Source organism: Panthera tigris, chromosome C2, assembly GCF_018350195.1.
Source record: "Panthera tigris isolate Pti1 chromosome C2, P.tigris_Pti1_mat1.1, whole genome shotgun sequence".
Taxonomy (NCBI): domain Eukaryota; kingdom Metazoa; phylum Chordata; class Mammalia; order Carnivora; family Felidae; genus Panthera; species Panthera tigris.
Genome location: NC_056668.1, coordinates 113,774,439 through 113,846,527, shown reverse-complemented (window position 1 = coordinate 113,846,527; position 72,089 = coordinate 113,774,439). Strand labels below are relative to the sequence as shown.

The following is a 72,089-nucleotide window of genomic DNA, read 5'->3' as shown; positions in this document are numbered from 1 at the left end:
CCTCAGTAAGCTAAGCAGCGCCATCTAGTGGAGAGTAGAGCTGTTACACTAAGCCCCGCCCAACTGGGCCCACCTTGCTCTTCAGGAACACAAATCCTTCCAGCTGCTTAGTCTCCGGACTATAAATGCCTTCATAGTTTGACTTCTAGGGGAAAACAAAGTAATTTCAATAATATTTCAGTCTGTTCACTGGTCCATCCTTTCAATTTCCTTTTTTATTCTTAAATACAGAAACAGAAAAAATTTATTATTATTTTCAATTTTTATTAAATATTTTTCTCTAATTTTTTTCCTACTATATTTTTTACTTTTGTGTAAATTTGTTCAACCTCTATTTTACTTCCATCACTTCATTTTATTCTATTTCAGTGTATGTATTTTTTCAATTTTCAAATGATTTCCTTTTTTTTCTTTCCCCTTTTTTCTCTAATCTATCAAGCCCCTTTCCACACCCAGACTAAAACACACCTAGGATCTAGCATCATTTATTTCACTTGTGTGTGTGTGTGTTGTTTCTAATATTTTAATTTTAATTTTTTTTTACCTTATCAATTCCTTTTCTCCCTTCAAAAAGACAAAATGAAGGAATTCACCCCAAAAGATAGAGCAGGAAGAAAGGAAAGCCAGCGACTTAACCAACACAGTTACAAGCAAGATGTCTGAACCAGAATTTAGAATTGCGAGAATATGAATACTAGCTGGAGTCAAAAATTGATTAAAATCCTTTTCTGCATATATAAAAGAGGTAAAATCTAGTCAGGATGAAACAAAAAACACTATAACCAAGCTGCAACCTAGAAAGGATGCCACGGTGACAAAGATGTATGAGGCAGAGCAGAGAATCAGCTATGTGTAGAACAATGGAGAATGATGAAGCAGAAAAAAAGAGGGAGAATAAGGCAAATTGCCATGATTTAAGAATTAGAGAAATCAATGACTGACTAAAAAGGAACAACATCAGAATCATAAGGGTCCCAAAAGATGAAAAGAGAGAAAAAGGGGTAGAAGGGTTATGTGAGCAAATCATAGCAGAAAACTTTCCTAACCTGGGGAAAGACATAGACATCAAAATCCAGGAAGCACAGAGGACTCCCATAAGATTCAACAAAAATGGACCATCAGCAAGGCATATCATAGTCAAATTTACAAAAGACTCAGGCAAGGAAAGAATCATGAAAGCAGCAAAGGGAAAAAAGTCCTTAATCTACAAGGGAAGACAGATCAGGTTTGCAGACGACCTATCCACAGAAACTTGGCAGGTCAAAAAGGAGTGGCAGGATATATTCAATGGGCTGAATTGGAAAAATATGCAGCCAAGAATTCTTTCTCCAGCAAGGATGTCATTCCAAATAGAAGGAGAGATTAAAAGTTTCCCAGCAAACAAAAATTAAAGGAGTTCATGACCACTAAACCAGCCCTGCAAGAAATATTAAGGGGGACTCTCTGAGGGGAGAAAAAACTAAATAAATAAATTAAATACATACATAAATAAATACCAAAAGCAACAAAGACTAGAAAGGACCAGAGAACACCACCAGAAACTCCAACTCTACAAGCAACATAATGGCAATAAACTCATATCTTCAGTACTCACTCTAAATGTCAATGATCTAAATGCTACAGTCAAAAGACATAGGGTCACAGAATGGATAAGAAAACAAGATCCATCTATACGCTGTTTACAAGAGACCCACTTGAGACTTAAAGACACCTTCAGATTGAAAGTAAGGGGATGGAGAACCATCTATCATACTAATGGTCGACAAAAGAAAGCTTGAGTAGCCATAATTTTATCAGAGAATCTAGACTTTAAAATAAAGACTGTAACAAGAGATGAAGAAGGGCATTATATCATAGTTAAGGGGTCTATCCACCAAGAAGACCTAACAATTGTAAACATTTATGCTCCAAATGTGGCACATCCAAATATATACATCAATTAATCACAAACATGAAGAAACTCATTGATAATAATACCATAATAGTAGGGGACTTCAACACCCCACTTATAGCAATGGGCAGATCATCTAAACAGGAAATCAACAAGGAAACAATGGCTTTGAATGACACACTAGACCAGATGGACTGAACAGAAATATTCAGAACATTTCATCCTAAAGCAGTGGAATATACATTTTTCTCCAGTGCACATGGAACATTCTCCAGAATAGATCACATACTGGGATGTGATCAGCCCTCAGAAAGTATGAAAAGATCAAGATCATACCATGCATATTTTCAGACCACAACACTATGAAACTCAAAATCAACCACAAGAAAAAAATTGAAAAAATAACAAATACTTGGAGACTAAAGAACATCCTACTAAAGAATGAATGGGCTAACCAAGAAGTTAAAGAAGAAATTGAAAAGTGCATGGAAACCAATGAAAATGATAACACCACAGCCCAAAACCTATAGGACACAAAAAAGGCAGCCATAAGAGGGAAGTATATAGCAATCCAAGCCTTCCTAAAGAAGGAAGAAAGGTCTCACATACACAACATAACCTTACACCGTAAAAAGCTGAGAAAAGAACAGCAAATAAAACCCAAAAACAGCAGAAGTCAGGAAATAATACAGATTAGAACAGAAATCAATGCCATTGAAACCAAAAAAACAGTAGAACAGATCAATGAAACCAGAAGCTGGTACTTTGAAGGAATTAACAAAATTGATAAACCCCTACCCAGTTTGATCAAAAAGAAAAAGGAAAGGACCCAAATAAATAAAATCAAAAATGAAAGAGGAGAAATCACAACCAACACAGCAGAAATAAAAACAATAAGAAGAGAATATTATGAGCAATTATACACCAATAAAATGGGCAATCTGGAAGAAATGGAAAAATTCATAGAAACATATACACTACCAACACTGAAACAGGAAGAAATAGAAAATTTGAATAGACCCATAACCAGGAAAGAAATTGAATTAGTAATCAAAAATCTCCCCAAAAAACAGAGTCCAGGGCCAGATGGCTTTCCAGGGGAATTCTACCAAACATTTAAGGAAGAATTAACACCTATTCTCTTAAAGCTGTTCCAAAAAATAGAAATGGAAGGAAAATTTCCAAACTCTTTCTATGAAGCCAGCATTACTTTGATTCCAAAACCAGACAAAGACCCCACTAAAACAGAGAACTATAGACCAATTTCCCTTATGAACATGGATGCAAAAGTCCTCAACAAGATATTGGCCAACCGGCTCCAACAATACATTAAAAAAATTAATTACCACGACTAAGTGGGATTTATACCTGTGATTCAGGGCTGGTTCAATATCCGCAAAAACAATCAATGTGATTCATCACATCAATAAAAGACAAGACAAGAACCAGATGATCCTCTCAATAGATGCAGAGAAAGCATTTAACGAAATACAACATCCTTTCTTGATAAAAATCCTCAAGATAGTAGGGATAGAAGGATCATACCTCGAGATCATAAAAGCCATATATGAAAGACCCAATGCTAATATCATCCTGAATGGAGAAAAACTGAGCGCTTTCCCCCTAAGGTCAGGAGCAACACAGGGATGTCCGCTCTCACCACTGTTATTCAACACAGTATTGGAAGTCTTAACATCTGCAGTCAGACAACACAAAGAAATAAAAGGCATCCAAATCGGCCAGGAGGAGGTCAGCCTTCACTCTTCTCAGATGACATGATACTCTATAGGGAAAACCCAAAAGATTCGACCAAAAAACTGCTAGAATCGATTCATGAATTCAGCAAAGTTGCAGGATATAAAATCAACGCACAGAAATCGCTTGCATTCCTATACACCAGTAATGAAGCAACAGAAAGAGAAATCAAGGAATCAATCCCATTTACAGTTGCACAAAAGACCATAAAATACCTAGGAATAAATCTAACCAAAGAGGTGGAAAATCTATACACTGAATAACTATAGAAAGCTTATGAAAGAAATTGAAGAAGACACCAAAAAATGGAAAAAGATTCCATGCTTCTGAATAGGAAGAACAAATATTGTTAAAACGTCAATACTACCCAAAGCAATCTACATATTCAATGCAATCCCTATCAAAATAACACCAGCATTCTTCACAGAGCTAGAACAAACAATCCTAAAATTTGTATAGAACCAGAAAAGACCCAAATAGCCAAAGCAATCTTGAAAAAGAAAACCAAAGCAGGAGGCATCATAGTCCCAGACTTCAAGGTATACTACAAAGCTATAATCATCAAGACAGTATGGTACTGGCACAAAAACAGACACTCAGATCAATGTAACAGAATAGAGAATCCAGACATGGGCCCACAAACATATGGCCAACTAGCCTTTGACAAAGCAGGAAAGAGTATCCAATGGAATAAAGACAGTCTCTTCAGCAAGTGGGACTGGGAAAACTGGACAGCGACATGCAGAAGAATGAACCTGGACCACTTTCTTACACCATATACAAAAATAAACTCAAAATGGGTGAAGGACCTAAATGTAAGATAGGATCCCATCAAAATCCTTGAGGAGAAAGAAGGCAAAAATCTTTTTGATCTTGGCCACAGCAACTTCTTACTCAACATGTCTCCAGAGGCAAGAGAAACAAAAGCAAAAATGAACTATTAGGACCTCATCAAAATAAAAAGCTTCTGCACAGTGAAGGAAACAATCAGCAAAACTAAAAGGCAACCGACAGAATGGGAGAAGATATTTGCAAACCACATATCAGATAAAGAGGTAGTATCCAAAATCTATAAAGAATTTATAAAACTCAACACCCAAAAATCAAATAATCCAGTGAGGAAATGGGCAAAAGACATAAATAGACACTTCTCCAAAGAAGACATCCAGATGGCCAACTGACACATGTAAAAATGGTCCACATCATTCATCATCAGGTAAATACAAATCAACACCACAATGAGATACCACCTCACACCTATCAGAATGGCTAACATTAACAACCCAGGCAACCACAGATGTTTGCAAGGATGCGGAGAAAGAGGATTTCTTTTGCCCTGCTGGTGGGAATGCAAATTGGTCCAGCCACTCTGGAAAATAGTATGGATGTTCCTCAAAAAATTAAAAATAGAAAGACCCTACGACCCAGCAATTGCATGACTAGGAGTTTATCCACAGGATACAGGTGTGCTGTTTTGAAGGGGCACATGCACCCCAATGTTTATAGCAGTGCTATCAGCAATAGCCAAAGTATGGAAAGAGCTGAAATGTCCATCGATGGATGAATGGATAACAAAGAAGTGGTATATATATACAATGGAGTATTACTCTGTAATCAAAAAGAATTAAACCTTGTCATTCACAACTACGTGGATGGAACTAGAGGGTATTATGCTAAGTGAAATTAGTCAGAGAAATACAAATTCACATGACTTCACTCATATGAGGTCTTTAAGACACAGAACAGATGGACACAAGGGAAAAGAAGCAAAAATAATATAAAAACAGGGAGGGGGAAAAACATAAGAGACTCTTAAATATGGAGAACAAACAGGGTACTGGAGGGCTTGTGGGGTGGGGGATGGGATAAATGTGTAAGGGGCATTAAGGAATCTACTCCTGAAATCATTGTTGCACTATGTGCTAACTTGGATGTAAATTTAAAAAATAAAACATAAATTTAAAAAAAAACCCTATCATCCAAAAAAAAAAAAAAAAAAGAATACTACTGTGGGGGTGCCTGGGTGGCTCAGTTGTTAAACATCTGACTTCCACTCAGGTTATGATATCCTGGTTTGTGAGCATGAGCCCCCTATTGGGTGAGCTCAGGCCTGGGTTCTGGAGAACATGAGTCCCGCTTCAGGTGAGCCCCCTCTCTCTCTGCCCTTGCTCACTTTTACCCTCTCTCTTAATAAAAAAAAAATACTACTGTAGTATTTGTAAGGAGAAAAGAGTGGAAATAATCTAATTTTCCAATAGGAAAATGGTTAAGTAAATGATGACATATCTGTACAACAGAATACTATGTAGTTGTTAAACATGAGATAAATATATGTGTGCCTATATGCAATGATGGCGAGTTATAAAAAAAAGAAAGAAAGAAAAGAAAACTGGGGCACCGGGTGGCTCAGACGGTTAAGCTTAGGACTTAGGTTTTCATCATGATCTCATAGTAGGTGAGTTCGAGTCCAGCGTCATGCTCTGTACTGATAGCTCAGAGCCTAGAAACTGCTTCAGATACTGTGTCTCCCTCTGTCTTCCCCTCCCCCACTCTCTCTCTTTTTTTTCTCTCTCTCTCTCAAAAATAAACATTAAAAGAAATTTAAAAAGAAAAAGAAAACATTGTACAGAATATTGCTAATTATGCAACAAAAGAAATGGCACACACACACATACACACAGACACACACAGACAGACAGACACACACACACACACACACACACACACACACACAGCACAGCCATAGAATATCTCTGGAAGACTATGACCAGAAGCTGTTTTATCTGTCAGGGTCCATTCAGGAGACAGTAATGACCTAATAATTTGAATAGTCAGCCGGTGTGGCACTGGCTCCTCTGGAAGAGGTAGGTTCTGACCCTGGTCTTCTGGCGCTGTCTCTCCACTTCCTCACCAGCACCTTCAGGCAGGAGGAGAGGGCAGTGAGAGATTGGAATCTCCTCCAGGTTCAAGACCATGACCGCCCATTCTGTAGAAAGTTCGTTTTCACTTGGGCAGCAGCAGTCTTCCTGGTGCCGGGACTCCATCCAAGGGAAGCACCTCATCACAGATGAGCTAGAATACATTTGTGAAAGAAAGGCCTGGCTGCTGTAACATCAACTTGCCTGGCACAAAGCGGTACCGCTGGGACGGCTGCTTGCCCAACGGCTCCTGCGGTGCTTTCGGGTACTGCGTGTTCCTGCACGCAACCGTGCGGCAACTTCCTCCACCGAGCAGCTATGGCGTTCCAGAACCTCTTCATGGCCCTGGAAGATCACTTTGAATCGTGTTCGGCTGAATGCAGGGCTTCATCCCAGGTTCCCAAGTAGTTGATGCTGGCTGCTGATTTGATATCTTCATCATGACAAGGGTAAAAGAAAAAAAATTAAATCACAGGTATATCCAGTCCTTCCCCACTCGCTACCCACAAGAGGAAGGACCCAGGGTCATTTCACAGCAGGTTGAATTCTTGAAATGAGATCATCTTGTATTATCTGGGTGGGCCTTAAACTCAATGACAAAACTCCCGTGGACACGCAGAGGAGATACACACAGGAGAAAGCCATGTGGAGACAGAGGCAGCTGTTGGAGTGATGCAGCTACAAACCGGGGGATGCTGAAAGCCCACGAGAGCTTGAAGAAGCAAAGAACAGAGTCTCCCCTAGAGCTCTGGAGAGGAACAGCCCTACCAACACCTTGACTTTGGACTTCTGGCCTCCAGAGATGCAAGAGAATAAATTCCTGTTGTTTTAAGCCACCACGTTTGTGGCGATTTGTTTGGGAAGCCCTGGAAAACTAATAGACATTTCTTTTGTATTAATGGAAAAAGAGGCCAAGTTAAAAAAAAAAAAAAAGAAAGAAAGAAAAGATATTGGAGAAGCCAGTAGGATTTAAATAACCAGTTGCATTTATTGAGCACTTACCACATGCCAAGTACCTGTTCCAGTTAAATGGTGACAGAAATTTGAAACCATCAAGGTAAGCCCCAGAGCTTGCGTTTTTAAGCAGCTACTCTGTACTTCTAGGAAAGAGTGGAAGCTGTGTTTGGAAAGGGACTTGGGAAGGGAATGAGGAAAGTTAAGAAAATTGGGGGTAATCTGAGAGAGATTTGGGGCCAGCTGCCATGGAGGTGAGATATAAGTTCGTAAGTTTGCTTTACATTATAAACAGAGTTTTTTGGTATTCCTTGAGAAACTTGGCAAAGATCTATAGGGCTCTCCAGTTGGGGTGCCTGGGTGACTCAGTCAGTTAAGCATCTGACTCTTGGTTTTGGCTCAGGTCATGATCTCACGGTTTCATGGATTCAAGCCCTGCAACAGGCTCTGCTCTGGCAGCACAGAGCCTGCTTGGGATTTTCCCTCCCTCCCCCTCTCTCTGCCCCTTCCCCACTCATGCTATCTCTTTCTCTCTCAATATAAACAAACTTAAAAAAATAATAAAGGGCTCTCCAGTTAATTTTTTGTTTTTTTTACTTTGACATGAGACTGTACCAAGACTTGCACACATGGTGCCTGTGTTTTCTGTGGGTTACATTTTCACTCAGTTGCCATTCATTCATGAGCTCCATTTGGCTTATGTGCCATTAACTGTGCTCAGTGCTGGGCATACCTGCAGATGAGTGAGAACCAGACCCTGCTTGGGGGACTCAGCTCGTCCTGGTCCAGCAGACAAAGATTCTTGAAACTGGACATAATTCTGTGGGCAGTGGAAGTTTGTATGCAGTGGGGAAGAAGCTGAGAGAGAGAAAGAACTGATTCGGTGTTCCCCAAGTTGCTGAGCCTTCCGGATCTGTGAATCCCCACCCCCAATCTTTAGCGGGCTGTTGGCTAAGGGAATAAACTGACCGTTGCTAGTCTACTGAGGATTAAAGAGCTATCTCATTCAGGTAGCACAATCAGATTAAAAATGTTTTCTCTAGGGCTTTTTCTTTTCATTTTTTTTTTACAGGGTGCAAGTGTCAAGGGAATGAGAAAAGGGGTATAGCATGATTAAGATTGACTTGCCTTTAATCTTACCTCCACGGTGGCCCCTACTGAACCCAGTCATAGGGTTAGTCCTGGCTTCCAGAAAATATTTGCCTTGACAATATGGACCAAACCTGATTCTGGTCAGCTTTGAGGCTCCAGCGTAGTCCTATCTGATGTGGTAGGGCAGCTCTATAGTTCGTGGAACTCTAGAGAGGAACACACATTTCTATGGTCAGAAATGACCTGTGAAAACCCTTGAGAGACATTAAATTGGAGACTATTGTGTTTTTTCCATTAGTCCAGAGCAGCCAGGTTTTCTATGGTGTTGGAGAAGGTTACTGTTTGTTCAGCTGAACACCAGATGAAGAAGCTGGCCAGCTTTTAGAAGATATATGAAAACAGTAGATATTTAAGCACTGGACTCATGCTTGGGGCACAGAGGCACTCAGAGGCAGAGGCTTACAGAATGGCCTCCAGGTTCACGCTGGGAGAAGAATGGCAGGTAAAAGCTTGCCTGGCACTTTCATTCATTTATCCGGTATTTTCTCTTATTATTATGTTATTGTTTTTACTATTCTGCTGGATGCCTATTGTTGAATTTGCATGACATAATTGCATATATTATAGAACGTCCCTATAGTGGAATTTTTTTCTTGAAACGATTTGCTTTTCAATACGAGAGTTACACCCTCCTGGCTACTTAAACAAGGCGTTAGGGAAATCAGAGTATTTTTATCTCTGATCCTTTCTGAGAATAAAATTTGGCCATCTGAGCTGTCCGTGTGGTTCTGCCAAGGACTGTGTCTTCCAGCCAAGTTGGGTCTTGTCCACAGTGATCTGGAAGCCAGTCTTCTGAATAAATCACAAAATTGTTCTTGGAGAAAAAGTGGTTATTTACAGGTAGTTTACTAAATGATAATAAGGGAACTCTTAGAGCTGAGAAAGAGTTCCCAAGAAAGGAAGGAACTTGGAAGATGAAGCCTCAAGGCTGGACCCAGAGACCTCCTTGGAGAAAAGAAAAGAAGCCCCTTCCCTGCCATGGTGCAGTATTTTGCTGGGTTGTCTTGAGTCAGAGCTGGTTGACAATCCAGGGCTGACAAGCTGGAAATACCTCCAGTGAGGAACCAGTTGTCTGGTAGGAAAGAAATCACTTGCTGGGGGTTACTGATGGAATTCTCTGGGAAACTGCCACGGAGAGTGCTGTTGAACTTGATGAGAAGCTGGCTGGGCCACTAGTTGGCCGAGGTGGAAACCTGCCAGGAAATAAACTGCTTACAGGAGCGTTGCTGAGCTGGCCCTGGGGAAGCCAGCTGGGGCCCCCACCATCACTGGGTCTCCCACACACCTTCCCAGCCACACGTGCAAGAACAGAAAACCCACCAGAACCAGGAAGAGAAGCCCATCTTTCCTCCAGAGTCCCACCAGTGTCCTCTACTGGCAAAGCTTAACATTCTGTCAGGGGGCAAGGAAAGATGCTTCATTTATCAGAAGCAGAGAGATGATGAGGAGATGGGAGCTGGAAGGCAATAAATTGCAGCCAATAAATGCCACAGCTGGTAACAATCATATCTGGGGAGAAAAACTGATTGATGAGGCTCAGATGTGAGAGAGTAACTCACTTTTCACTGTAAATCTTTGCACTGTTTGCTTTGGAGGAGGGACATTGCGAAATTTCTTTAATGTATTATCTTGAGTTTCATACTATAAAATAATAATGTTGATGATAGTTATATGTCAGCCATTGTTCTAAATGCTTTAACTATGTTAACTTACCTAATCTTTCCTCAGTTACTTATTATTAGGCCCAATTTTTACACCTGAAAAAAATGAGGCACAAAGAGATTAAGTAACTTGCCCAAGATTAGCTAGCAAGTGATTGAGCTAGTAACTGGTAATCTGGCTGCAGAACCTGTGTTCTTAATCTCTACACTGTATTAATTTCTCACATCTATCAATGTTTACTGTGGCATGAAACATAGTGAACGAGCGAGGTGATAATCATTTATACTGCTCATCAGATATTTCCCAATGTCTCACTCCCTATAGGGGTGAGTTAGGTCATGTGATTAATGAGTTGTGTGTGCCATTTCTAGTCAAGCAATTCATTATTTGTGGGAGACCTTCCACAGTTCTCTTTCTCCTCTTGCACAGACTGGGTGATGGGTAGATGACATGAACAAGAAATAAACCTTTGATTTTCTAAGCCCTTGATATTTTACTGCTGATTCTTTAAATTTTTTTAAATGTTTATATTTATTTTTGAGACAGAGAGAGACAGAGCATGAGTGGGGGGAGGGGCAGAGAGACAGGGAGACACAGAATCCAAAGCAGGCTCCAGGCTCTGAGCTGTCAGCACAGAGCCTGATGCAAGGCTTGAACTCGTCATATGCGAGATCATGACCTGAGCTGAAGTAGGATGCTCAATGGACTGAGCCACCCAGGCACCCCTGCTGATTCTTAATGGAGCAAAAATCTAGCTTACTTTTATTGCTATAAATGATGTATTTCTGATTAGAGTTAATAGCAAAACGTGTTTTATAAAATACCAATGAGATATATTGCTTGTTCTAAAATTTTTATTGCAATTTTGAACTTAGAAAAATTGAAAAAATTAGAATTATCCAAAGATAATTCTATCACTATTCTTCAGCTAGATTTATCAATTGCTCATATTTTGCTCTCTTTGCTCTATGTTTCTCACATGTTTTTTATTTCCGAATCATTTAAAAGAAAGTTGTAGACATCATGAACTTCACTGGAAAAACTTCAGTAGGCATCTTCTAAGACCAAGAATATTCTACATGACCACTCTGAAAATCTTGGCCCCTAACTGCATTCACATATTTACCTTTTTGCTGTATTCTACAATATTGTATATACAAAATAGCTTGAGAATCTCAATTCTAATGTTAATACCATCTTAAATCTATGAAGTAGAGTTTAGATGTTTTGTAATCTCCTTTTTTCTTTACAATTAAGGACACCAAGGATGGGCAGTCATGGTACTGTGTAAAGTACAGAACAGGGTAATTCAAGTAACTTTGAACACAGTCCTCTGTACATCTTTACTAAGACACATGAGAACAAAAGGGAGTGCAAAGAAATCTTGATAGTAATTTGATAGAGATTCATTTGCTTCTTTTTATATTTGATTTTAGGTTTTGATTTAAAAAATCTTTTTGCTACATTTTATTGAATTGTTTTATGGACCACTTTTACTTGGTTCAAAAATCAGAACAATATAAAAAGGAAAGAAATGCCACTCCCATCCCTTTTCTTCGCTCTGTTCCTACCATCCCCAGAAGTAGATATTTTCGTTAGTCTTGGTTTTATCCTTCTTGTGTTCCCTTTTTTTTTTTGCAAAAAATAAGCAAAAACATATATATGTGTACATATATAAATTAAATATATATTTATATGTATGTATATATATAAATATATATATATATTTATTTTATGTTTCCTTGTTTTTTACACCTCATTTTTTTCACTTAATAATATCATACTGGAAACCACTCCATATCAGGTTATAGAAATATTTCATATTTTTTAAATTATGATTGCATAGTACTCCTGTAGCTGTACCATTTATTGGTGGTCATGTGGATTGTTTCCACTATCTTACTATTACAAGTCATATTGTAATGAGGAATATTGTACACACATTCTTTCATATTTATGAAAGTTCCCTTTCAAGGTAATTTCCTATAAGTGGTTTTCCTGGGTAAATACATAATTATTATTAAGAATTGTCCAATTCCCTTCACCCAGGTCTGTATCATTTTGCAGTCCCATGGGCATTGTATGGAAGTGTTTATTTCCCCATAGCCTCACCAACAGAGTATATTACCAAGTTTTTGAATTGTTGTCAGTCTGGTAGGTGAGAAATTATATCTCTGTATAATTTTAATTTGCATTTATTCTGAGTAAATGTCAACATCTTTTTACATATTTAAGAGTCAACTATGGGGTGGCTGGGTTGTTTAGCCGGTTAAGTGTGGCACTTTGACTCAGGTCATAATCTCACGGTTCATGCGTTCGAGCCCCGCAGAGGGCTCTGTGCTGATAGCTTGAAGCCTGGAACCTGCTTTGGATTCTGTGTCTCCCTCTCTCTCTGCCCCTCCCCCTCTCATACTCTGTCTCTCTCTCTCAAAAATAATCATTAAAAAAAAAGGGTCAACTGTATATCCCTTTCTCATATTGTCTGTTTATGATTTTGTCCATTTTTCTATCAGGTCTTACATTCCATTCTTTTTTACTTTTAAGCACTCTTTATATATTAAAAAGATTAGTCCCAATGTAAGTGGCAAGTATTTTCCACCAATTTGTCATTTGCCTTTTGGCTTTCTTTGTGATGTTGTATGCCTTGCCAAAAAAAAAAAAAAAAACAACCCATATATATATATATATATATATACATACATATATGTGTGTGTGTGTGTGTATAAAACATATATATACATATATATGTGTATAAAACATATATACATATATATATGTGTGTATATATATATATATATATATGTAGTTGAATTTATCAAGATTTTCTGTTGTTGCTTTGGGATCTTGTTTTATAGCTTTAAGAAGTTCTTTCCAAACCCGCTTATGTTTTCTTTCATGCTTTTTTTTTTTTTTTTTTTGCATTTAGATTACTGATTCATTTGGAATTTATTCTGGTCCATGGTATGAGATGAAGATTTAGTTTTTACAGCATCCTTTTTTGGTAAAAACCCTTAAGAAAGTAGAGATAGAAGGATCATACCTCAAGATCATAAAAGCCATATATGAATGACCCAATGCTAATATCATCCTCAATGGGGAAAAACTGAGAGCTTTCCCCCAAAGGTCAGGAACAAGACAGGGATGTCCACTGTCACTACTGTTATTCAACATAGTATTAGAAGTCTTAGCCTCTGCAGTCAGACAACACAAAGAAATAAAAGGCATCCAAATTGGCCAGGAGGAGGTCAAACTTTCACTCTTCGCAGATGACATGATATTCTACATGGAAAACCGAAAAGATTCCACCAAAAAACTGCTAGAACTGATTCATGAATTCAGCAAAGTTGCAGGATATAAAATCAACGCACAGAAATCGGTTGCATTCCTATACACCAACAATGAATTGACAGAAAGAGAAATCAAGGAATCGATCCCATTTACAGTTGCACAAAAAAAAACCCATAAAATACTTCAGAATAAATCTAACCAAAGAGATGGAAAATCTATACACTGAATAACTATAGAAAGCTTATGAAAGAAATTGAAGAAGACACAAAAAAATGGAAAAAGATGCCATGATCCTGAGTAGGAAGAACAAATATTGTTAAAATGTCAATACTACCCAAAGCAATCTACATATTCAATGCAATCCCTATCAAAATAACACCAGCATTCTTCACAGAGCTAGAACAAACAATCCTTAAATTTGTATGGAATGAGAAAAGACCCTGAATAGCCAAAGCAATCTTGAAAAAGAAAACCAAAGCAGGAGGCATCACAATCCCAGACTTCAAGCTATACTACAAAGTTGTAATCATCAAGACAGTATGGTACTGGCACAAGAACAGACACTCAGATCAATGGAACAGAATAGAGAACCCAGAAATGGACCTACAAATGTGTGGCCAATTAATCTTTGACAAAGCAGGAAAGAGTATCCAATGGAATAAAGACAGTGTCTTCAGCAAGTGGGACTGGGAAAGCTGGACAGCGACATGCAGAAGAATGAACCTGGACCACTTTCTTGTAAGAAAATAATAACTCAAAAAGAAACTCAAAATGGATGAAAGACCTATATGTAAGACAAGAAGCCATCAAAATCCTCAAGGAGAAAGCAAGCAAAAACCTCTTAGATCTTAGCCACAGCAACTTCTTACTCAACACGTCTCCAGAGGCAAGAGAAACAAAAGCAAAAATGAACTATTAGGACCTCATCAAAATAAAAAGCTTCTGCACAGTGAAGGAAACAATCAGCAAAACTAAAAGGCAACCGACAGAATGGGAGAAGATATTTGCAAACCACATATCAGATAAAGGGTTGGTATCCAAAATCTATAAACAACTTATCAAACTCAACACCCAAAAAACAAATAATCCAGCGAAGAAATGGGCAAAAGACACGAATAGACACTTCTCCAAAGGAGACATCCAGGTGGCCAACTGACACATGAAAAAATGCTCCACATCACTCATCATCAGGGAAATACAAATCAACACCACAATGAGATACCACCTCACACCTGTCAGAATGGCTAACATTAACAACCCAGGCAACAACAGATGTTGGCGAGGATGCAGAGAAAAAGGATCTCTTCTGCCCTGCTGGTGGGAATGCAAACTGGTGCAGCCACTCTGGAAAACAGTATGGAAGTTCCTCAAAAAACTAAAAATAGAACTACCCTATGACCCAGCAATTGCATGACCGGGCATTTATCCACGGGATACAGGTGTACTGTTTTGAAGGGGCACATGCACCCCCATGTTTATAGCAGCACTATCAGCAATAGCCAAAGTAAGGAAAGAGCCCAAATGTCCATCGATGGATGAATGGATAACAAAGAATTGATATATATATACAATGGAGTATTACTCGGCAATCAAAAAGAATGAAATCTTGCCATTTGCAACTACATGGATGGAACTGGAGGGTATTATGCTAAGTAAAATTAGTCAGAGAAAGACAAATATCATATGACTTTACTCATATGAGGACTTTAAGAGACAAAACAGATGAATATAAGGGAAGGGAAACAAAAATAATATAAAAACAGGGAGGGGGACAAAAGAGACTCATAAATATGGAGCACAAACTGAGGGTTGTTGGAGGGGTTGTGGGAGGGGGGATGGCTAAATGGGTAAGGGGCATTAAGGAATCTACTCCTAAAATCATTGTTTCACTATATGCTAACTAATTTGGATATAAGTTTTAAAAAATAAAAAATAAAATTTAAAAAAAATACAAAAGATTTAATTTTATCTTTTTTTGAAATGGCTATCCAGTTGTCCCTACACCATTAAAAAAATTTTTTTTAATATTTATTTTTGAGATAGAGGGAGAGACAGAGCACGAGTGGGGAGGGGCAGAGAGAGAGGGAGACACAGAATCCGAAGCAGGCTCCAGGCTCTAAGCTGTCAGCACAGATCCCTCTGTGGGGCTTGAACCCACAAAGCATGAGTTTATGACCTGAGCCAAAGTCAGACATTTAACTGACTGAGCCACCCAGGTGCCCCCCCCACACCAGTTTTTTAAGTAAATATTTTTTTCTAGTGACTATCTCTATTCTTTAATAAATTTCTATATATGTTTAGATCTATTTTGGAATGTCTAGTCTGTTCCATTGGTCTGTGTATTTATCTATTCATGTTATATCTTTTAAAATCACATGCAAGTATTACCCACCCATTCTTCTTGAAAAATAATTTTTAAAAAGAGTGCAGTGTTTATGGGACTTGGTGACTAACTGAATGTGGAAGCTGAAATAGAAGAAACCCTATTGGCTAACTACAATCCAGGGCTTCCTAGGGCTGCCATAACAAACTACCACAAACCAGGTGTTATAAAACAACAGAAACTTACTGTCTCACAGTTTGGGAAACTAGAGGTCTGAATTCAGGTGCCAGCAGGTTTGGTTCCTTGGAGGTTCTGAGGGAGACTGTTCCATGCCTATATGCCAGCAGTGGTGGTGGTGACAATTCTTGGCGGTCCTTGGCTTGTGCTGCATCGCTCCAATCTTGGCTCTGTAATAACGTGGCCTTCATCTCTCTATGCGTCTTCACATGGGCCTCTTATAAGAACACCTATCCTTGGATTTAGGGCCCACTCTAATCCATGTAATCCATGTAATCATTTGCCTAATTACATCAGCAAAGACCCTATTTCCAAATAAGGTCATATTATGAGTAGATATGAATTTGGGGAACACTATTCAACCTTGTATAAGAAGGGAGAAAATCAAGTGGTAGAGGCAACGTGGAAATCAAGGGGGATACAATTTCAAGGTTCAATAGGTCCAGTGCTTCGGGAAGATCAAGCAAAACACTCCCAGACAGTCATCTGCTGCTTGCTATCCTCTTGTCCCCCACTATCCGACCACCCAAGTTGCCTTTCGTTTGCCCAAACCTGCTGAGTATCCTGCCCTCAGGTCCTGTCCTTGCTGTTCCCACTGCCTGGAACTCTATCCCCACCTGCCTTGGCTGGTGGGCACCACCTCATCCTTTAGGTCTCATCTTGAAGCCCCAAAGGGCAGGCTTCACGTCCATCTTAGACCAATGTGTATCTCACGCCTCTCACTGTACTTGGAATGTAGTGGATTCTTAATAAATATATGTTGAGTGGATAAATGTACTTGACAGTACATTTGAATACATGTAAATGACAGTGTATGAAGCATATTATTCAACAAATTGCTTTTTTGCTGTTACCATCATTTATTATTTTTTTCTTTTTTTTTAAATGTTTATTTTTGAGAGAGAGAGCGAGAGCACGAGTGAGCATGAACAGGGAAGGAGCAGAGAGAGAGGGAGACACAGAATACGAAGCAGGCTCCAGGCTCTGAGCTGTCAGCACAGAGCCGGACGCAGGGCTGAAATCAGGAACCACAAGATCATGGCCTGAGCCAAAGTTGGACGCTTAACCAACTGAGCCACCCAGGCACCCCGCTATTTTTTTCTTTTTAACACTAAATCAAATCACTTACCTTCTGATATAGATTTATCTGGCAATATTCAAAGCTCTGCTCTAACCATCCTCGGAAAGTAGATTCTCAAATTGGGTATTTCATTGTTAATTTTTCACCACGAAGATGTAGAATAAAGTTTATTTATTCTCCTATAGTTTGTCTATACCAATATGCCTTAGAGTAAATTACAGATGCTGTAACACTGTGTTAAAAAGTGTATTTTACTTAACACTTACATGATATTTATTATGTCCCAGCTACTGTTTTAATCATTTTACCTTTATTAACTCATTTAATCTACATAACAACCTAATGATGTAGTTACTTCTATTACCGCCATCTAATAGAAGACGAAACTGAGGCACAGAGAGGTTAAGTTACTTGCCTGAAGTCACACACTTGGTAAAAATTGAAACTGGGATTCAAAGGGGGCAATGTGACTCTGGATGGAATCTGTAGCCTCTCAACATACTTTTAACTTTTCCATAGAAAAGTTGTCTTTTTCATATAACCTTGTCCTGCAGCATGAGATTAAGAGATCAGACTGCAGATTTCTCCAGTGGTCCCTACCTACCAGCTCCACATCGGCATCTAGCTGCTCACAGCACAGCACACACAGCTCTGGAAGAACATACAACAATGCGTATTTGCTAGGCAGTCCAAATCAGATTTAGGAAGGTGGTAACGTGACCAGTTTGGGCTCAAGGTGGAGTCACTCACATTCAGTCTGATGTCAGCAAACCAAAACTTTTAACTAAGTTTCTCTGTTCAGCCCTCCCAAGAAAGAAAGGCCCAGGTCAACCAATCAGTGCTTGTCTGCTCAGCGCAGCTGACCTGACCCAGCTCCAACACGTCCCTTAGCTGTAAGGAAGGTAACCTTGCAATAACCAATCTGCTTTTGCCCAGTGTAACTTTCTGTTCCTGCTCACTTTCGTCTATCAGCCCTCTTGAATTGTACAACTACTCGGGGCTCCTTTTTATTTGGTAGCTTGGGTGCTGCCGGGTTCATGAATCTCTGAATAAAGTTAGTAAGATCTTTAAAATTTACTTAGTTGAATTGTGTTTTTTAAGAAAAATAAATGTTCTCTAACGTCTCCATAACCTGAAAGGAAAGAATTCTACAAAAAAAAAAAAAAAAAAAAAATCCCAAAAACCAAACCAAAACAAAAAAAACCCTCACTAATTTATGTTGCTAATTTACATTACTAATTAGAACCCTTAATTTGAATTCTGGTTACTTTTTATCCTCAATAAAATTGCATGGCCCCAAGTGCTTTATATTTGCATATGTTAACTTTTAAAAAAAAGACAGTTATTTTACCAGCAAAAAATGGGTTTATTTGGGAATAGCAGAGAATTTCAACTCAGGACAGGCAAGCTATGCCAAAACCATACTCCAAGTTCAGAGAACAAAGGAGAGGAATGTTCTTCTATAGAGGAAAGTTGGGGGAGTTGGGAGAGGCTGTTATAAACAAAAAAGTCCATCTGAATAAACTGGGAGTTCAAAGGGTAGTGGCTTCTCATTGGCTGAATTGCAACAGTCTCTCATTGGCTTGGCTGTTGCTACGTAAGGTGAAAATCTTTCTTCCTGCTGGGGTTGTAAAGTATAGGTTTCTTCCTGTTGGGAATACAAGGGCTGCAGCCAGAGGTTTAGTTTGAGAGCTCTACCTTCAGCTCTCTGACTCCATTTGAATTAGATTTCCTTTATGGAGCCTCACACATTACAAAAACTCATTACAGTAATTACTTTTCCATAAAAAAAAGAAGTCATTTTACCCTGTAGGCCCACACCTTAGATGGTGTTTTGCAAAAGGTTTATCACGATAAATTATTGATTAGAATAGAAAATAGAATTCACTGCTGTTTTGTTTTTGTGAAACCTAGGACATAGAATTGCTATAGAAAATGGTCTCAATCATCACAGCTTTTTATAAGGTATTTAAAAACTTAGCTCTGGACAGCAGAAACTATACAAAATAGCAGTTTTTAGTTTCAAAAAGTGCAATGTCAAATCTCTACTGGGTATTTTATTTCATTCATACAGTATTTTATGGCTTGCAAAGTGCTTTACCAGCATAACTCATGGACCTAAGAGCAGGTCTATGGGCATACGGAAAGAGTATTCTCGTCTCCATAAACAGACACAGATAACAAAACTGAGATGGAGCAGGAAGAATGATTTGTCGATAGTCTCTTGCCTGGGCTATAGCAAAGCTGTCCCTGGAATCCACCTTTCTAACTGCATCTATTCCAGGCATCCCATAGCTGCTGGCTGAGGAACACATCCTGGTACAGTTAGGACTAACAAATGCCTCATGGGGTTAGAAGTACAGGTGCCTCTGTCAATTTTTAGCACCAGTTGGTGGAGGTGACTCCCTCTCCCACTGGTTGTTTCCAATAAAACTTCTAGCTCAGAATGCAGGTATATAAGGGGAAAGTCATCAGTAACTGCCTTGGTTGCCTGTGACCCAAGGACAGATCTGCTCACTTTCCATATTCAGCTAGACCTGGGCTGCATGATTAAAAACGCTGAAGCCCAAAGCATACTCCAGACTGATTGCATCAGACTCTGGGGTTGAAGTCCAGGCATCAGCTTTAAGATTCTTCAGGTGACTCTGATATGCAGCCAAGGTCAATATCGAGAGCGTTAGAGAAATATGGTAAATCTCATCTGGTCTAAACCAGCAAGTCTTTATTAAATGGGTCAATCCTGATTCAAATATAACAAAAATTCACTGATGATCTGATTGGTCTACAAATTTTTGATTTATTATTATTATTAAAATAAAGCTCAATTTATACAGCAATGCTGCTCAACATTACACTTTACCAATATTCTCTAATTTAAACTTCTCCTGAGGTAGGTATTCTCTCCAATTCACAGGTAAGGAACTAGGGGTACTTGGGGCTTTAGTGACATACCCGAAATTATATAGCTGCTAAGTGGTGGAATTGGGATTCAAACCCAAGTAGTCTTGATTCCAACTCTCAACTACAACTTCTGAGCAGCCCTGCCTACATGTAAATTATTGATTCCATGGGCTGGTTCTATGCTTGGTTGTTGGCATTCATCTATCTGTGCCTTTATGCCCCTCAAAATCAGTGCTGGCAACTGAGACTGGCTCAGATCTTCCTCCTCTCTGGAAGGAAGGAAGGTGGTGCCTTCCTTCCTTGAGGGAGGTGCCATGTTCTGTTCTACACCCTTGTATCTTCCATGACCAGAACAATGCCTGACACACAGTGGGACTCACACCTTACCTATTTGTTTGAATGAATGACACTCTAAACCATGTGGACTATACCCATTTGACTAGTTAACACAGTCTTATTCCTAATACATTTACAATAAATGCTTTGAGAAACCAATACTGTGCTATTCAGCTGGAAGTTAAATGAAACATTTGATCAACTAGAAGTCCACAGTGAGTAGCATGAATAACTTTTCCAGGAGATTCTTAAAACATTAAAAAGTTCCATATACAACTATAGACATTTGAGCTGAAAGGTACCTTAGAGAAAAATGTAATGACCCCGGTGTAATCTCATTTGAAATTCAAAAATTGAGTCCTCCATTCTCCCTCTTCCTTTTCAAAAAACAGGTTAGACACCATGCAGTGAAAGAGGAAACCAAACAATGCTTGTGTTCAGTAGTCTGCAGTGTGATGCTCAGAGGCTCCAGCAAAACCTGCAAAAGTCAAAACATTGTAGTTACAGATTTCCAGAAATGTAAAATCTATTTTTAACATTTATCATAGAATGTATTTAACTAGTATGAACTGCTCCCAAAACTCAAAGTACCAATACCAAACAAAATCACTGTAGTCCCTACCTAGTCTAGTAATAAAAAGGTCAGTCTTCCTCCTGACCTACGTACACCCACTCACTGTTCCTTTGGGTGCAGGCTGACCCTGGACCTTTCAAGTCCAGTGCTGTCTTTACTTCTCTCAGCCACATGGTGTCGCTGTTGAAGACCAGTTGGTTCACCTTAAAATGATTCCTGTGCTGTGAGGAGCCCATAGCATGCTCTGTTCTGAAGGGGCCATAAGCGCTCTTCAGGGACAGTGCCCTGCAGCACCCGGCTCTGTCAGAGGCCCTCATATGGCCATCCTTTCAACCCAGCTCTTTTAGTCTCTGTACACGCAGAGCTGGCCCCTGAATCTCTGAGTCGGAATGGATTCCACTGTCTACAGAATTCTCAGTCCTTTCACTCCAGTGATCCCCAAGAGGTGGAGTGGCGGCATTATTTCCACCATCTATCCCCTACCCCCCAACTCTCCAAACATTAAGGGCCTCTCTATTTCATCTTTCCCTGGATATTCAGGGCTCCTCACCCTTTACTTACCTGTCTTCTACAGTGTAAATTGATATGTATCCTCCTAAGGGAAAACTCCCCTGGGGAAGTCCACGTAACCATTTTCTACCCTGGCACTAGGAAAAGTAACTTCCACTTCTCTCACTAAAGAAATAGATACAAGAAAGATTAACTCCTGTTACAAAATTATGATAAAATAATACCAAATACATTTTCATTCTATCATCTTTATTTTTCAATGAAGTTATAGATCTGTAATATAATATCTGCATTATGGGAAATACATCCAATGCCCTTAGAGGTATTTTATCCTTCCAATTCCAATTCCAGCCCTGTGCGCGTTTTTACTATAATCTGCTTATATATGGTCTGGTCTAATGTCACGGGCATTGAGAAGGGAGTGAACTTACTCAAGTCAGGCGGCAAACCTGGGATGAAAGCCCTGACCCCTAGTCTAGTGCTCTTTCTGCAACACTACCCTGCATCTCCATTTCTGAAGATACTACCAGGCTAGGAGGGCCAAGGGATTAAGTAGCAGCCGGATGGGAGATAGAAATAAGTCAAAGCGAATGGTTAAGGTGGACTCCTCAATATCTGCTTCCACCACTGAACACACGTCTTTCTCCAAGGACTGCTGAGTTCAAACTGCTGCTGGTCTTTGGAGTCACCTCACTCTGCTCTACACTTTCCCTGTCCCTCTCTCCATCTTGGGTGCAAAGTAACCCAATAAGGGGTTCCCACCAAATCTATGTATAGTGAAGCCGGCATCCATCTTATCAGGTCATATCATCCCCAGGCATGGCTGGCCCAGCCAGGAGATACATAGATCACACAGTCTTATGGGACTGAGCTCTTAAATCTGTGGAATCTGACACTAACTCCAGGTAATTAGAATCATATTTAAATTAGAGAAAAATGTCAGACAACTGTTGATGTTCAAAGTATTGGAAAATTGATTGCTGGTGTGGGAAAACCACTATATTTTACTGGGTTTCATTTGTTTGAGACTCTACTTTTATGAAAATAATAGCACTGCTACTCTGTGCTGGAACTAGGGGTGTGAATGTGTCCATCCCAGCCATCATATTTGCATTGTCTCTGCCTTCCTAAAGCACATGCTGGACACATAGTGAGTGATCCCACACTCCTTGAAATGGGTAACATTTCTATCCCAGAAGCCCTTCATGTGCCCCTTCCTACACAACCCATATCTCCCTCCCTTTTCTCCAAAAGTAACCACTCTCCTGACTTTACAGTAATCATTTCCTTACTTTTCTTCATAATTGTATTACCCAAGTGCATCCCCAAACACCATAATTTAGTTTTTGCTTTGTGTGTGTGTGTGGAGGGCAGATGGAGGGACAGTTGGGATATATCTTACATCAAAGGAAAGGATTTTACAATGAGCAGTGGTTCCCAAACTTGAGTAAGCATCAGAATCACCTGCTTATTAAAACACAGAAGCCTCACTGGGCTCCACTCCCATGTGGGCTGATTCAGCAGATCTGAAGTGAGGACTGAGAATTTGCATTTCAAATCAGTTCCCAAGTGACGCTGATGATGCTGGGCCAGAACCACACTTCCAGAACCATAGATTTAGGGTACATGGGACAGGATCCAGGCCTGCTCTAAATTCATTTGTGAATAACCAGGCTTCTTATTTCCAATAATACTTGGAAATCAGGATTTGATGGCTCCAGAATTTTACAATCATCTGTTTATTTTTTTTCACTACACTGGCAAATGATGATTTGCTTAGCCAGTTTCCTTATATCCTAACAAAAGATTCTAGGTCTGAGATCCTGTGAGCTCTTGTATTTAGGCCATCATGTGGTGCCAAACCATCCCTCTATGAAGGTCAGAAGCCCTAAGGTGGCTGAGTTCTCTTGGATGATTAGCCTCTAAATTTGGATGCATTTTTTTATAAAAAGAGATCAGTAAAATCCTAAGATTCTCCATTTTGAACACAAGCCAGAAGGGAAGGTCTCCATCCCCAGCCACACCAAGTTGTCAAACACAGAAACTTCTCTTTGACATCTTTTCACTTTCATTACATTTGCCACTCCGGCTAGATAGCTGTGCAAACTGAAAGTATGAGTCGGATGGTGATATAAACCTAAATGAAGACCCAATCTCTTCCAACAGAATTTATATGAGGTAAAAAGGAGAGTACTACACAGGGAGAAAAACTAATATTTATTTCTGACTTTCTTTTCATCCTTCAGTGTATTAGGTACTATGATAGTCAGTCTCCAAGATGGCACCCAGTGTTCCTCACCCTCCTATCTTGTACCAGTGTTGGTCTGTGTAACCAACAGAATGTGGCAGAAGAGACAGTATGTAACTTCCAAGACTAGGTATAAACACCTGCAGCTTCAATCTTTTCATCTTGGGCCTTTCTTTCTCTGTCCCTGTCTCTCTCTTTCACACACACACACACACACACACACATACCCCACTGACTCTAGGATCAGCCAGATGCCTTGTCATAAGCAGCTCAATGGAGAAGGCTACATTCCAGGGACTAAAGCCTCCAGCTGACAGCTTCATGAATGATCTTGGAAGTGGATCCTCCATGCCCAAACCTCAGATGACAGTAGACCCAGTTCCCTTTGCAGCCTCATAAGCAACCCTGACCTAGAACCTCGTGTTAGTCAGAGAAAGGCTCTTTTCTGGATTTTTAATCATCACCATCCTCTACATTTCCTCTTACTAAAGTGCAAATATACTGCTTGTGTGGCTCTATAAAATCAGCCCAAGCTGGCCCAACTCCTTAGAAGAGCTGACATCAAATGTCTCTGCTCACATACATTATCTCAACCAGACGTTATCATTCCCATTGGACATAGGAGGGAAAATAAGCTAAGAGACATTAAGAAACTTGCTTAAGATAATAAAACTAGAAAGTGATAGATGCAGGAGTGCTACCAAGCTGTTCTCACCGCTACCCCTCCCACATCACCGAGCCTTCTCTAAAGAACAGTAGTGAGGCCTTGTCTCCTGGCCTTAAACGATATTCACAGCAAAGCAAAAAAGGCAGCCAACCCCCGTGAGAATTTTCAGTAGCCTCTAAAAATGCCTTTTATATGAATAGCCTGCTGTCTTTCATCTTGGGAACACAGAGTGTTTCATCAGCATTATCTCATTAGTCCTCATAGCCCCAGACTTTTCAAATAAATGAGTTAATGTTTGCAGAAAGTCCTTGAGAGCTAAAGACTAAGCACAGTATGAAGGTACAGCTTTGTCCTAGAGCCTGAGCAGCCGTCACAGAGTCTGTTCAGCCTCTGTTGGAGAGCTTTCCTGTGAAAACACCAAACTTTTCAAGTCATGGAGAAGGAGCCAGGACTAGGGGGAAGAAGATCCAGCAAAGCCTGATTTGGAGATGGGGTGAATCTATAAAGCAGAGATGACAAAGGGGATTCCATTGGCAAACTCTGATCAATTATTGATGCCCACCTGATGGGCTGAGAAGGATCCTAAGGCCATGTCTGGGCTCACTGGTTAAGAGTTTGGGAAAGGTCAGTGAGGTCTGCCATGGGTGACAGGACAAGTGAGTTTGCAGCATATATTCCAGAAATTTGCCCTTCTTGCTACAGATCAGTGAGCGACTTTCTAAAATCATTTATTAGTTCTCGGAGTTTTTTGTTGATTCTTTTGGATTTCCTACAGAGACAATCATGTCGGCTGTAAACAAAACCAGCTTATTTCTTCTTTCCCAATCTGTATGCCTTTTATATCATTTTTGTCTTGTTTTGTTATATTAGCTAAGACTTCCAGTATGATGTTGAAAAGGAGTGATGAGAGGGGACATACTTGCTTTGCTCTTGATCTTGGCAGAAAACACTCTAGTTATTCACTTAAGTAAGATGTTAGCTGTGGATTTTTGTAGATATTCTTTATCAAGTCGAGGAAATTCCCTCTATTCCTAGTTTGACAAGAGTTGTTTTGTTTTGTTTTGTTATCATGAATGGGTGTTGGATTTTGTCCATATATTGGTATGAGATGTAATTTTTCTTCTTTTTTAGTCTGTTCATGTGGCAGATTACATTAATTGATTTTTAAATGTTGAACCAGACTTGCATTCATGAGCTAAATCCCACTTAGCTGTGATAGATAATTCTTTTTATACATTGTTAAGATTTGATTTGCTACTAGATTGTTGAGAATTCTTACCTCTATGTTCATGAGAGATGTTGGTGCCTAGTTGCTGGGTGATTTTAACATACAGAGTTGAGCTCCTGTTCTAAAGTTCAAAGGAAGAAGTTATATGCAAAGTCTTCACATGTTGGGTGGCTCCTGAATCCCAGAGTTCATGACTTGGGTGAGGAAGATGATGATGAGGCAAGAATTAATGAGAGTGATAATAGAATGGAACTACTATTCTAATCCTTTTATTCATGGACAAAATAATAACATGACACAAAACTTTATAAATTACAATGATCTCATATAGGATCTAGTTTGACCATCCTAATGCTGATAGGCAGTTAGAGATTACATTATTATCTCCACTTTGCAAATTAGGAAATTGAGGCTCAGAGAGAAAAAAAATGACTTCTCCAAGATCACCAGTCATAACCCAAATCCCAGGTTCCTGAGTGAAAACCAGCACCCATTCTGCATGGTTCTTTGGCTAATCAAATTTCTGTGGACCTTTAGTTATTCAAATGTGCTTGTTATTTGGTAAAAGTCAAAGTCGGAGTCCAGTTGTCATTTAATTCCCTGAGGCATTAAAGGGGGAGTGAGGGGCATCTCGATGACTCAGTCGGTTAAGTGGCTGACTCAATTTCAGCTCAGGTCAAATCTCATGGTTCATGAGTTCAAGCCCCACACTGGGCTCCAAGTTGACAACATGGAGCCTGATTGGGATTCTTTCTCTCTCCCTCTCTCTATCCCACCCCGCTCAAACTCATGTTCTCTCTCTCAAAATAAACAAACGAACTTAAAAAAAATTGTTTTTAATAAAAGGGGGGATGACTTCCAAAGAAAAAAAGAAATCTTCAGAAAGGAAAATAGAACCACCCCCTTGTGGTCTATGGAAACCATTTCATTTAGTTTGCTTTACCCTCAGAAACAGAGGTGATGGGAGAGTAAAAGGTGTGGAGCCAAGAAAAGTGTGGTGCTCAGGGAAGGTCAAGGGAGCCTCTGCAGCCCTCCTCATACTTTCTCTGTATCTGGGTGTGGTTCTCCCACCTAGCACATCTACAAGCTTCCAAACCCTGATGTTCTCATCTGCATAGGGAGTCCTGAAGATGTGAATATGAATACTTCTCTCATTATACAAGATGAGACTCACCATTGCCTCTAGTGTGACGCTTCCCTGGGCCAAAGAAACGCCTAATTGCTCACAGATTACCTGACTCACAGGACACCCTAACCCTCTAGCCAGAGGTGCTAAAGACTGAATCATCCAACTTGCCTTTGCAGAAACTGGTTACTAATATGTCATTTCATTTCTGTCTCTTTCTATCCTCAAGCTTTGCCTGCCTCACATCCATGGCATGTCCTTGCTCCCCATACCTCTACACCCATGCACAAGAGGATGCATAGGTAAATGCAGAGGGAAGTTTCTTCTCAGTCTTTGCAAGGGTTTGTAGGTTACATATACCAGTGCCCACATTCACATACAAGCACACCCCACGATAAACACATTGGGACTTGGAAATGGAGTTGGTGGAAGATCTGGCTTTGACCCTAAACTATGGAGGGACGAAATGACTTATAATTAAGTTACTTATATCTCTGAAATTCTATTGTCTGTCCCACTCAGAGACATCTCCCGCTTGGAGGCCAAGACAGCTACAGTAGAAACTTTCATTTCCAAAATTGTGACATTGGAAATCGGCACTCCTTACAAACCTAGGGAGCTGGGGTCCTTGAAGGACACATAATATTCTCCTAGGGAAGTGGAGCAAGATCCAGAAGGGTGGTAACCCTGCATAGCTATTCAAGAACAGCAGATGTAGATAAAGCACATCAGAGTTTCTGTACATTGAACAGGCAGGAGCTAATTATATTGATAATTTTTTTTTCTTTCATCCTAAGTTCCTGGTCATCATTAAAAATTTCCTCTGACCTCTATCATCTATTGTCCCTTTACAAGTTTATCATGTTTCCAAATCCGTGATTCTCTTCTTATCTGCTATTTACTTTCTTTCCAAAGCTGCAGCCCTAAGGTCTGTGAGTTAAATAATTTGGGAAGTTTTGAGTTAAACAGGTTTTACAAGAAGACTTCTCAGAGTTTATGGAATGTTAATGGGTGTGGTGAATCTTCAGGAAGATTTGTCTTGTGTGTACTATTTCCCAGACTTTTTCCAAAGAGGTCTCATAGGACATCTGTTTAGTTTAGAAGATGCTGATGAAGTCCCAGAGACAGCTAGTATTTCCTCTGTTGTGGGCTGAATTGTGTCCCCTCAAGAAAGATATGTTGAAGTCCTAATACCTAGTACCTCAGAATGTGACCGTATTTGGAAATACAGTTTTTACAGAGGTAATCAAATTAATCAAGAGGTTATTAGGGTGGACCCTAATGCAATTCAACTAGTGTCCTTCTAAGAATGGGAAATGTGGACACAGATATAGATATGCACAGAGACAAGTCTACATGAAGAGACATAGGGAAAGGATGTCCTTTTACAAGTGGAGGGAATGCCTGAGACTTCCAGAAGCTAGGGGAGAGTCCTGAAACAAATCCTTCCCTAGCAACTTCAGTGGGAGCATGGCTTTGCTGACACTTTGATGTTGGACCTCTGGCCTCTAGAACCGGGGGAAAATAAATTTCTGTTGCTCTGAGCTACTCAGTTTGTGGTACTTTGTTATGGCATCCCTAGGAAACTAATATATTCCCTAGTATCCATTCTTCTAGCTGGTTGGCCAGTAAACCAATTTCATTCTTTTCTCTCTCTACTTATTAAAATGTTTTTTAATTTCTATAATAAGCTTAAAAATAACAAAAATACCCATTCTTCTCCTGTTGTAATGGAAGTGTCAATTTTTAGTGAGACAAATGGCCATCTAGACTAGACGTCAGCAAACTCTTTCAGTAAAGATTTAGATAGTAAATATTTCAGGTCTTGTGGAACATAAGTTAACTTTCACAATTATCCATTCTGCCACTGCAGCAGGAAGGAAACCATAGACACTATGTAAACAAATGAGTATGGCTGTCTTTCCACAAAACATTATTTACGAAAACAGGCAGCAGACCAGATTTGCTGACCCACTGATCATTGAGTACCTGCTACCTGCTGGACATTATTCTAGGAGCCATGAATACCAGGGTGAGCCACATGGTCAAGGGCTCTGCATACTAGAGCTTGTAAAATATTGTTTACAGCTGGGTCGTCAGCACCTTGTACAGGACAGGGCATGTAGTGGTCAGTTCAGATATACTGAACTCGTGACTGATTGAAAATCCCTTGGATGAAGAGATGAGCCAAACCTTCGGGGTGCTGGGCCAGGGGGAAACTCTGGGTTCCCTGGAATGCTAACTAGAGCACAACAAAAGAACCTCTATTGGCAGTTCAAGTCCTTACCAAGGCAAAAGCAAACAAACCAACACCGGTACTATATGCACCAAAAAAACACGTACAAGAATGATCATAAGAACATATTTCCAAAGATACAAAAGCTGGAAACACCCCAAATATCCATTAATAGAATCAGAGTAAATGAACTGTATTATTTTCAAATAATGGAACACTATACAGCAAAGGACAAGAACTCCTGCTATATAAGACAACACAGATGAATACCAAAATTATTACAAATTGAAACCACCTACCTTCCAACCCCCACTTGGACACTGAGGACTAAAACCATAAACTACTCCACAGCTTACTGTCTATATTACCATGATTTTATTACTCCATAGTCTTCATTAACATAGCTTTACTATTCCAGGATACTCTTGCCCAGGCAAATAACTTTATTTTTCATTATAGAACTTCCCAAAAGACCCCATCATCTCTTCAATAGAAAACATCAAGAGTTCATATCTCAGGAGTCTTTGAACCTTTCACCTCAAAATCCTTGCCATGCTTTTCCCACAGTCCTAAATGATAGAATTCCTACAAATCCTATTCAAGTCTTCGCACTGAAAGACTCACCTGAACCAGAATCAAAATCTCAAATTCAGCCTTTTCCTTATCCCTCCAATGAAAGTTCTTTCAAGGTGGTATTCTCCCTGATGGCCGTAAGCAATACATTCAGAGTTGTCTCATGAACAGATTGTTCTGCTGATATTTCAGGAGTCAACATTCAACAACATAACGTTCAGTGAGAAAAACCAGACACAAGGAAAGCATGCTTTATTATTCAATTTCTATAAAGTTCAAGCACAGACAGAACTAATCTATGGTGATAGAAATCGGAACTGTAGTTACTCTGAGTGTGTGTGGTGATGGTAGGTACATACTGTCTCAGAGAGGACACGAGAGAGTTGTCTGAGTGCTGGGAGTCCTACATCTTGATCTAGATGGTGGTTACATGTGTATAAACATATGTAAAAATTCACTGAGGTAGGGGCACCTGGGTGGCTCAGTCTGCTAAGCATCTGGCTTCAGCTCAAGTCATGATGTTGGGGTTCATGAGTTCGAGCCCCAAGTTGGGCTCTGTGCTGACAGCTCAGAGCCTGGAGCCTACTTTGGATTCTGTGTCTCCCTCTCTCTCTGTCACTCCCCCCCTTCATGCTCTCTCTGTCTGTCTCAAAAATAAATTGAAATTTAAAAAAATTCACTGAGCTACACATTTTTGTGTGCATTTTACTACATGTAAAAAATTTACATTTCAATAAAAGTTTAAAAAGTTAAAAACTTAACCTAGGTGTCAGAGATTATTGACAGAACTGAGTGTAGTTTTAGAACATCTACTTTAGCCAAGGGATTAAACAATAGGGAGTTAAGTATTCTGTGAGATCCCAACCTGGCCCACTTTTTTAAAAAGTATCTAAATTGACAAAGATGAACAAACACAAAAATTATTTTGTGTTAAAAGGGGAGGAAGGACCATTTTTACTAGCCTGGGGTGGGTGACAATTTCTCTACATAATGTGCTGTGAATCATCTCCACAAACCAGGCTGGACCATGTCCTATAACCCCATTGTTGACCATCCCTCTCATCTCAGAAGAGGAAAATGAGGAAAATTCAAGCTATGCTACAAAAAGCCCTGATAAAAGGCCAATTCTCAAAGTAAAAGCATTTCATTGCTTTCATTTTTAAGAATGGAAAAACAGATATGTAACTGATATTTATAAAAATCTTATTTGGTAGCTAGACTAAGTAGACACCACGTACTTACATTTCCCAAACACAGAGTGGGAATTATAGCCTCCCCACAATATTTTTAGCCTGTGGTTACTGCCTGTCTCACCTGGCCCAGCCCTTCAGCTAATTTCCTGCACAATTATTCTCCAGAGTTCACTGAAGAATGACTCCTCTGTCCACCGAAAGGAACAATGGTTTTCTCATATACTTGGGGATTTTCCTTCAAAGACTGTGGATGACTCCCTGAATGATTTCAGGAATGAGTATTTGTTTTCTCATTTTTGCTTTCTTTCCAAATGTAGTATGTGTTTATTGTAAAAACTTTAGTAGGTATAGATAGGCAAAATGAATCAAGACAAAAATCACCCAGAATCTAACCAAAATTACTTTTTAGTGCATATATATAATAAATATAGATATAAATATAAATAAAATTTTATTGTGCTGACATTTTACCAAACCAGTTCCTTGTTGGACATTTAGGCTCTTGTTATTTTTCTTGGTATAAATACTACTCCCAAAATTATCCCTGGAACTGAACATCTTTTTGTTTATTTGTTTAGGTTTTATTTCATAATCATAAATTTAACTTTGCAATCAAGCTACACTTAGAGGGGAATAAGGAAAATATGGAACCCATAGAACTGCAGTGAAAGCACAAAGATTATAGGATATTTCTAGTCGATGGGGGTGAAGGGATACCCTCCTGAGCTACAGAAGGAATGGGCTGGTAGTTAAGATAAAACACAAGCCAAATTATTAGATTTGTCCACAATCAGCACTGGTGATCTTCTTGCTGTGCTGCCATTGCTGGACCCAAAGCAGTCTATACTTCCAAATATTCATGCTCTCTCTCACTTTGCCAAAAACCACATGCCGACCACCCAATCACTCAGGTGTGGCAGTGCAGATGAAAAACTGAGAACTGTTTGTGTTGGGTCCAGCATTTGTCATGGACAAGATACCAAGACCTGTGTGATCCAGAATGAAATTCTCATCATCACATTTCTCCCCACAGATGGACTTGCCATTATGGATTATGAAGTCAAGTCACCTGGCACATAAATCCTGGAATAATCCTGTGACAGCAGGAAAATTTATAACCAAATCCTTTCTCCCCAGTGCTCAGAGCATGAAAGTTTTCTACTATCTTGGGAACTTTGTCTGCAAACAGCTCGATGGAGATTTGACCCAAGAGCTTGCCATCCATAGCAATGTTGAAGAACTCGGTGGAGTTGACTGTGGCTGGGAGGCTCAGGGGGCTCCGAGTGGTGGCATCTGCAAGGCTGAAATCAAATATCCTTAATGATTCTCCTAAAATAAATTACTAGAAGTTATAGATATATAGATAGATGATAGATAGATAGGGAGGTAGATGGTAGATAGACAGATGATAGGTAAATAGAATAGACAGATAGACACATACACACATACACTGGGTTAAAAAGGATATGCAGACCTTACAGATTGTTGCTTTTCTGAAAAGTTGCACCAAATCCCATACCTGTTCCCATGGTAGGTAAGCATCAGAGGAAACATAGTCAAAAGGGTCTCACATGTGTACAAGAAACAAACTGTAGTGAAGGTAATGCTCCATCAATTTCCTCAGACCTTACTTCAAGAGATTCCCTATATCTAGCAAGTTATTTATAAATTTGGCAACTATGGTAAATTTATACTCGGAGGGAACTATCTAACCTTTGGGCCATGTGTGCTATTCAGGTGACTCAGATTCTACAGTAATTGTATTGCTTTTATGTTGCCAGGTGATATAATAAGCTGTTTTGGTACAATCTCTGAGGGAATTTCCAGTCAAATTGAAGGGTTTGGAATATTATAGACCCACCATGTGAGCTATAAATATAAATAAACTAGGGTAGAAGGTGATTTATTTTGCTATTTCCTCTGGAAAATGGCAATGTCTACTATTAAAGAATTTACAAACTAGGGAAAACTTTGAGTCACTCAAACTTCAGCTCTGGGGTGGGATGACTGAGGGTCACAGGGACCTGTCAAAGTCCCCCTTGGGTGAGTGGAGAGGCTGAGTCAGTGTTGGAGGAGACAAGACCCCAGCACCTGGGCAGGGGTAGCAGAGGAGGAAGAGGGGGCCAAGGACAGAAACCAGCAAAGCATGGGTTTTCATGTTAGATTGACCTGAAGTCATATCATAATATGCCTTGGGCATATTACTTAACTTCTCTGAGCTTTGACTTTGTACAGTGGAGACAAGCAACACTTCCTAGGAATGCTGAGAGATTTCAGTGAAATAATATGTGTAGAAACTAAGTATAGTAACTGACCCATCGAAGGAACTCAATAAATGGTTGCTATTGTTACTATCATGATTAATCATTATTATTGTTGTTGCCTTGAGGATAGACTTTAAGAAAAAGAGGTGCTTATACCTGATCATTATGCCTCTTGTTTGGATTTTCTCTTTCAGGGGCTCTTAATCTGGTGCCCAAGAATTCCCAAGAGACCCAGGGATGGATACCTGGGAGAAGGGGTGTTAAACTCCAGAGAGGAAAAAAAAATGCCAATGTTTTTACTAACCTGTAAGGAAAATATAGTATTTCCTTTGTTATGACTACATGAAACAATTCACAGTAGTATCAGCAATGCTGATCATGCTTTGATTAACAATACAAAACATATATGATTATAAACAATATATAAATTATATATTACTTCTGTATCAAAAGTACAGTTGTTCTTAGACCCACCCCCTAGACCACTGCCTGCCTTCCTGTCTACAGAGGCTGGTGTGATGGAGCTGGCTGTCAGGTAAACTGTATTATAATTTTCAAAAATATTTTGATAAAAATATCACAATATTTTATCAAAAACATTTTGATGAAATATCACAATTCGATTAAAGATCATGCTATATTTTATGCACTTTTAAATGGCATTCTTCAAAGAAGTCTGTAGTCTTCATAGGACTGCCAGAGGGAGACAGAAGCACAGAAAAGATTAGAACCGTTCCGTGGGGAAGCCACTGTAGGGCACCCAGCACACAGGAGGGACTCTGCTGTCCAACAGCCCGAGAAGCTCCTTTATTAACTCATCTATTACCCAGGCCAATAAACACGAAAAGCAGAAAACTTCAGAAGATAATTCCCAATAGATCAGGGAATCCTGTCTCTTGAAAGGGCCTAACTCTGTATAACAGATATAAAATATCAAGGGAGAAAATGTCTGTTACCCTCCCCAGGAGCCTGATGCCTCAGGCATCCAGTAGAAAGGACCTAAGTGGTGTAATGACCCCAAGGTAATGGCACAGCAACAGCAATGCACGGAGAACAGAGAAACGTAGAAGAAGGAGAGGATGAGGGAGAGAAAGTGGGATAAAAAACCCAGAAGACACAAAGCCCTAAGCAATAAGGGCTGCACACCCCTCAGGCTGTAAAAAAAAAAAAAAAAAAAAAAAAATAGGGAGAGAAGTTTTAAGCTTATTTATTTATTTTGAGAGAGAAAGGGCGAGAGCACACATGCACAGCATGCACATGAGTAAAGGAGGGGCGGGGGGGTGGAGAGAGAGAATCTCAAGCAAATGCACCATCAGCACAGAGCCCGATGCAGGGCTCGAACTCAACAACCATGAGATCATAACCTGAGCCAAAATCAAGAGTCGGACGTTTAACTGACCGAGCCACCCAGGCACCCCAAAAGGGGGAACCTTAAACAAAGGACAGTGAAACTAAACAAGAAAAAAAACTTGTAGTGGATACTTTATTTTGTTCTATTTAAACCATCAAAGTTGGGGGGTGTTTCCCCATGGTCCTTCTGCCCTTCCTCCCTCTGCCCCATTTTCCCATGATGCTGATGAAACTGCTTTAGTCCGTTTCCCATCTTTTCCTCATCCAACTATCCAGGCCTTTTTCTTTGTCAGTACATGATCCTTGGTGCTTGTCTCTGAAGGACAAAAAGTGTTCTACCTGTTAGAGAAACAGGACCTGCCCGTACTCTCGGCAGCATTGCATATTTTGATGCCTTCCTTTAGCTCAGGGCACTCTCAACCAGCCCTCCCTCTCTGGGCAAGTGTCTGTCTCTTATGAAACATGAAACACTTCAAAAAGGCCTCTTGCCAGAGATTTGCAGGCATATGAATGGGAAACACCATATAAACAGTGAAAAAAGACACATCTTTTCAAGTTTTTGGATTTTCTCCTTCACGATCTTAAAAAAAGCAATTAGAAATCTTTCCTTTAATAAACCCAGGCATAGATAATAGTAACTGGAGTGTGATACTTATCCTTATAATGTTTCTAAAAAACATCACTCAGGCCAGAGTTTGTCTCAGCTATGCTGAGGACCGACCGTCATTCAGTCTGTAAATTACCTCATGGATTTTCTCATTCCTAAAAAAACAGTTTGCTACGCTCAAACACTGACATCACATGAAGATGCCAGCTTTTATACACATTTATAAAAGTAGAATATACGGAGTATGATACACTAGTACAAAGTTTTACAAATTAATACAAGTAAAATATATAAATTACAATGAAATAAAGGAAGATCGTGGTTCTGTTGTGGGGTGGTTCTTTTAGCAGTCGTATCGCTGTAAAGAAAATGAAATATGCATTACGTTACAATCAGGCTAAACAAACAACGATGCCATGTTAGTCCTAAAAGTTCCTGTTTTAAGCAAACATAAAGTGGGCTGATCTCCACTACCCAGAGCTTTTGGCCAACAACACTGAGAGCTTGGACAATGTTCCTGAAATGTTTCCTAAACAAACCAGATCCATTGTCCTCTCTTAGGAAAAGCTGCAGGAAAGGGCCATGGAAACCACAGCTTACTGGTGTTTGCTTGGCTTCGAATGCGTTTGGGGTAGGCTTTTAATCTTAGGGATTTAAGAGATAATGCCATGGGAGTTTCACACAGGAGTGGGCCCAATATGGGTAACCTTCCCAATTAAGTGCTACCAAGTTACAGACTTGACTCATCTACACTAAAAACCTTGCCCTCTGAAAGCGTCTTTTGTCTTAGAAACAAAAATAGCAGATCTGCACTGTGGTGTCTGTGAAAAAGCCATCTCTTTGGTGACTCAGACGGGAAACCCCGTGGGACTACTTGCTCCCCACCCCCGCTCAGAGAAGAGGGTCACTCTGGCAAATCACTAGAGCAATTTTGGTCATTGACATATTATGCCTGTCCCCAAAATGCACAAGTGCTGATGTCCAAAGGGGCCTCACCTAATTTAAACTCTGCCTTGTATGAAATCCAAGGCTAAAGATAGGTCACATTAGAGTAAGTCTGAGAGGACTCTCCTCTGCCTCTCCCCAACCATATTGCCTGGAAACAACTTCATATTGAAGGTTTCCCACTGCGCTGTTTTCTTGGAAATTTGGCAGGCTCCCAAGGAAATTATTAATCTTGCTGTACTTGCCTGATAAGGAAAACTAGATTTTTCTTTTAACGTCCCCTCAAAAATTAGAAAGTTTCCTTTTATTCATAGCAAGGTTTTTCATGGTAGCCACATGCTTTCAGTTTTAATTAGATTTTGTCTTATTTTAAAAGACAGTTAAGAGACCTTGAACCAAAGGAGTAAATGATTAGGAAAATATAAATTAAATAAGTTTCTGTTTACCTAATCCTGTTTTACAGAATAAGACATAAAACTAACCTCCCAAAATTGAACCAAAGCTGGACTTCCATCAATTCATTACTATGTGTTTTTTTTTTTTTTTAGGAGGATATAGAAACAAGAACTTTCCCCGCTACTAACAAATGCATACTTCTCTCTGAAATCATATCCCCAGGAAACAAGTGCTTCCTGGTTTTCTTTCACCATGAAAGGCTTTTTTCATGAGCTGCTATTCAAAGGTTATTAGTGATTCTCTGTGCTTAGCTGTTTGGGTATTTTTGTGACTCCTTATTAGAAGGCATTGTAGAAAATCCAACAGAACAGCAAGTGTTGCGGACAGGTTGAGAGCAGGAGCTCGCATAAAATGACCTAGGGTTTGAAGCCTGTTACTTCCTGCCTAGGTGATCTTAGACATACTGCTTAATGTCTGACTCATAGTCTCTTCTGAAATGTGAGTTTAGCTCCGTGCCTGGTGCAATGAACATTGACCACTATTTGCATATACTAGTTGGGAACATGAGAGCAAGCAAAATTGTGTCTCTTTGGCCAGAGCAGGGGTAGTGAAAGGGGCAGTGAGTTTGCTCTTGAAAGGAAACTTTGGGTACGGGCAGCATTTTCCTATATACACAGAGCCAACTATAAAAAAAAAAAAAAAAGATAACCCAGCAACTATGATATTCAGGAAGCTTATTACTGAAAGCAAAATTGAATGCTGTAAATGCTTTGCCACAAAGATGATGTAGGAACAAACGTTGGTAGTTGGAGCAGAATCTGATTTTGCCTTTTTTTTCTTTATGATGAAAATAACAGTGTGTTACAGTAATTGAATACCCCAGGGCCGGGCTGTGACATTTTCACAGCTCTTACCTGTTGGCGAGAGCAGCAATAGCCACATATGCCTCCCATCACACCATTTATTACTTGAATGAGACATAAGATGAATTCAATTCCACCCAGGGCCAAGAGGATGGAAAACAGAGAGACGTTCCATTCTACAATATGCTTGGGTTCCGTGCACTGGGACCATGTGGAGGTATCCAGAAGGTACCTGTGGATGAAAAGAAGAAACTTCTGATATATGACCACATCTAAGGGGATGTCTCATAAGCTACTTTCTGTGTGGTGCTTTTTTGTTCAGAAAAAAAGAAACTAATTCAATGACCTGTGTCAAATTTTTATAGTCTGTCATTTCACAAAGTGACAAATTCAGATCTTGCTGCAATGATAAACATAAAATTCAACAAAGATTATTGAGCACTCATTGTGAGTTAGACCTCAAGCCAGGGCCGGGGATATAATGGTGAACATGGCATGGGTTCTGCCTTGGAAGAGCATAGCATCTAAGGGAGGAGACAATATGCAATCTCAATGTAACCAGTACACTGATCAGGAAGACCAAGTGTGAGGAAGGGCATCTCCCCTAGGCCAGGAGAGTACCTGCTTATGTAACTATTCCACAAGTCTGAGCTCCATGAAGTCTGGAACCAGACCTTTCATCATTGTATAAATAGACCCTAGATCAGTATCTAGTACATAGTAGGTACTGAACACATTTTAAAAGTAATTGAATGATAAATAATCTGAGGTCACTTTGTGAAATGTTAGCAAACCACACTGAAGTCACATTTGACTACACACACACACACACACACACACACACACACACAGAAGTCATATACACGTATATATACAACTTAGGAGACTTTCTAAGTACCTGGATATTCTTACAGTCTGAAAAATTCTATCTCCGATTGCTCTTTTAGAATTTCAGCCTTTGCTACATCATAAAGCATTTGGATTCTTAATGAAATAGGATTCAATCGTGGGAAAACCTACAACTGACTTAATCCCACAAAGAGGTCTGGTATAAATCTTTTCTTATCACTTCTTCCTACCACAGCAGAACAAAGGGGCTTAGAATTAGAGACCTAACTTTGAATGGTTCATTGAGCCAATCAGAAACTCAATGTGTTGATTAAAAAAAAAGAATTCTGTCCTTATGACCCCATCTTTCTGCATATCAGGAGGTGGGGGGAAGTTGTAATTTTAGGACACAATGTAAAAAATTCCTTTGTCCCCATCTGGCTATTGAGCAATTAATCACTGGCTTGTGACCTTTACTTATTCCTCATATTGAAATCCCTGGACAGGTTGAAGTGAGGAATGATATAAAAGCAGAAGGCTTCTTACAGAAGCTGGGGTGGCTGGTGGGAGGGGCATACAATCAAACAGCTGTAAAATGCTGAGTGATATTCTCACTTCTCCTTGCATTCCAGCTTCACCAATCATGATGTTTTTTGGAGGTGGGTTTGTGCAGTAGCTTGAATGTCTGTGCATATATAGCCAATTTCCACTCACACATTCAGTATGTTCTGAACAAAGTTGAATCACGATCCATAACTATATTGGCCACCCAAATTTCAAACCCCCGTAAAGCTAACATTTGTTCAGAGGCTACTATTGGGTTGTATTCATTGTCAGTTAGCAGATAATATTAACAGCCAACAGAGGTCAGCCTCAGAGTGTGTCAGCTTGTGTGATAAATACTTTACATTTATTATCTCATTTATCCTATGACAACTGCCATTGGTTTTATTTTACAAAGTAACTGAGAAACACAGAGCTCAGTTCACTGTTTCCTGGTTGCCGAGGGAGAAATGCAGAGCTGGGATAAAATCCAGGTCCACATAATTCCATGTTCACGATTTTACAAACTCACTGTATGCTATACAATTCATGGGGGACAGTCTCGATAGGGTAAGGGCAATTGAAATTCATTATTCATATTATTTCCACTCATGAATCTCATAACGAAGCCTTTCAAAATTCAACGAAGGATGTCATTCATTTGCTGTCATATACATCAGTTTCTATGAGCTATTTCTGTTCTTTTCTCAGTAATAGATAAGAAATAAGTACCGACATAAAACAATGGAGCTTAAATTATCCTGACGCTAAGATCATGTATAAGACTGTCTTATGTAGCCTGATCACTTTACTTTTCTTTTAATTTTTATTATTTAAAAATTTTTTTTTAATGTTTATTTATTTTTGAGAGAGAAAGAGAAAGAGAAACAGAGTCCAAGCAGGGGAGGGGCAGAGAGAAAGGGAGACAAAGAATCTGAAGCAGGCTCCAGGCCCCCAGCTGTCAGCACAGAGCCTGAGGCGGGACTCGAACTCACCAACAGTGAGATCATGACCTGAGTTGTAGGTGGACAATTAATGCACTGAGCCACCCAGGTGCCCCGCCTGAAGGGTTTGTTGTACATAGCGATTATGTTATATTGTGAGTGTGTGTATGAGGATAGTATGATCAATCGGGGAGTTGGTTAAATTCAGATGCTTTCCATCCATAAGGATTCCACAATATTTTCTTATAAAATAGTAAAACCAGCCAACTGTTTTGGTATAGTGCACACACTACATAAGCACGAACCCTACAGCCAGGCTGCCTGGCTGTCATGTCCTAGGAATGTGCCTTTGGATAAATTACTTCAGCTCTCTGTGCCTCTTTTTCCTCATCTGTAAAACAGGAGCAAGAGTGGAAGTCAACTCCTAGAGTATCATGAGGGCTGAATCAGCGAATCCATTTAAAAGCACTTAGAGCTTCTCCAGGTCAGAGACTGGGCATCCACCCTCTGACACCACTGCCTGGTGCCTGAGTCACCGCCTGGCTGAGTGCACGGATACATGGATAATTGATGCCTTTCTAACTCGATGGGATTGCCCCTATACCATGCGGTGGACAAGAATGTGTGGTCGGACAGGGAACAATGACTTACTGTCCGTCGGTGTTGGCAAAGGTGTAGTTCCACTGGCCAAGAGAATCACGACATACTGGCCCTTCGGCCAAGCCCAGGGCTGCCACGATGACGCAGTAGCCAGATCCCGCAATCCCAATGAGGGCCGCCAGGACGGAAGAAAGCATCTAGGGAAAGGAGAGACGGCAGAAGTGAGCCGGAGCGTCGCACCTGCCTCCCAGGGACCCCTTTCACCACCCGAGCTGGAGCACCTACCGCGCATCTCTTGCCACAGTTTTCGTGGCCACAGCAGCCACAACAGTCGTCCTGCTCCAACCCAATGAATACGAATGCCGGCAGGAACATCTGGTTAGAAAACAATCAAATTAAAATCACCATCTTTCCCCACATTAAAGCCTGTCATAAGGGTCAGGCTAAGCATCTTTTGGTAAAATACCTTGCTTTCTGACAATGTGGAATGGCTTTGGGTTAGGTCGGCCCAGTATCACAAAGAATGTAAAACTATGAGGGGAAAAAAAACAACACCTCTAAATGAAATATCTGCTTGTTTTCATGTAATGTGCCAAAGCATTCTTTAGGGTGAGGGTGTCGTATGGGAGGGATAGAATAATAACCCATAAATATGTTTCTTCCACAAGAGTTCCCTAATGTAGTCCCAGAGGCAAACTCTGTTTCTGTTACAACCTGCCTTTAATTCGTTTTTTCCCCCCTTGTACACATAGATGATACAAGTCTTTAATATAATAATTGAAACGTTTTTGTAAGTGGGAGAGATGAAAGCAGCATATAATATATAAAAACCATTTCTTTGATGACGCGATTGTATGGTTGTTGCTTCACAATAAAGCTCCTTAAATAAAGTAAGTATGAAATACTCTGAGTTTGATCAAAAGAAGCCTAAACAAGGGTGACGTTATATTAAGGACAAACCATTGTTAACATGGCAGCGATACTTAAATTCAAAACCGATTTGCCATACCATAATTAGTGCATTAAATTTAAATGTTTTCAGGTCTTTTCTTGACTAAGAAAAATATTCTGTGTGGTATGAGCAATTCCACAAAATGTCTTTTTAAACTTCTCAATCCCAGCATTTAAAGTGGCAAGCTCGAGTTTGTCCACATTCTTTCCGTGCTGTGGTTGAAGCTAATACTTCCAGCTCCCAGGTTGGCAGGCAAATTCCTCTCACTTCAATTAAAAACAAACCTTGGAAAAAACAACACATTCCGCTGTTAGCTTCAGATCCTGATCTGCTGCTAACGGGAGGATTTTTCCTAGACACCACACCCAGGATTACATAAAGGAGAAAATTTATCCTTCTTTTTAAGTAGCAATACACTCATAATTGATAATTTTTCCTGTCACAGATGTCTGAGAATAAACAGCAGATAATTTGGATCCGAAACTGTTGATTTAGACAGAGAACCAGTGACGCCCTCCCAGCTCCCTAGGGCAAATGTTAAATGCCTACCCACTTCAGTTCTAGAAACTCTAGACACTCTCAGATCTGATTGAAAAGCTAATATCTGTTTTCTAGCTGTAAAGTGAGAGAGCTTAGCAAAAAGGAAGTTCGTTGTTGGTTGAAAGAGGACTTTGTAAAACGTCTGATAAAATTAATACACTAGACGTAGCTCAACTTTTGTGCAATCTGCTTTCAAAAGAAGATGAACAAAAATAACTGGCTTTGGAAATAGGCATTGTAGAAAACTTTCCATGAAAACACCTCTTTAACAGAAGAGACTTTTTTAAGCTTGTAATAATTCTGAACAACTTACCAGCAAGCCCCCTCCTACGATGCCAGAAAAGAACCACACGAAGCGGCTGAGATGGTTTTCGGAGGCATATTTTGTTTCCCCATTTGGAAAGTAAAGCAAAATATTAGCTACAATGCACAGGATGGCCAGCCACACCAGAGAATGTCCGATGCACCGTGCACATTTTCCATAACACATGGTGGTGGCAGAGGCTGCGAGGATTTCCCTCTTCACTCTGCAGCTCAGTGATGGCCAAGTCAGAAGAGAGTATGCCTGTCTGTGGAGAAAGCAAAAGCAGTTCTCAGCCCATTCCTGCAACCTCTTAAATACTCAGTTCTTAGTCACCGGGTTGGGGGAGGGGGAGGCGGTGAGGTACTTGGCTTTCATTGGTCCTGATTGCAGGCTCTGGTTGGGGTGGGGGGAGGTAGGGGGAATGTCCCGCCCTTGCAATGAAATCCTTGAGACAAGCGAAACCAGGGTAGGGATGTGGGAAACAGCCTCACTCTTAAGCAAGAAAGAAAATGATTAATCCTCACTGAGAAATTCACAGTGCTACTCCTTCACAGGATGAAGAATTGACAGGAACGCGTAATACAACTTTCCAGTAACTGTCAAGTGTCCGTAGTGTGACCGTGCCGGTTGAGGCTGTGAAAGGCAGCGAGCTGTGATCCTGCTCCATGCAGCTGTTTGGACAGCTTCCAGTCTGAGGGCTGTGTGTTCACTTCCCCTGCTGCACTGACTTAATTCCAGACCTGGGGCAAGTCTCCTGAGCTCTGAGGTTGTCTCCTTGTCTGTTAAAGGTAAGGTGTCTAAAAGCCATCACCCACAGATTTGAGGTGGCTGTTGGGAAAATTACCAACCAGGCTTCTTTCCTCTGCCTACTGCCTGCTCTGTAGGACCGATCCGACCGTCCAGCTTTCCTGGATATCTGCCTCCAAAACAAATCTGGTACCAAAACAAAGGTGGCGTTAGTCAACACAAAGGGCTCCGGCACCTGTCTATTCCTGAGTATTACTCTCAGGCAAAGCAATGCCAGGAAAGGCCAAGGGAGGCCTAAAGCATGGGAGAAGGATAGAAAGAAAAAGACGAGAAGGAAGAAGAAGAAAGAGACAGAAGAGAAAGGGACTTGGCAAGCAGAGCAGGGAAACAGGACGGAGAGAATGCGGAATGAGCGGGAGAGCCAGGGTTGTTGATCAGGGCCCGGGTCTACCTGTGGTCTACCCAGCCAGCTCCTGAACCAGCTGTTGCAGGCTTACATGTGAAGGCAGGGAAAGGGTATTACTTCTATCTTACAGAAGGAGGGGTCGGACTGTGAGTAAGTTTAGCCCTTGAAGAGCAGCTTGTGCAAGCCAGGTAGGCTGGGGAAGGACGGGATGGCCAGGTGGGGCCAGGACTGGAGGGGACGTGTGCCCAGGACAGAATAGTGAGTGCAGAAAAGAGGCAGAAGTCCAAGATGGGGTACTGTTAGTTCAGAAGAGGAAGGTGAGCAAGGCTGTCGAATCCAGCAGCTCAGGCTGAGACCGGAGTCTGAAGGATTTAGGCCAACACTGGAGGGCAGGATGCATACCAAATTTGAGGAGGCGAGCTGGGGTTAGTCACATAGAATCTGGACTGGGAGGAACATACTCACAAAGGTGGGGCCATGATCCAGACTGGCCTGAGGAAGTAGAGGGATGGAAAACTGACTTTAGGTGGAGAAGCCTGGAACTGCCCAGCTGCTCGGGCATAGGTGGGCAGATCTTCACAAGAACGTTGCTCTGTTTCCACCATGCATCCAACAACCGGGCACATGCACCCTCTGTCCCTGGCTTTAGGTCCTAATGGAGAGGAGATTCCACAGATAGCAAGGCCTGGGGTGGCATACAGGTGAACGCCTGGGCCCTTTGTTAAGGCGTCATCATTGCAAACCTCCTCTCTGCTGATCCATCCCACCTGGGGCCAAAATGAGGGTGAGCAATCGTTTGACGACTTTGCTCCTGAGTGCTTAATCACCTTTCCCCTTCTCCCCCACCCCTACGATCAACAGAGTGTGGAGAAGAGAGTGAGGGTCATGCAAAAAGTCTGGAGTGACAGCCTATCTCTGCTGTTGTGCAGTTTTGTGGATCAGGGAAGTCATCACATTCCTGGGACTCTGGTTCCTCCTCTCTAAAGTGTGGGACAGGATTGGATCAGTGGGTCTTAAGTTTTGAGACTCTTGTGATGGTATGGATTCTCTCCCTGCCCAGAGAATGTACATGTATGCAAGCACACACATTTTTCACTCACTTTTAGGGTTTCATGGACTCCCTGAAGCCCATTAGTGGATTCTCTTCCACATTTCTCCGGATGAATCCTGTCTGGAGACCATTTGCATCACAGATGCAGATACCTGGTCCACCCTCAACAGAATAAATAGGAATTTCTAGGGATGAGGCCCAGTCATCTGAAGTTTTTACAAGTACTCCAAATGAGTCTTATGTTAGCTCAGGTTGGGGATCACTGGTCCACAGGCCGGGTAAATACCGTTTGTATTACATGTTCCCTGAGGCCACTGTCACCTCCACTGGCTCCACAGCTCTAGACAGACATACAGCATATGCATGAATGGTGGGGGGACAAAGTGCCACTCGATGTAGGCCACTTTCAGGCTTCACTTGTAATATGGAGTCTGTCCACCTTGCCCACACTCCTGTCATTCTGCATGGTACCCTCTGCTTCTGCCCCTCATCTGGGAACCTAAATCAGGGTCTTTTCTGGTTTGGGCTCCTCGTTTAATATCAGATATGCTTTTGTGGACAATTGTTTAACTACTTGGTTCTGGTCCTAGCCAGATTCTGTCCCACAGATGACCCTGGCTTTTTTCTCCTGGCTGTGAACTCTCAGTTTCCTATACAGAGCTGCCATCTCCATGGGCATGTTCTGGGTTTCATCCCACTTTCCAAATCCCACCCCGGGCCCTCCCCACCACCCTCCCGGGCCTCCCTGTCCTCCTTGCTCTAAGCATTGCCTTCTGGAGCTTCCTGCTGAAGGATTCTGCTTACACATCCCCTCAAAGAGGCCCTCTCCAAAGACCCCATCTAATGACATTATGCACCCTCCCCCAGTTGCTTTTCATCACATCATGCTGCTCTGTTATCATCCAAGAATTTATCATCCCTGAAGTTAACCTATGTATTCACTAGTTTCCTTTTCTATTGTCTGTGCAGAACCCTTTCTGCCTCACCCGCCATTATTTCCCAGGGCTTGGAACAATGCCTGGTGTGTGGTAGGTACTCAGTAAATATTTGCTGAAAAATTGAATAAATACGTGAATCAATGTCTTTTAAAAAAATTTTTTTTAATGTTTATTTATTTTTGAGAGAGACAGAGACAGAATATGAGCAGGGTAGGGGCACAGAGAGAGAGAGAGAGAGAGAGAGAGAGAGAGAGAGAGAAAGAGAGAGAGAGAGAGAGAGAGAGAGAGAATCTGAAGCAGGCTCCAGGCTCCGAGCTGTCAGCACAGAGCCCAGCGTGGGGCTTGAACTCACAAACCACGAGATCATGACCTAAGCCAAAGTCAGAAGCTTAACTGACTGAGGTGGCATTAACCATTCTGTACCTCAGTTTCTATCATTCTTTGTTCACCAATATTTATTGAGCTCCTACTGTGTCTTCTAAGTTTTGGGTATACAGCAGGAAACAAATATCTCTGCCCTAAGGAGAGTCTGTTCTATCAGAAAATCATATTAAAATACACATACAAAATCATATTAAATAAATATAATACCTTGTTCATTAGGTGGTGATAAGTGCAGGAAAGGGGAAAAGACGAGGGAGGGAGACGGCCTCCTGAGACAGGATAATAATAGAACCTACATCACAGAGTTGTGATGTATAAAGTGAGTCAATGTTTGCAAAGCATGAAGCACCTGGCATTTAGTAATAACTCAATAAATGTTACTTGTTATTGCTATTTTCATCAGCCCCCTGTCCCAGGCAAGATGTCTCTACTCCCTTTATGATATATCTACTTCTCTAGGATTCCATTACTCCATTATGTACTGGATCCCTTTATTATCATTTGTGACTAATTTTTAGACACTGGAGCTCCCACAGTTATATTAAAAGTTCACTTTTGGGGTGCTTGGGTGGCTCAGTTGGTTAGGCAACCAACTCTTGATTTCAGCTCAGGTCATTATCTCACAGTTTGTGAGTTCGAGCCCCACGTCGGGCCCTGCTCTTCCAGAGCAGAGACTGCTTGGGATTCTCTCTCCCTCTCTCTAAGACCCTCCCCGGCTCATGCTTTCTCTCTCAAAATAAATAAATAAATGTTAAAAGAAAAGGTCACTTCTATCTCCATCATTCTCTCTGCAATTAGCCCCAATGCACAAACACCTTTGAAAAGAGTGTTCTTTACTTCATCCTAGGACTGCAGGCCTCTGAGCTCTGGACAGTGGTTGTCAACCCCGTGTTTTGGGTGTGCTGCCCCACTGCCAGAAAGGCCCTGATCTTCCTTCTCATTGTAGCCCACCCCACCCAGCTTTGTTCCCTTGGCTGAACTCATCACTTTTTCCATGACACTTTCTACCACACCCCTGCCGACCTCCTAGACCTGCTCGTCACTCCCACATAGTCCTTGGACACACCCCCATTCCCCCCATCGTCCTTGGACACACCCCCATTCCCCCATTCGGCACCAATCAGATCACGATGTACTAGTGTGCATTCTCATCAGCCTCCCCGGCTCTGCAGAGGTCCCAGAGAGCAGGTTATCTTTCCTTTGAGGATACAACAGCAGGCACAGTCGCAGGCATTTCCCTAGCTCTCAATAAGTGCTTGCTACATTTTGTTCAAATAAATAGGGGAGCTGAATATGTTCAGGTCTAAGGTTATTTGCTTTTAAGCAAAGCCAAAATGTCTTATGGAAAGCCGGGCACAACAGGCACTTATTACACTTACATTTTTAAATGTTCAGCTTTACCTGTCATTTATAAGAGCAGCTGGTATGGCTCCTTATGGTTAGCTCTCCTAACCATTTGATGTGCAGAATGTGGCTTCAAGAATAATTCCAGGGGAAACTCCTTTTGATAATATCGTAGGTTTAAATGTTGGAAGAAGCCTCAGTAGAGTGAATGGTTCAGCTCTCACCCCTTTACAGAATCTTTATGGCCACTTTACAGTTAAGTTCACAAGCGTTAAAAACTCTTCCCAGCATCATCCAGCTAGTGGGCAGTGGAAATCAGTTTCCTTTAAGAACTAATGTCAATAGTCTATGATTCTATATGGTTGTGGGATTCTAAGAGGAAGATTTAAACCCAGACCTCCTGCCTCCTGGTTGCTTTTTTCCAAATGTGCTTTGCCCTTCCTTATTGGGAAAACGCTAGTTTCTCACTCATTTGGACATGAAAAATATAATGATCCACACATAGTAACTGTACCTGTTAGAGCTTTTTTTTTTTTATTATAGCTGGCTCTTGGACAACACAGGGCTTGGGGTGCTGACACCCCATACAATTGAAAATTCACATATAACTTTTGACTTTCTAAAATACTAATAGCCACTGTTGAGCACTAGCTTACTGATAACATAAATAGTCAATTAATACATATTTTGTGTTATATGTATTATATGCTGTATTCTTATAGTAAAGTAAGCTTGGAGGAAGAAAATGTTATTAAGAAAATCGTAAGGAAGAGAAAATACATTTACAATATTGTACTATATTTTTCAAAAGAAAATTCAAGTATAAGTGAATCCATGGAGTTAAAACCCATGGCTGTTCAAGGGTCAACTATATAAGTAGCAGAAGCCAGTTCTAGCTTCCCTAACCAAAGGGACATTAATTATGAACTAAAAAGTAAGAATGCAGATGGACAGGGGGAACCAAACTCCATAGGAAATCCAGAATGTCTTTACTTTCCATCTTGGCCTCTTTTTGACTCTTCTGTCTGTAACTTCATTCTTCTTAATGCAGACTCATTTGTCTCTTTCACAGTCCACACAAAAGAATATGGCTACTGACAGTTACCAAGTTTACATTTTTCTCTGTTCAAGAGACTCATCAACCTCAGATTCTGAAGGAAGGGAGTTACACTGGACAAGGATGCGCTCACATACGTGGGGACTGAATAAACATGGCTGCTGGGAGCCATCTCTGCACCCATGGAGATGGAGGAACAGGCATTCTAAAGGAAACATGAGCATAGGACCAGGCAGAGAGGCTGGGAGCTGTGCTTTATTTGAAACTATAATCAGGACATACAACTGCAGGAAAAGAAAGGTGGAGAGAAGGAGCAGTGTTAAGTCATCTTAGCTACAATCTCCTGGCTCTCTCCTCACTTTAGACTGTGGCTAATTTTATTCTTGGGTTAAAAATAAGCTTCTTGGGACGCCTGGGTGGCTCAATCCATTAAGCGTCCAACTCTTTGGTTTCCACTCAGATCACGATCTCACAGTTCATGGGTTCGAGCCCCACATGGGGCTCTGCACTGACACAGCAGGGCCTACTTGGGATTCTTTCTCTCCTTCTCTCTCTCTGCCCCTCCCCACTTGCACATGTAGGCATGCACACACACTCTCACTCTCTCAAAAAAAAAATAATAAAATAAAATAAATATGCTTCTTGGCCCAAGATTAAACCAGAGTTCACCTTCACCTGCATTGCCCTTTCTCTTCCATGCTCCCATCCCCATCTGGTAGTTGTAGTTCAGCATCTCACAGTGGCCATTTACCCCCTCATCAAGCCAGGGAATCTCCTAGGTCTCATTGTCATGTTCAGACAAGGTAGCTCCTGGGATGCCTGCCCCATGGTCTGAAGCTCAAGATGTGGGTCTGGCTGCTCCAAAGGGCTGGCTTGCTCCCTTGAGGGATAGGGGAGCTGAGGACTTCCAGAACATGCCTGTGACAATCAGCACATGAATACTTGTTTTCTAGTTTGAGTATCTTTTCCTTGGGTTTTATAATAGAGTCAGACACGTGAAATGGTGGAAGGCCTCAAAGATCACCTGAGTCTCAATGGAGAGTGGCCTGTGGGTTTCTAAAACCACACACGCTGATTCAGCCCTAGGGAAACAGGGAATCTCTAAGGGTGGGGACAGGAATCTCATTTGAAGAAAACTCTCTACGTGATTCTATTTGCACAGCCAAAGTTGAAATCCACTGAGGTAGATGGTCTGACTTCCTAATTTTATAAATGAGACCACTGAGGTCTAGAGAGATTAATTTCAGTTCAGAAGCAAAGCCACAGATTAAATCAAAACAAAAACAAACCCTAAACATGGAAACTCATTCCTCTGCTTGTGTATTTTGAACCTGGTCAACCAGGTGGTTCTCTGTGATTCTTTTGCTTCCCCAGATCCCAGCTGCCTTTGGGGAGAATGGCAAAAACAAAACCAAACAAACAAACAAACAAAAACTGTTATCCAGCTTCTGTACATTTAGGGGAAGGAAGAGAGGACAATTAAATAGTATGCAGAATACAGACGTGTCAGTTTCTCCCATGTTGTAACTGAACTTTACAGCTCTCCTGTGTGGAGCCGTTTCCAGGTTAAGAAAGGGAGACTCAGATGGGTTAAGTACGTAGGCTAAAATCACAAGGCTGGCGGGTGACATGCTCTGGATTCCTACTCAGATCTCTCTGACTCAGACACTCATATTCTTCCTTCACACATCTGGCTTATTTATACTACTTCCCAACACTGTCACCCATGAAAAATGACTTACAGGATTTTTTATTTGATATTTCTGAATCACACAATTCCAAGACACTAATCATTTGGGCTCTACTTTAATTAGATAAATGATTTTAAAATCAATCTGGGGGCACCTGGGTGGCTCAGTCAGTTAAGCCTCCAACTTTGGCTCAGGTCATGATCTCACTGAATGAGTTTGAGCCCCGCATTGGGTTCTGTGCTGACAGCTCAGAGCCTGGAGCCTGCTTTGGATTCTGTGTCTCCTCCTCTCTCTGTTCCTCTCCTGCCTGCATTCTGTCTCTCTTTCTCTCTCAAAAATAAAGATTTAAAAAAATTTTTTTTGATTTTTTTAATTTTTTCTAAAAATCAATCCGATGTTTTTCAAATAGGAAGACTTTACACCAATGTGAGTGAAATTACCAGAACTCTGGTGGGCACAGTACTAAGGCTATGGTGGTATTCAATAAACTTGGTTTTACTGTAGCAAAATAGAACTGTCAACAATTAAGATATGAGCACAATTAAAAGTAAAAACAAAAAAAAAGTAATTTTTTTCCTACACTTAGTACAGAAAAGAAACAATAAAGCTTATTTTCATTTTCTTTACTCCAGTCTAATGTGGAAAAGGATTTCCCCACCTGGCCTTGGACCTTAGATAAAAAATATGCTTGCCTTTTTTCAGAAAAGTGGGGGTGAAACTCTCCCCCTCTTGCTCTCATGCCAATTAAAATTTGGTTCCATGGGGCTTCTGTCAGTTGGGAGTCAAAGATCACACAAAGATGAGAAGTGAAGGCAGTCGACTCAGAGCAGATTTTTAGATACCACTTTCCAGGGATCCCTGGTGACAGAGGAGCTTTTATGTGTGTGTGTGTGGTTGAGTTCTGAATAACAAATCTTCCTGCTGTACATTTGTTTAGTCGTTTCTATGACTTCGACACTCTTGGAGACTCAGGCTGAAGCATAAATAAGAGGCAATGTGAGCGTTCTCCAAGGAACCATTCCAAGTTGGTGAGTTAATACTCCACTCAGACCTCGTGGCCTTGCCACTCTCAGTCAAACTGGTTTTTTGTGACTGTCAGTCAAAGTCCAACATGGCACACTTCCCACTGATACTGAATGAGCTGAGAACTCAGGTAACTGTTGATTTTGCCCTAGGGAATTTTACTGAGAAGGGCATTACAGCAATGGAGCAATTGAGACTCCGTGTGTGTGCGCATGTGTTGTGTGTGTGAGAGGGGCAGACAGACACCAAGGAAACATGACAGATTTGGGTTGGCAACAATGCTTGCTTGCTTCTGGCCAAGGTGGCTGGTTGACCTAACTTCCTATCTCCTCGTTCATAGTCTCTGCCTGGCATTGATGGAGGAGAATTGAAGCATTACTATCCGGGTAAGCACTACCCTAGCATCTAATATAAACGCCATGCCTCAAATTTCCTCCCCAGAAAGGGAGCTGAGATTCTAACTAGCTGAATCATCCAGTGACAACGCCTTTCATTGTGTTAGGTTACAAAAACACAGTAGTAGCCTACTATGGGAATGCTGATGTGAAATCCATTCCATTTTTATGTTAAATAATTAGTCTGCCCCATTTCAAATGACTAAAAGATTCTGCAGAGTCATGGGTTTTCAAAAAAGTGGTTTGGAAGTTACTTTTTCAGATTTACAAGATGAGGAAAAGACTTGAGCAAGAATTGCAAAGGGACTGAAACACCAACTTGAAGCCTAAAAATTATCTAGAATACCTGTAATGCATTAATTCCTGCCCAGTAGGAACCAAATAAGCTTCTCTGGTGAGATCCTTTAGAGTGGCTCTCCCTATGAGTCATTGAATCAGGAATCTGGGATAGAAATGCCAGTTGTGCAGGGAATGCTATTAAAAGCAAGCTGGGGATGTGGAATCCCTGCTTTGCCTTGCATCTCTTTTTGCACATGTAGGTTCTGGCAGCTCTCACGCCCCCTCAAGACAACACTGGGGAGAATGACTGTAGGGCCTGCTCCTTCTAGACCGCCCTCCTCCCCCACCTTCCTGACTGCCTTTCCGGGGTTCCCGGTGTGTTCTGCCATGACTTGATACTTTTAGGAATCAGAAGCCCAGATACAGCATCACATCTACGTTGGCACCAGGCTTGTGTGTTTCTTTCGACTTTTTTTATAATTAGAAAAAAGAACATGAACATAGACAAGTGGAAAGCATTTTTTCCCTAAAATCATGTATGTGACATTACATAGGCATGTCCTTTCACTGCTCACAATATATGAAAGATAATTTAAAACTTATTATTGGGCACCTGGGTGGCTCAGTAGGCTAAGCGTCCAACTTCGGCTCAGGTCATGATATCATGGTTCCTGAGTTTGAGCCCTGCTTCAGATTCTGTGTCTCCCTCTCTCTCTCTGCCCTCTCCCTGTACGTGCTCTGTCTGTCTGTCTGTCTGTCTCTCTCTCAAAACTAAATAAAACATAAAAAAAAAAACAACAACATTATTGTTGGAGGTGGGAGAGGCGCCTGGGTGGATCAGTCAGTTAAGCGTCTGACTCTTGACTTCGGCTGGGGTCGTGATCTCCCGGTGGTGAGATCTAGCTCATGGAGCCTGCTTAAAATTCCTTGTCCCTCTCCTTCTGCGCCTCCTCCACTCATGTGCGCACGCATGCGCTCTCTCTCTCTCAAAAAATAAAATACAATTATTGTGGGGAATTTTGAAGGAAAACATTTTTAAGGATCTCTGACAAATTCATTTTTTATTCATTTTCTGGAAAGGATATGAATCAGAATTTTCCTCTCATTTTCATTCTTCTGAAAGAATTTCTGATCAGTGAATGAGGATCATTCATTCCACAAATATCAATTGAGTAATTCCTGTGTTTCCTGCATGCACGTCTGAGAACTTTAGTTGTCTAGCTCACTAATTTTCACAACAACATTTTGAGGTAGGTACTATACATCATCATACGGGTGATAAAATTGAAGGGCTTAAATGACTTTCCCAAGTCCTCAAACCTTGAACCTGATGGCTAGGATTTGAATTCAGGCAGTCTGAATCCAGAGCCCCCTCTCTTAACCGCGACATCATACCGCCTTCAACCTGGTGGGCTTGGTCAGATAAGAGCAAATATTGACAAAAGCATTGTACACTGTACATAAAATATACTTAGTGCTCAGATATTGGTTTCTAAATACCATTCTCCAATAAAAGGAATCAGGACTCCTTGAAGACATGGTTGATTCTAGAACTGAAGGAAGGGAAACACAAGATAATTCTGGGATGTCTTATCCAGTGTTCTGTGTTCTTTTATGCGATGGTCAGTCGGATATGGCCAGAGGAGACAAAGAAGTTTGGGGAAACAAAATAGATTATACTCACAGCCCTAGAGACAGGAAGCACAGGGCCACCTGGAAAAAACACCAGGCAGAGGGGCAGGAGTCAGCAGAGCCTAGGCCACCTTTATTGAAGCTTAAGGGCAAGTCAAAGCAGGGCTGGTTAAATAATTTAAAATTTGGCTAGTTTGAATAATTTCGGTGAGCTCTCAGCTGTAGGAATGGTCCCAGGTTGCCTGGCAACCTGGAATGGTCAAGGCAGAAGAATGTGGCCTCCTAAAATCATGAACCTGAGAGAAGAGGCTCTAGATTGGCTAGTTTGCCTATCAAAGTCATGCTCCTGGCTGGGCCTTTGCTGTGTCCCTGTGTGACCAACTGTCCTCCCAGTGTGACCAACTATTTTTTATTTTGTATACTATTTCAGTTTAGTATTCTGGTTTGCACTTCAGGCCATGGCAGTTATTATCCATACTGATGCTCAAGATGTCCCCTCTCAGGTCAAGTTGAGTCCTGTGTCCTTTTACTATGACCTACTAGTCTTTGGTAACTTCTTGCTATCTGGTATAACATGAAGCACCAGGCTCATTTTGTACATTTCCTGCCCTAGACCTGGAACCCGTTATTTCTCTCAGAAGCCCTGGATCTTTGTAGTGGGAAAACGTATTTCAAAATCACAATTTGGGCTCAAGGAACATCCCCAGTGTAATTGTTCTTAAAATTCCGATGTTGGAGTGACACTGGGAAAAGAGATCCTTTTACTGTTCTTTTCATACTCCTCTGTATTATTTGAATTTTCACCACGTGTATTCATTCTTATCATTTGTTTGTTGCGTACATAATTACAGAGTTGAAAAAAAAAGTCGAAGTAAACATTCTTTCATACCTTTTCCATGACATTTCCCTTGCCAGCAATAACTGCATTTATGAAATTGCTGTGACTTCTTTCAGACTTTATCTTAGACCACACTGTTCCCTAAATATGACTAGTGCCCCGAAGGATTCCACATTCTATTTTAATCTATTTGGATGACTCAAAGAAACAATAACCTGAGGTAAAAATACAATGGATAGCAACGTAAATCTTCACCTTGACCAGTAAAGTAGGGTCTCCGTGCTTAACTCCAGGGGGCGCTGTTTACATCCTCGTCGTGGTGATAGATGCAGCAACAAACCTGCAAAGGAACCGATAAAACCGTAAGCAAAAGACGTGAACAGATAAGAAATGGCTCCTAAATATACGATAAGATGCTCAGGTTTGCTTTTAATAAGACAAACCCAAAATAAAACTACACCAGGATACTGTTTTTCATCTCTCAGATTGGCAAAGATGAAAATGCTTGCTCACACACCTTCCTTTAATGCTGGTGGAATGCCTGTATTTCCGGCAGTTTGACAGCAGGCATTCAATGACAAATGTGTTCATATCTGCTCATTTAAAACACTTCTGGAAACTTACAAATATATACAAAGATACTTGACTATTTAGAAAATGATGCATATATACACTAGGGCTTCTTGATAAGGGCTGCACAGAAAAATCTAGGGGATTTATTAGATTGGAAGGGGGAGAAATTGTGTTTTGGTTTTCATTACGCTCTAACCGAAATTTATCATTTCCTTTCATTATGAAAGTAGGCAGGAAGCCACAATAGTGTCAACCTGAGCCTTTGTTACCAGTAAAAATCAGATCTTCCATGCATACTTCAGTTGTTGCAGCCATTCTGCAATATCATTTATTTCGTCCATACTTTGATATTAGAGTAGTTATTAGGCCCACCACTAGATCTTGCGTCTTAACTCATGAATAAATAAGTGCACATATTTTTAAATAAAAAAAAATATTTTGATAACTGTATTTCAGGGTAGTTGATTTCCTTTTAATCACAAGGATTTTGTTTTATACATTATGGTGAGAAGAAATGCATCGGCTTTACCAGACGACCAAAGGCGTGCATGGCACAAAGTAAATTAAGAACAGAGTAGTTCATTGCATTGCATTGAACAGCATTGCCTTGCTGTGATATATAACATGGGATGGGAGGCTTCCAAAAGTGTGACCTGGCTAAACAATATTTGTGCGTTGCTATAGTGGAATACTTTGCAGCTGCAAAAAAAAAAAAAAAAAAAAAGAGGAATCTCTTTAATAAAATGAAACAATATCCCAAATATTGTGAAGAAAGACAGTAAAGCAGCACTCAGAACAATGTGTGCAGTGTTCTACCACTTGTATAAAAAGTGGGGGGGGGAGGGGCATTATATAATATGAATGCCTATCTGCTTGTATGTGTGTAAAATACCTCTGGAAGACAGGCAAGCAGATGGAAATAGTGGTGGCCTCCAGGGATGAGAACTGGGTGGTTGAGGGCCTGGACTGTTAGGGAGACTTTTTTCCCTGATGCAGTTCATACTACATTTAATTTTTGAATGTTGTGATGGTATCATCTATTCAAAAGTTAAATAAAACCCGGCATTTAAAAATTCCGTGCTAGCGTCTGTCAAGGGGGTTGCTATACACAGCCACAACAGAACTTCTCAAAGTCCAGTCCCCACCCTGTCTTTGGAACCACACACAGCCTGACCTGGAGCAAAGCCCTGAGGGTTTTATCATTTTAACCTCCTACTCTGTCCAAACCCCCAATAAAACGTTCCCAAGGCTTCCTGGGCGCCTGGGTGGCTCTGTCGGTGAATCGTCCAACTTTGACTCAGGTCATGATCTCACAGTTCGTGGGTTCGAACCCTGTGTCGGACTCTGTGCTGACAGCTCACAGCCAGGAACCTGCTTCAGATTCTGTGTCTCCCTCTCTCTGCCCCTCCCCCTGCACACGCACGCACTCGCTCCCTCGCTCTCTCTCTATCAAAAATAAATAAGAATTAAAAAAAAATAATTTAATAAAAATTTAAAAAACCTTCCCAAGACTTCCTTGGCTCTTGCCTTTCCTTATACCTTTAGCATTTGCTATTCCAGAAGTAAAATCTAGCCTATTCCAATTCAAAGCAGACACTGCAGTCTCGTCTCTACTTCCGCTGCATCACAAATGCTCACGAAGCGAGCTGGCACTGGCAGAATTATTCCTACCAGGCAGTGAAGAGAAGCACATGAATGTTCACCAGTTATGCATTTTTAGTCTCCAATATTACTTGTTCACGTTTCATAATACACTTATTTTAAAATGGAGTCTTACTCATTGAATGGGGTAGATTTTTAGTGTTGTCACAAGTGCAGCCTAATTACTACTATTTGTAAGAAAGCACAAATTTTATGGGATTAGATCACTAAAAGATTTCTTCTTCCCAAAACTTCTGTCGTGAATTTCCTACCGTTTTCGAAATGAAGCCAAGTTTCAGTACAATACACTGATGACCACGCTTGTCTCGTGTGTCTTCAGCAATACAGGGAACATTTATACTACCAAAGTAAAATATTCTGAAGAAAATATTAATGCTGAGTCCAAGTAACAATACTTGTATGAGTGTTGACTGCCAACAGCATGCAAGTTGCAAAACAATTGTGTTTGTAAGTATTTGTGTGGAGCATTATAACAAATGCTGATTCTCCTTGAGATCTGGGTCAGCAGAGGGAAGCCTGCGTTTGTTTTTGGAAAACATTTTGTTTAGAAGCAGACTCGAGGCTATTTGCACGACGAGCAAAACTATAGCAGAGTCTTGCCACAAGAAGTCAAACAAATCACTTAAAAATTACAACATAACCTTATTTTCATGGCGGACTCTGGGAAAATATTTGAGGTCTCAACAGAAACCCCTGGTTTGTTTTTGAGTCAGAAATGTGTTTTCTTTGGAGTCATGAACAGGATGAAGAAAACCGGGACAACCGCCAAGGCTCTGTGCTTTGAGCTCTTCGACGCTGAAAGAGAAAAAGTGGCTGGATCGCCAGTGGATTGGGGCGGGGGCCAAGGGACTTCAGGAGGAAGGAGGGAGATAAAACTTCCTGTTGCTTCTGAAGACTGTGTAGCCAGGTGAGTTGTTAAGAAAGGAACAAGTGACATTTCCAGTTCCTTTTTTCCCCCCCATTACACCCGGTACAAAAAATGTCACCAGAGTGTGTTCCCCAGAGGAGAGCATGGAGGTTAGGGCTTTGGAGTTGAAGGCACACAAACCACCTAATCAAGGAAGCCTGGTTTTCCTCAGTCTTTTTGGAGACTCTGAAGTCTTGAGGGCCCCTGTGGGCCTGTGTGTGGTAGAGGAGCGGACCAGCAGGACGAGCATCCAGGTCTTCCTGGAACACATTGCCTGACCAATACCTTGGAAACTGACGAGTCACAGCAAACGGAGGAGGTGATCAGGACTTTGCAGAGTATGGCATCTCAAATACCAGGAGATCCTTGCATGAACCCCTGGAGGATGAGAGAGAATTCCCAAACACGACTGAGGTTGAGTTTTTCTGCCAGTCACGTGGGTGGAAGTACAGAACCAATTTCTCTGATTTAGAGAAATGTAGCATTTGCACGTTGGAAAGTGGCAGTGTGACATTCGTATGGCTACATTGGAAGTATCTATCTAGAGTCAAGTATAAATCTCACCTCCCCTGTACTACCACTACTCCCATGCAAACATGGATGCCTGTGCATGTGTGCATGCATACACCACACACACACACACACACACACACACACACACACGCTTCTATTGGCATCTTGGAAATGAGACTGCCTAGGACTGACTTGCCTCTCCACCCTTCCCTATCCACCCTTCAGTCTTCACGTTTCCTGTCGCATTAGTTCTATTTGTTGGCTACATTAACTTATTATTTCAATTAATTCTACAAAAAATTATTGAGTGCCTAATATTCGCCTATAACTCAAAGGTGGGATTCCAGTCCTCCAGATGTTCATAGGCTAGAGCATAATGTTGAGCACAGAGTGGAAGGTATGGGTAGGGGGAAGTGACAACAGTTCATGTCTCTAGAAGGAGGACAGAGGACTTTAATGGCACAGGGGGGCAGGTAACCCAACCTGGAATGAGAGGAAGGATCAGGGTAAGTTTTTGCAAGAAATGATGACTTAGCAGATCTTGAGTTTGCAGAGGGTAAATGAGAGCAGAATAACGTTCCTGGGAGAGGAACCAGGGCAAATCTTTGGGGACATGAAAAATATGGTCTATTTATGAACCATAGAGTTTTCATCATAAAAATATAAGCTATAGGGGCGCCTGGGTGGCTCAGTTGGTTGAGCGTCTGACTTTGGCTCAGGTCATGATCTCACGGTTTGTGGGTTCGAGCCTCACGTCAGGCTCTGCGCTGACAGCCCGGAACCTGGAGCCTGCTTCAGATTCTGTGTCTTCCTCTCTCTCTGCCCCTCCCCCTCCCCTCACGCTCTGTCTCTCTATCTCAAAAATAAATAAACATCAAAAAATTTAAAAAATATATAAGCTATAAAGGAAGCAACCACATATTGGTTCTGCCTATTGCTCTTTCTACACATTATGCTCTACGTACTGTCCTTAATGGTTATCTAATTTCTCAAAGACTCTGCTCAGTTGGAACATATGTCAGAAGAAATAGCAAGCCAAGCGAAATGATTTCCAGTAGCAAAGTAAAAGACTACACTATCAGGAGGGTTTAATCAGAAAAATCATATGGAAGTCCTGAATTCCTCCCGGTATATATATGAATCATCAAATTATATTAGTCGGATGCTTAGACCTTTTCACTTCCATACCTAGGTTAAGAATTGTAATATAATATATTCTGAGAATAGCACATAATAGGAGATGTTACTGCCACAAATATCTTCCCATATGTGGACAGATTTAACATGAAATTTAGTGCTTGCCAACTGAAAATAAAATTATTAAATTATTTCATGCATAATTTGATTACCTCTGGTTGAGGGGACACAGAAAGGTTAGGTCATGACATGCTTTCCCACATGAAGAGAAATGTGGTTTTCAGACTCAGTGCAGAAGGTCTATCATGTAAGATTTTGTCCTCGGCTAATTCCCTGATGCAGGTATTTCCCCCCCACCTTCTGCTTTACTCTCCATCTTAAACCATCTCTCCTTTTGGGAAGTGTCCCATGAACCAGACTCAGTGTGTTTTTAGCAGTCCATTCATTCCTCCATGAAGACAAAGGGAGCATCATTCTCTACGAATGTTTATGGCACAAATTGACACGTTTTTCAGGAATTCAGTGTGCCAAGTAGAGATAGAAAATGCAACGAGACTGAGGAATTGTTGCCTAAACTTAGTTCCTTCCTCCAAAAATTTTTTGAAAATTTTGTTGCCTGGGAATAATTTAAGATTTTTTTGTTCCTTCAAAGCAAGTTTTTAAAACTTGTACTTGTACCACGCACCCCTGTGACAACATGGTGATACCTATACCCCTTCTCAGAGTACTGTTTCTAAATGCATAAAATAAAATACATATAATTACACTGAAAATAGATAATCCACATGTTTATGTTTTGGTCAATATTCAAAAATGTTTCTCTTTTTTTTTGTTTCAAGTTTTTAAATTCTAGTTAATTAACATATAGTGTAATATTAGTTTCAGGAGTAGAATTTAGGGATTCATCACTGACATATGATACCCAGAGCTCATCACAAGTGCCCTCCTTAATGTCCATCACCCATTTAGCCCATCTCCCTGCCTACCTCCCCTCCAGCAACCCTCCGTTCTAGAAATACAATTATCAAAATGGCTTTCTAAACTTCATAATAAAATAATATGTGTCTTTATTAACACATTAAATAAAAAGATCCAGCTGCAGGTCTCATAGCCACCATATTTTGAAGTAGTGATGAGTATAAAGGATATTTCAAGATATTTGCAACAGTCCTAATGTGATAGGAACAAGTCTTTGATTTCTCCTGGTGGCAGATTCACAGGAACAGTTAATAATTATGATTCAGAATCTACATTTATAATTGTGGAGACTACTAGAGGTTCAAGGAATTTTTAAAAAATATTTTTTCTTCAGGGGTGCCTGGGAGGCTCAGTTGGTTAAGCATCTGACTCTTGGTTTCAGCTCAGGTCATGATCTCGTGGTTTGTGAGTTTGAGCCCCACATGAGGCTCCATGCTGAGAGTGCGAGCCTGCTTGGGATTCCCTGAATCCCTCTCTCTCTGCCGGTCCCCCACTCATGCTGTTTCTGTCTCTCTCAAAATAAATAAATACACTTAAAATATTTTTAATCTTTAAAAAAAAAAAACAGTATTTTTTCTTCATCCAAGTGCATGGGCTGCTGAATTCTATCCCTGCACCCAGACAAAGAACACTTGTTTAACCCTGGAATCAACACATTGACTCTATTTCTACTGTTAATACAGGGATCATCCTAATAAGACCCATCCCTCCATGAGAAGACAAAGGACATCTTCATTTCCAGTTAGGAGGTACAAGAAGGAAGAGAAGGTCTACTATTGCATTGTTCCTTTAAAATACTTCACTGTAGGGGCGCTTGGGTGGCTCAGTCGGTTAAGGGTCCGACTTCGACCCAGGTCATGATCTCATACTCTATGAGTTCAAGCCCCGTATTGGGCTCTGTGCTGACAGCTCAGAGCCTGGAGCCTGCTTCAGATTCTGTGTCCCTCTCTCACTCTGCTGCTCACCTGCTCCTATTCTGTCTGTCTCTCTCTCTCTCTCTCTCTCTCTCTAAGAATACATAAGACATTAAAAAAAAATTAAGTTTAAAATGCTTCACTGTAAACTCATTCCACACATTTTTCCTTTATCCTTTATAATTTCAGAATTCATTTAAGAAATAAAAATAAAAGCTTTAGTCCAGAAACAGCCCAGAAAAACAAAACAACTATGTTCCTTCCAGAGGGCTGGGTCCCAGCCTCATCTCCTGCATGACCTTGATAAAAGTGTCTTAACTTTGATCTTTGGTTCACTCACCATAAAACCGGCACAATAATACCCACCTAGCCACGTTGTGGTGATGGTCAAAGGTGACACCATCTCCGAAATGCTTTGTAAGTTCTGATGAGCAGTGCAAACACAATGGAAGGCCACCACGCGTTTATGGAGGACACGGTCTCCTGTATATCTTCTTCTCGCTGTTGTACAAGACACTGGGGCCAGAGAAAGGCAAAATCACTGACAGCACATTAAGGAAGTGGTGTCACTGGCCAGAGCCTGGTACAGAGCATGAGAAAAGTAGTTTTGTCCTGCATCTGGAGCATCTCAGAGCTGCGTTCCCTGCTACTTTGTGACTGTATAAACACTCCCGGCCCCACCAGCCTCTATGAGAACCGGAAAAGCTCCCCCAGGACGCTTTAACCAAATACATATTACCCATCAACCCATAAATAATAATGAGAGGATGTTAGAAATGGCTTTGCAGGTGCCAACCAATTGCAACTGTAGAGCCACCAGGGAATACAATGGCCCTTCTGTTTTGGAATAAATATTTAAACCTACAAATGTTTGTGGGCGAAATTTGTTACATCCCAGGGCACACTTCTTGCTCTTCAGCCTATACTCCACCAAACTCTACAAATACTGAAGCCATATCTCATTTCAAGGGAATGGTTATTATTTTAAGATTTACATGTACCTTTTAGAGAAACACGCTGCGGTATCTTGGAATGAAATGAGATTGGCCACTAGTTAATATTTATTGAAGCTGCATGATGAGTGCATGAAGTTTTATCCTACTATTTCTTCTTTGTATATGTTTGAATTTTTCCACCATAAAAATATTTAGAAGCTTTACCTGTCCAAAAGGAAAAACAAAGGTATTCCGTGTTTATGTTAAATGAATGCAAACAGGGGCGCCTGGGTGGTTCAGTCGGCTGACCATCCGACTTTGGCTCAGGTCATGATCTCGCGGTCTGTGAGTTCGAGCCCGCGTCGGGCTCGGTGCTGACAGCTCAGAGCCTGGAGCCTGCTTCCGATTCTGTGTCTCCCTCTCTCTCTGCCTATCCCCCACTGGCACTCTCTCTCTCTCTCTCTCAAAAATAGATGGACATTAAAAAATTTTTTTTTAAAGACTAAGATAACTATTTTAAAAATGTATGTGGGTGGTCAACAAGGTGATCGATTTAAGGGCCTTGTGTCAAAAACACATAGTATATATTTGAAGCAGAAATAGGATTCATAATAGAGACACTGTATTACATACTGAATGCTTGAGGGCATCATCATATCTTCAATTCATGAGGCACATATGGTAGCCTCAGTGCAATAAAGATATTTTCAACAAGTTATAAGTGAATCCACAATCTGAGATAATATATCTTTACGTAAATAATTCACCACTTTATCTTACGGTTAAGCCATAGAGCCATTTTGAAAAGAGTTATCTCGTAAGAAATATGAGAGTGGTGATTACAGTTTTACAGGGCAACACTGTAAAGTGGCCGTAACCTATTTACACATGATCCTGACGATCAAACTTGAAGAAGTTTTCAAACTAGCCCCCTGGAAATTGTTCCATTTCTATTTTCCTCAGGATCATTAAAACTTCACATTCGGATGAATATTTCACATTTAGGAGTAAACGCTAGAAGCACAAGGAAGTGACTTGGTTTCTTACTTTTTAAGTTATAAAAAAAGGAATATTTCTTCTGTCACTTTTGTAAGTGTCTCTATGAATGTGTATTTGTGAATTTGGTTCCATATTTCCACAAAAACTGGTTTTAAGATTATTTTATCATGTGATACCATAAAAGCAAAAAAAAAAAAAAAAAAAGAACACCTGTGATCACGGCAATGGTGACTGCTACCACAAAGACCAGCTCCCTGTGTCATTGGTCCCCCTTCTCTGAGAATGGGGAAAAGTCTCTCTGCACCCAGGGAGCCGATTCATTACAGAAATAAACAAGCTGTGAGACAACCTTTCTTCATCCTGTTCAGGGTCTTCCTGGGGCAAATTGGGTCAAGGGTAGTTGCCCAAGTTTTAACTTCTGTAAGAAAGCCTAATGAGTCAGAAAGAAATCACAACTTCTACATCTTTATCAAATGCTGCTTTGATTCCACTCTGAGTGCTTTGATCCAGTTTATCTCATAAAAAGTGTCCAAAGAACAAGTCAGTTTTGCTATGGTCTAAACAGTTTAATCATGTGGGTGTAGTATTCAAGGCTATATTTGCTTGATTCCCTACAGTGACATTTTGCTCAGTGCAAAATAAATAGATAGATAGATAGATAAAAATGAAGAACTTAAAAGTAGACATACTCCTCACTAATAACACCTCCATTTGTGTAGATCTTTCAAGTCCCTTCTAAATTTATAACCAAATGTTGAGAATATAAATTATTACACTTACTTACCAGCATTGAGCTATTTCATTTGATGCTCAAAACACTATTATGATATAGGCAGAGTAGGTATTATTGTTACCATTTTACAACTGGGAAAACTATAACTTTGTGAGGTCACATGACTGACCCAGGATCACAGAAAATTGGCAAGTCTAGAAGCAAACCTATATCTCCTGGATCCTAGCATTTTCTCTCCTGGCATGCCGTGTAGTTTCTAAGATAGCTATGCCTTCAGAAAGTGATTTTCTCCCATGATCCCCAGCTGCCTGGCACCAGCCCTCTGCTCAAGTTCTTGGAGTCATGATTAACTGGAGGGGAACAGGTGGAAGTTTGATCATCTGCCATGTATAAAGACCAGGTCACTTCTTCGGGTGCCTGGGTGACTTAGTCAAGTGTCTGACTTCGGCTCAGGTCATGATAGCACAGTTTGTGAGTTCGAACCCCGGGTCGGGCTCTGTGAGGACAGCTCAGAGCCTAGAGCCTGCTTCTGATTCTGTGTTTCCCTCTCTCTCTGCCATTCCCCCATTTGCACTCTGTCTCTCTCAAAAATAAATAAACATAAAAAAAGAAAGAAAAGGGGCGCCTGGGTGGCTCAGTCGGTTAAGCGTCCGACTTCGGCTCAGGTCACGATCTCACAGTCCATGAGTTCAAGCCCCGCGTCGGGCTCTGTGCTGACAGCTCAGAGCCTGGAGCCTTCTTCGGATTCTGTGTCTCCCCCTCTCTCTGAACCTCCCCCGTTCATGCTCTGTCTCTCTCTGTCTCAAAAATAAATAAACATTAAAAAAAATTTAAAAAAGAAAGAAAGAAAGAAAGAAAGAAAGAAAGAAAGAAAGAAAGAAAGAAAATAAAGACTAGGTCACTTCTTTTTGGTAAAGGGTTTCCAGGCTCACCTTTGTCAGGCATTCTAAAACAGAAAGAAAAACAAATCCACCTCTAAAGCAAATGGAAAAATAAACACTAAAGTCAGTATTTTGGGTCCCCACTGAAAGTGTCATTCTAAAGATAATTAGTTATTATTTTTAGAAAGAGATATTAAAACTTCAGCCCTCTGTACCAAAATTACGGCTTCATCCATTAGGGACGCTGATGCAGAAGCAAAGTAGAAACTATCCAAAGTCTATAGTTCCTATATGAGTAGGTAATGCGTGAATAAATAATCAGTTCCCATCATACAACTCAGTGTTTAGCCAATTCCAAACATACTGCTGCCAACAATTTTAAGTCAACACTGATATCTAAAATAAACACAGGGTGACTAACACACACTGGTACTCTAACGAAAAAATATTGTGAAATAGCTCCTTGCCAAGAGAAGTTCTTGGGCTCTTTCTCTGGGTAACTGTTTATTAGTCATAAGGGTATGAAGTTCCCTAAACACTTTTTTAATTCATTCATTCAACAAACTTTTTGTTTTTTGAGCACTTTTTCCCAAGAACCATGAAGGGTATGAGATCTTACCCTACTTTCAAGTTAACAAGTTAACTTTGACACAGTTTGAAAGCTGGGAGGAGTCGTGAAACTCCTAGGTCAGAGACAAAGGACTGCCTTACTTAGAGCAGGAGCAGTACTCAGTGTCTGCGTTTGAGAGCATTGCTAAGCTTAGAGAAATCAGGTCTTTTGTCCTGAACAGTTAGCACACCTGCTTAATGCTGTTGAGGGAGACGCTCCCAAGAATGCCTCTATTCAAAAGATGTGCAGAAATGCGAGAAATCCGCGGAGAATCGTTTTCTGACACTTACCTCTCCAGACACTTGATAGACGCTAAAGCTATGAACATGAGAAGAAAGAACATGCTATCTTGTTCCTGATAAGCCTATTATTGCTAATAAATTCACCCATAAAATTGAACCATCAAATTCTGCTCATAGAAAATGTGGGAAGTATAGTTTGTTCAGTGTCCCTCCTTAACTTGATTTTTATAATCGAGAAAAGTGATGGGAGGATCCACCACCCAGAAATCCTGCTCTTCGGTTCCCAACTTGTTTGCTGGTCATGACGAAGTCCTGAATGCCACCAAAATGGAACTAAAACATTGTGTTTGCATTAGAACATAATATTTCAGCATTTCCATCCAAAGCATCCAGTCTGTAGCATAATGACTCAAATGACAATAAAGGTAAAGGTCATTGGCAGGGGAAGTAGATAATGATGTTTAATGAAAGAAGTGAAAGCTGATAGAAAAATATTATGAGGGAAACCTGTCTTAATTATACTGGTAGGACTTTGTTATAAAAGAAATTAGAGTCAAGCCACACCAAAAGAGTTGGCTCTAGCAAATAAATCAGCAACAAATGACCTTTAAAATAGAATTTAGAGGCAAGTTTTTCTATGGGGAGTTGAGAATTACCACCAGAATGTATTAAAAAGAGAAGGTTTAAAGTTCTGCTGAAAATATACAGCTTGAGCCGCTGAAAAAGACACATTTTATCCAAATTGTTTCAATTTTCATTGATTCTTTATAATGGCATTTCTCATTAAGATGATCCAGCTCCCTTTATTCTGACTTTGTTTTTATGAAGCATTTTTTCATAGTTATTTGACTTCCGGTAGACTTCCCTACAAATAAGAGAAAATATCTTCCTGAGAACATTGAAATTCCAGACCTCTTAATAGCTCTATTTTTTTCCACCTCAAATTAGTTAATTGGAAACCTGTTTTATCAATCAAGCCCTTATAAGTTTAGTTAATACAAGCCAGTTCCATCAGACTCTGATTTCCCCTGAGCAACATGAAAATAACTAATGGAGTTTTTGAAAATTCAAACATACCATCGAGAAATACTTATGCTCATCAGTGGGCTCATCCTGGGACACTGATGAATATATGTATTCTGGAAAACTCTGAATGGTTAACCAAATGATTTTCTCCCTTTGACATCTTTTCAATGTAATAATCATTCTATTTGTACTTTTTCCTTGATTTTTCCATAAAAGTTAAAATTTAAGAACTTGTTGAGCATCTGTCTGTAGTCTTTAGTACACAGCACCATTTTCTACACTTCAGTATTGCCTATCAGCTAATATTATTTTCTTAGACTGTCTACAACAATGACAATCTCCAAATCATTTTATATAGTTATATCTGTAATTCTTTGATCTTATAACTATTTCCTCTAAGATATAATATATAATATACAGTATATTATATATATAATATATGTATATGTGTGTGTTTGATTTTGAGACATAGTAGAATAATATTGGATAAAAAAGGCCTAAATGCATGGAAACACAATGTAGTTTAGATGACTTAGGTCCATTTCATTATAAAGGTGCAATTATCCTGCAAATAGTTTATCATTCCAAAATATGTTAACACTTAAGAAATTACAGGAAATTGTTCAATTTCCCAGGGTCTCAAACAATTTTTCTATGAGTATTACCTCTAATGTGCTTTGATTGTGGGTAAAGGACTGTGAGGGAGTCATCTTATCACCATATTTAGATGTACCCAATGTTCTGAATTTCTTAGGGAACAGAGATTATAAAAATCATGAAATTCTGGGTGTGCCTGGTGGCTCAGTCAGTTGAGTGTCCAACTCTTGGTTTTGGCTCAGGTCATAATGTCATGGTTCAGGAGATCAAGCCCTGCATTGGGCTCCACACTCACAGCTCGGAGGCTGTTTGAGATTCTCTCTCTCTCTCTCTCTCTCTCTCTCTCTCTGTCAAAATAAATAAATAAACTTAAAAAAAAAATCATGAGGGGCACCTGGGTGGCTCAGTCAGTTAAGCATCCAACTTTAGCTCAGGTCATGATCCTATGGTACATGGGTTCCAGCCCCGTGTCAGGCCCTGTGCTGACAGCTCAGAGCCTGGAGTCTGCTTCGGATTCTGTGTCTCCTCTCTCTCTGCCCCTCCCCCACTCATCCTCTCTCTCAGTCTCTCAGAAATAAACAAAAAAATTTTTTTAATGATGAAATTTAATCACTACAAAAAAAAACAGTAATAAATATCAGTTGTAGTATCTACTGACTGTGTCTGAAGGAGTTACTCTGCTCTACGTAATGGGTGTGAGGTGGGGTTCAGTGTGAAGGGATAAGAGGCCCTGATGAGACACATCCATGAGACCCCACCTAGCCAACTCCTATGCTCATTCATAGCAAATTTTTCAGAGTAAAAGTTCCTTGGATGTGTAAGGAGGAAAGAAGAAAAAATATATCAGAGTCAAATTTGTTTCTCTATTCTTTGCTCTTGGGTCCTCATCAGTTAGCAAGTGTGTGCATTTTCCCAGTTGTCAGTATCCTGAGTAATGAGAAAGGTAGATGGCAGACCACTCAGAGGAATTGAAAAGCCATAAGCCAATCCATTTAAGCAAGGAGAGCTGTGGGCATTTCATTTGGAGGCAGATGAGATTGCCCATGCAAGGTAGGGGTATCTACACCCAAATGGAATTTCTAAAAGTTGCACTTTCTAGGACAAAAGTTGCACATCTTAAAAAGGTTTAATGTCTCTAAGGAATTACTTTGACATTACATTAGAGACGGTTATGATGAGATGAGACCGGAAGGAGCGTGAAAGCAGGAGCCTGGGATCACGGAAAAGAGTGGCACCTTTCTGTGCTCTATCTGTTTGCTCCCCAACAACCAGTATCAGGCCTTGCTTTCCAGTCAGGGCCCATCCCCAGGTTTGTAGCCTCTCAAGTCAGGTGCTCTGTTTATTACCTTGAGCAAGAACTCAAGGGATGGAAACACACAAACCAAAAAAAGCACATGTCTACCTGGTAAAGACTTTTTGCTACCACTCTCTATCTTGACTCAGTTACTTAACTTGGTTTTCTCACCTGTAAAATGGAAATTTTAACACCAACTTCACAGATCGTTATAAAAACTAAATAAGATAAGGTTTGTGTCTTGGTTTGGGTCCCCAGAAAAGACCTGAGTTACGGGTTTGGATGCAAGTTGTTTATTTGGAAGGTGAAGGGAATACTCAAGGAGGAGGGGAGAAAAGCTAGAAAAGACAGCAGCCCCTGAAATGTGTGTCCGGAAGCAGGTGCTCCTGGGTGCTGCTGGAGCTTAGGATGTCTCCAATAATTCTGTGAAAAAAGGGAAACAAGTCAAACTGGCTCTACGGCACAGGGTGAATCCTACAGAGATTCATGGAGCTGGAATTTTCTCTTTTAAATCGGTTGTCATGTGGGTCCCATAGCTCAGGGTTTTGCCTCTATATTTTATTTAACTACAAGCTACCTAAAACAAGTATGGCAAATAGTATAAGCTAAGATGTCAGTTCTGATGTGTTATTGACATAATGGATTATTGACCAGAAGGGAGCAGAGCAAGACTCATGCTTTTTGTCAGCCATCCCTAACCTGGCTGGCATCCATACTCTGGGTATTCATTTACCCAGACCCAGCAGACCTTCATCCTTGTAATGATCTCCCTTCCTGTGAGGACTTTAAAACAATTAATTTAGATATCTTTTAAAATAATACAGCTGAAATATCATGATTAGTTCATAATAAGAGAAAGTAAATTAATTAAAACCACTGGCTCACTTTTTTACATACAGATTGGCAGGTGTTAAAAAGCACGCACGAGCAAATGTACGTTGAGGTATCTTCATCACAAAAACATCAGTAATAGCAAAGATTGGAAGTGACCTAAACACCCATGGCTGGGGAAAAGGTTATATAAATTATAGTACGTTCAGACAATGGAACACTAAGTAATGGCAAAGAGTCTAGGTAGTGATATATAGGGGAAATTTTCATGATAAGTTGTTAATAAAGGTGCAAAATGATTTACTATGCTAGCATCTGTATAAAAAAGAGGAGGAAGTATATACACACAAAATATATATGTCTATTTATTCACAAAAAGGATATATGTAAATTAAAAAATGTGTTAACAGAGGTGCCTATGGGAGGAAAAAAGTGGAGGGCAGGGAGACGTGAGTGGAAGAGATATTTACTCTCCCACTCACTACTTTTTCACTTTTTTTAAACCATGTTCATGTATATTTTTAAATGAAGAAAATTAACCATTTTCTTATTCTAATTGTTCTCTGTCCTACTTCCTTTTCTTCATTAATCTTAATGAGAAAGGAAGGAAAGAAGGAAGGAAGGGAAGGAAGGAGGGAGGGAGGATCACTCTTACTCCCACCACACAGGGAAAGCCAACATTAAATTTCTGGGTTAATATTTTGGCATATTGACATTACCATTCAGTCTTTTTTCTCCACATAAATATTTCTCTGCCTTTTTAAATTAAGAAAAAAAGACTTCATGTTGCACATATGCTTGTATCTCCTGCTTTGTTCTCTTAATATATCAGTTTTTTTTGTGTCATTGAATATTTTTCTACAATATGATGTTTTAATGCTATATTGTACTCCAGAGCATGGATCTCCTATAAATTATCCAATTGCTCCCTTGGATACCTAGGCAGGCAGAGCGATTGCTGAGAGATGAAAACGTATGGACTATAATAATGAAACTGATTTTTGTGTGTGACTTGAGGTAGGAGTTTCTTTCCCTTGTAGTCAACTTCATTCATGGAGAGTTAACACAGCTCTCTCTACTTTCTCACAAGTGTACCTCCCTTAGCTGAAATCACACATGGAATATTTTATTTGTAAAGAAGCCTTTTGCAGAAGGAATGCGTACCTGGAAAACAATGCGGGGCATTAAAACTATTTTGCAAATGATTTACTCACGATTATGACATCAATTGGACCGAGGTTATCTTTTTAAATGTTAAATTGAAGAGGTTATCTTTTTTAAATGTTAAAATATAGGAACATGTTCCTCTGATTTTACAGAAAGCATAATAAAGTTAGAGTAAATTTTTCCAGAAACCAGAACATTTGCAGGGCAGAAATGCTGGGAGAAATAGAGCGCGTTTATCAAATAATGCAAATAAGGTTAGCTGTGGTTTTCAGCGTATGAAAACAACACGACAAATTCTCGTGTTTAACAAAGGCACTTCAGCCATTTGTTCACAAACCACAATTCCATACAAGGCCAGGTTTATGAAGGTATAAATGGAAAGGAAGTCGATAGACTTAAATTCCCTCTTTTCTACAGCATCTAAACCCCACACACTTGAAGGAACGCTAAGGTCCTCAGGACCATCTCAGCAAGTGGGACTTGAGCAGATCAGACCCTGTCCTTTTGTTTGCAGTCTTGAAAGGTTGAGGAGGTGCCTCTCCAGCGAGCACAGTGATGCCCTTGGGGCTAACTTGCCAATCTATAATAGAAATCATTATGAAAATAAGACATTTTTAGAAACTTGATATCGCAATCAACATTTTCATATATGTTAAACTTGACCCAACTGGTTGTAGATCTTTTGATGTGTTTTGCACCTTAATGTATGTTATACATTCAATAAATATTTATTCAGTGTTTGGTGCCAGACACCCTTTCAGCTCTGGGGTTATGAAGATGAAAAGAGCATGGACTTACATTCTCAGGACAGGAGCTGTCAGTAAAATAAATAAGCCAACAAAAAAGCTAACTACAACGAAAAGCAACGAGTGCTATGAAAGAGACAAATATGAGCTGAGGTTTAGAAAAACCAAGGGACACCTCCTCTAGGAAGGCAGCCAGGGAGGAATGCTCCAGAGAGGTGATGCTTCAGCTGAGATCATCCCCGGAACACACGGGGGAGCCAAGCTTGGGATCGTGGGAGGAAGGACAAACCAAGGAGAGAGTGCAGCCTCCAAGGGCTCTGAGGACAGATAAGACTTGGTATATCTGAAGAATAGAAAGAAGACAAGCACGGCAGAGCGTGCTGATGTAGGAGGAGAAAAAGATGAGGCTGAAGACTCAGGGGCAGGGGCTCCTACACAAGATCTTGTGGGCCATAAATCGGGATTTTTTTTTCAGGGTGTGATAGTGATAAAGTAATAATGCTTTACTAAAGGTCCTGTGCCAGAAGTTAAATAAACTCACAAGTCGGTGAATTGTTTTACTTTAAGAATAATGATATGAGAGGGTTTATTTTAATGACAACTCAGGAAGATGACAGTGTCACGTAGCCAAATCTAATGAGAAAAAAATGGGTCAGGCTAGGGTGATCGCACGTACCAGTTTGCTCAGAAGAGTCCCAGGTTGCATCTATATTCTCAGCATTACTTTGGTATAGCATTTGTCTCAAGTACTTCATTTTTCAGTGAAGTGTTTTTATTAGTAGTTTTGTTATAATGAGCCAGAATGGGTTGGGCAGACGGCCACTTTATACATCCAGCTTCTGCCATAGTCTCAGTGAGTAGCATATGAGATGCTTGGGTGATGTTGAATTTTCACTCTAATGTATGGGAAGATCTGAAAAAAATCAGCAATGACCCATTTCTTTTTTCCCAACTCTTCCCAGAAGCAAGGGAGCTGATGTTTCCTTGTCAGGGCCACCGTGCAGGGCTCCCGCTGATAAAATGAAGTGTAGCAGTCATGAGCTGCTAGGGACAAATAATCCCTTCCAGTCTCAGGTGGTGGTGGGAGAAATGTTCTGCTTGCTGACCCTGCCAGCCACCTGGTGTATCAGCTTGTGACATTCTGTGTAGATGTACAAAGTCACCAAGTCATCGACTCACCAGATTAATGGGAAACATGTCAAATTATGGGTTAGGTATGTAGAGATTACGTGCAGGAAACAGAACGTGAGCAGTCCTGCCTAGAACTCATTGTGTAATGTGAATGCTGTGGTGCCTTGGCCAATTCCTGAAGGGTGTAAAGCCACGACTGCTTATTTTATTGTTTGACAATGCTTTTTTATTTTTCAATAGATGCTTTCAATAGCAATGACCTCAAGGAAATGAGTTGAATGGAAACCTAAGTACAAAATTTCCATTGCACAAGAAAGTTAGTTAAGAAATTAAATCTTGCACAAAATGTAAACATCTACCATCACTTATGGGACCATAGTGATATCACTAACCACTCGAAAGTACAGAGATATAAGTCTCCTGGAAAATCATCAGATTC

General features: G+C 40.5%; 1 protein-coding gene, 1 long non-coding RNA gene and 1 pseudogene across 5 annotated transcripts; 2 read left to right on the top strand and 1 right to left on the bottom strand.

Annotated features, from left to right (window-relative positions):
• Positions 1 to 4,838: 4,838 nt before the first annotated feature.
• Positions 4,839 to 7,195, top strand: LOC122241922 (annotated as a pseudogene).
• Positions 7,196 to 31,329: 24,134 nt separating this feature from the next.
• Positions 31,330 to 42,290, bottom strand: TM4SF1 (transmembrane 4 L six family member 1). 4 transcript variants are annotated; one of them, XM_042999013.1, is made up of 6 exons: positions 41,999 to 42,284; positions 40,479 to 40,568; positions 40,245 to 40,390; positions 37,330 to 37,510; positions 35,374 to 35,432; positions 31,330 to 32,154 (listed from the first exon to the last, which is right to left on the bottom strand). In XM_042999013.1, the coding sequence occupies exons 1-5, from the start codon at positions 42,173 to 42,175 to the stop codon at positions 35,418 to 35,420; spliced, it is 609 nt and encodes a 202-aa protein (XP_042854947.1). In that variant the 5' UTR covers positions 42,176 to 42,284; the 3' UTR covers positions 31,330 to 32,154; positions 35,374 to 35,417. The 4 variants fall into 4 exon arrangements, with proteins under 4 accessions (XP_042854947.1, XP_042854946.1, XP_007086379.1 ...); XM_042999012.1 differs by lacking the exon at positions 31,330 to 32,154 and adding an exon at positions 34,582 to 34,783; XM_007086317.3 differs by lacking the exon at positions 31,330 to 32,154 and having other exon boundaries at positions 34,582 to 35,432; positions 37,313 to 37,510; positions 41,999 to 42,290.
• Positions 38,277 to 56,816, top strand: LOC122242027. Its single transcript, XR_006222164.1, has 6 exons — positions 38,277 to 38,321; positions 39,996 to 40,077; positions 42,544 to 42,777; positions 50,545 to 50,635; positions 50,971 to 51,016; positions 56,742 to 56,816. It is a non-coding gene; the product is annotated as an uncharacterized LOC122242027 (long non-coding RNA).
• Positions 56,817 to 72,089: the final 15,273 nt, after the last annotated feature.

Coding starts and splice junctions, on each gene's coding strand:
- TM4SF1 (XM_007086317.3), bottom strand. CDS start 42,175: ATGTGTTATGGAAAATGTGCACGGTGCATCGGACATTCTCTGGTGTGG. Junction 40,569..41,998: donor TCGTAGGAGGGGGCTTGCTG/GTAAGTTGTTCA, acceptor TTTTCTAACCAG/ATGTTCCTGCCGGCATTCGT. Junction 40,391..40,478: donor ACTGTGGCAAGAGATGCGCG/GTAGGTGCTCCA, acceptor TCCTTTCCCTAG/ATGCTTTCTTCCGTCCTGGC.